Source organism: Sphaeramia orbicularis, chromosome 15 (assembly GCF_902148855.1).
Source record: "Sphaeramia orbicularis chromosome 15, fSphaOr1.1, whole genome shotgun sequence".
NCBI lineage: Eukaryota > Metazoa > Chordata > Actinopteri > Kurtiformes > Apogonidae > Sphaeramia > Sphaeramia orbicularis.
In genome coordinates this window covers 24,916,236-24,988,324 of record NC_043971.1, presented here as the reverse complement: position 1 = coordinate 24,988,324, position 72,089 = coordinate 24,916,236, and the positions used below count along the sequence as shown (strand labels likewise).

At 39.7% G+C, this 72,089-nt stretch overlaps 2 protein-coding genes across 4 annotated transcripts in view; both read left to right on the top strand.

The window, feature by feature from the left end:
- The first annotated feature begins 16,656 nt into the window (after positions 1–16,656).
- Positions 16,657–44,472, top strand: LOC115434220 (uncharacterized). 3 transcript variants are annotated; one of them, XM_030156037.1, is made up of 16 exons: positions 16,657–16,825; positions 33,507–33,557; positions 35,425–35,525; positions 35,789–35,918; positions 36,010–36,059; positions 36,963–37,068; positions 37,357–37,515; positions 37,618–37,735; positions 37,850–37,911; positions 38,131–38,256; positions 38,355–38,449; positions 38,543–38,698; positions 38,849–39,045; positions 39,538–39,667; positions 42,857–43,050; positions 43,742–44,472. In XM_030156037.1, exons 3-16 carry the CDS (start codon positions 35,502–35,504, stop codon positions 43,983–43,985), a joined length of 1,791 nt encoding a protein of 596 aa, XP_030011897.1. In that variant the 5' UTR covers positions 16,657–16,825; positions 33,507–33,557; positions 35,425–35,501; the 3' UTR covers positions 43,986–44,472. The 3 variants fall into 3 exon arrangements, with proteins under 3 accessions (XP_030011897.1, XP_030011896.1, XP_030011895.1); XM_030156035.1 differs by lacking the exon at positions 16,657–16,825 and adding an exon at positions 20,309–20,333; XM_030156036.1 differs by lacking the exon at positions 33,507–33,557 and having other exon boundaries at positions 16,658–16,825.
- A 23,973-nt stretch (positions 44,473–68,445) lies between these two features.
- Positions 68,446–72,089, top strand: part of btbd3b (BTB (POZ) domain containing 3b) — a 7,022-nt gene continuing 3,378 nt past the window's right edge. The window contains exons 1-2 of the mRNA XM_030156073.1: positions 68,446–69,441; positions 70,386–70,476. Of these exons, the coding sequence (XP_030011933.1) occupies positions 69,131–69,441; positions 70,386–70,476 (402 nt within the window). The 5' untranslated portion in view covers positions 68,446–69,130. The remainder of the gene's footprint in view (positions 69,442–70,385; positions 70,477–72,089) is intronic.

Below are 72,089 nucleotides of genomic sequence, written 5' to 3'. Positions count from 1 at the left end.
AACATGGGCAACATGGGCCCCAGGACCACAGCCAGATCATCGAAGTCGACTCTCCAAGAAAACAACTGATGTCACTACAAGTGTCAAGCAGAGCTGCCAGGTATCCTTGCCAGATACATTTTAGACTGGTGAGCGACAATTAGAGGGATCAGTAACTGTTGTATTCTCTGTGTCCATACAGTGAAAGTACTGCTCAGTTGCATTTAGTAGCGACTGCTGTGTCATTTAGCTCATTGGTTGTAGTGAGCAGACTCCCTGCTGGGTGCAGTTGGGAAGGGGCCACTCTGTGGTTAATTAGCGGACAGAGATTTGGCCCCAAGAGGGCCAGGTCGGCCCACCAGTGAGCTCACTTCCCCTCCTCTTCACACTCACATGCACGGCCGCTCCCCAGCTATGAGTCAGTCCATGGAGAGAGAGAGAACAAGAGGTAGAGCGAGAGACAGGAAGTCATTTTACCCGCATCGGGCCCATCTCCAGTCTCATCGCCTGCCAACTCAAAGTAGTGTGATTACAGGCGAAACTGATTAAAACAAAACAACTTAGCTTCGTGCCCCCTCCTCCTCTATGCATATACAGTACACATGGACTGTGACCCCACACACACAGTCAGGCGAAACAGGATGTTTGAGCAGGATCCTGGACGTGATCTTTTTAGACTCTAATGGCATCCTGATGGAACACAGGTGCCTCCTGAGAGTTGCAGCCATTCAACACTTACACTGAATACACATGAGATGAGTCAGTGCCCGCCTTCCTGGTTTAATCATTTAATGATTATTGTGTCTTTAGGTATTTCCTTGTGCTCATGCTTTGGTACCGCTCAGGAGCTTCAGTGTGGTTCCTTACAGACAGAGTTAAAAGAGTTGATAATAAAGTGATGAGAAAGCAAGTCTCTGTGGCAGCCACATAAACATGCCTCTGACTTTTAAAGGATTTTGCCTGAGACATCGGATGCAGGTGCTCTGCTGAGATCAAAGAGGCAAAGTAAAACCTACTTAGTTTGAGAACTCCAAGAGAGCTGATTTATTCAGCTAGTCCCACTGTAAAAATGCCCCGTAGTTTGTTTGAGAACCTCCACCTAATGATGTATTCCTGCAAAGTATTTAAAGTGGATGAGGCATTTTCTTTTAATGTAAAGACAGAAGGTTAAAAAGTGAATCTGGTGGTCATTCATGTTCAATTCTTAAGTTAAAATAACACTTTTTGGTGTTAGTTATGATATCTGGAACTTCTGTTATTAAAAAAAATACAGTGTATTGTGGCACAGATGTCTTTAATTACAGGATACATGACACTTCAAACATGCATCACTACAATACATTGCTGACCACGGTGATCTGTTTAGAGCTGAGGAATTTAACATTATATATGGCAATGGAATGAATTCAGTGAGCTAAATAATAGTACACCTCTTTTTTTATTATGTCTTCAATGACCCTGCCACATCAGCTGTGTTGTTTTTAATATGGCATTTTAGCTTACACTACAGACTGGAGAATTGGGTCAGAAATGGACTGCTTCCAAAGAGCAGTGAACATTTGCTGTTCGCTCATCAAATCCACCAAACATGTGAGTCCAACCCAAGGCAATGAACCACCGAGGCTGAGGAAACCATCCAGCAAACAAATAAGGGTTTCACTGTAGAACCTCTCCATTACCATGGGAACTGTGTGTTTTACTGTGCAAATCAAACATAATGAAGTATAATAAAGTGGGTTAATACAAGTGTACAGTACAGCAGGACACCAGAATGACACACAACTGAGTGGAAAGCGGGCAAATGACACAGGAGTAGGACTCTGTTTGTAGTACATCCATTTGTGCACAAACTACTAAGTGTGTGTAAAGGTTTATAAAGGAAATATCCACCTACAGTATATACCAGAAGTCAGAGCAGGTCACACACATGCAAGCAGGTAAGTCTTGAGTCTTTTAAGTCCTTTAAATCTCAAGCAAGTCCTGAGTTTCTGTGGTGAATATCAAGCAAGTCAAGTCGAGTCCCTGCTAAAAGTCAAGAAAAGTCAAGTCACTGTTCAGGTCAAGCAACAATTAAGTCATACGAGCATCTGTTGATCCATCCTACTGGAAAAGTTGAGTCATCACTTACAAGCATCACAACTGAACAATAATGGAGAGTAGAACACAGACCTATATGTCTGAATGGCTCCTAAATCCTATTACTGACCTAATTGAATGTAGTTGACTGTTTTACTGTAGTGCTTCAGTAATAATTTGAGGGATTTATACTATAGTTGAATATTCCTGGGGTGACACGGTGGTGCGGTTTCACAGCAAGAAGGTCCTGGGTTCAGTTCCAACACCAGTCGATGGGGGTGGGACCTTTCTGTGTGGAGTTTGCATGCACTCTCAGTGTCTGCGTGGGTTCTCTCGAGGTACTCCGGCTTCCTCCCACCATCCAAAGACATGCACTGACAGGTTAATCAGTGAATCTAAATTGCCCATAGGTGTGAATGTGAGATTGATTGTTTGTCTCTATATGTCAGCCCTGTGATGAACTGGTGACATGTCCAGGGTGTACCCCGCCTTCACCCATAAGTAGCTAGGATAGGCTCCAGTGACCCCCGTGACCCTAGCGAGGAGAAAGCGGGTTCAGGTAATGAATGAATGAATGAATATTTCCTAGCACATAAAGAACAGACACCAGCACACACAATGAAGATCTGCAACAAGTTGAGTTTTCATTATTGTAAATTAAATCAGTGTCATGTTTTAAAAATCACAACTTAAGTCTGACTTAAATCATGTGGTTTATTAACAGTTTAACAGTTAAGAGCGTCCTCTACATAGAAACCTTACCTGCCTACTTCCTATGCACTTGTATCTGTTTTGAAATAAAGTGTTGTGAAACCATATGAAACCGTCAACTGATCCTGCATGAGAAGTTTAACATGTCAATGTTGTAATCAAAAGGACCGTGAAAGAAATTAATCACAAAATATGACGATCATCTGGTGTTTAGACACATCCCCGGGGTGAAATTGACATACCAGAAGTGAGACTTTCATTTGATAAAAGTTGTTATGCAAATAGTTTTTGATCTGTCAATACATGCTTGATTTTGCACTGAGTCAATGCATTTACTGGCAGAGGGGCAAGACATCAGACAAAGCATGGTGAATAAGCCATGATGAACTAATGACCAGGGCAATGAAACCCCAAAAGGATCTCAGAGTCCTGATTGAGCCGTCTGTTATTTCTAAAAATGAGAGACAGCGATGTGCAGAGGTAAATGGAAGGAACCCCATGAGGTCATGATAATCATATAACACTGAATTCACATTCCAACACGTCATTGTCCTCGTCTCCCACTTCATCTAAGGGTTGGTAAAATTAAAGGCCTTCAATTTATGTTCACTTACATTCCCATATTCTCCTCCTCTGTCTCCAGAAATGAGAGAGGCTGACAGTGATAAAATGAAATGACAAGAGAACTCCAGGTTCTTTTTAATGAGGGTTGATAATGAGATGTCACTGGGGTTCTCTGTTACTTTGAAGCACATCTTTAGAAGTGACAGTTGTTGGATGAACTTGATGCTCTCAAGAGGAACCAATGGATAACTTGTGACTGGTAGGATGAACAGTGACGTCCCACATTATGCTCTCTTTTCCTCCTCCACCATTACTAATGCTCTCTTTCTACTTCTTTACTTTAAGGTCTCTGCCTCCTCTAGTCAGTAACCATGCAGTTCATATTGATATCGATTCAGACAAGGCAGTGAAGGAATTTCATGACATACTATATGTACTACAATGTATTTACTTGCTTGTTTGTTTGCAAATTTACATTTTTAGTGAATTTGAAGTTTCAGTGAGAGAAGCAAAAATAATACTTAAAAAATAGTAGGCAAGACATGGCTTAGAGGTGACTGCTGGTTAATATGCGGTCTTTACATCCTGCAAGTAAATTAATACGACACACTTTTTCAGCTGCATGACAATAAGAAAACAATGGATTCAGTGGGATTTGAACATCGTAGATCTGAGCACATTGGATAAAACACAGGCTGACACTGAAGAGTGACTGTCTGCAGTATGACAGTGTAAAAATTAAACTAGGCTAAACTTTGTTGCTAGTAACATTTGCAGGTTCATCTTCCACTTAAAATAAACTCTGCTGTCCTTTTGCACCCTACTTTTGCATTAATCTGTAAAGTCAGTGTGCTTTAATTAATTCAGATGTAGTCATCCTGTAAGGCAAATCCTAGATCACATGCAGAAAGGCAATGTGTGCACACTGAATGAAAAATACAAATTGTCAGCTGTGCATGTATCCATTCACACCTGGTGTTTGAAGACTTAAGATGATCTGATCTGATCTCATTTCTCTGTTATACATGCAAATAATCAAGCTATCTATCAATGGCCTAAAACATCATGCACATATTATTTTCAAGTTGAACAGACTGGCTTTTTAATGATTTTGTGCTACTCAAAGGCAGCGGAGTGAAAATCAATCAATTCACATTAGGTGTCGATATCAACTTTGATAATGCTATTTATTTTTATTGGCTTTGTTGTATGACACACAATGCAATGTTGATTGACTTCAAGCACTTAAAATGTTTTTAAATTTCTGCTGGATTGTGGGAATCCTGAATATTCGATTTTCTCAGGGGAAAAAAAAAGTGGAAAAGGTGACGTGTTATTTAGGTATCCCCAGACAGCACCACACACACTCAGTACTTGAGATACATCTTTTTAGGCTTTTTGAAAGGTTCAAATGTCTTTAAATCACTTCAATATGACACCACTGGCACACTACACACATTAGTGTAGTAGGTAATGCTTTGGTGCTTCCCAGGATGCATACCTGTTCAGACTGCTAGAGAATGTGGCTAAATGCATCCCAGACCACCTCTGAATACAGCATGAGTGATTAGATAGGAATGTGTCCTGAAATGCATCCTGTGTGTGCTCAGATGTTGCATTAGTATTTGTCAGGATGGATGTTAATGCAAGGTTGAAGAGGGCCATAAGGGTTTGCCCCAGCTTGTCTGATAGCCCTTGCTAAGAGGTGGTAGTAAAAACAAGAAAAAACTGATATATTGAAAGAATTTTTTTTAATACTTAAATGACTTTTTTAACATCTGATGTTTTTTTTTTAACAAATTAATGCATTGTTGAATAATGTTTTAATACAAATTTATGTGTAAATGTGATAATTACAATATGAATTCTTTAGTTATGCTTTTAAACTTGTTTTATGAGGTTACATTGACATTGACCATTAACCACCAAAATCCAATCAATTCTTCCTTGAGTCCAAGTGAATGTTCGTGCCAAAATTGAAGACATTCACTCACAGTGTTCCTGACATATCACAAGAATGGGCCAGATGTGCATAGAGAGGACAGATGGACAACTCAAAAACCTAATGTCTCCAACCACAGCTATTGCCGGCTCAGAGGCATAAAAATGACTATGACAGGCTCTAAAGCAAAAATCCACTTACATAACTCTAAGTGCTTCTTGTGGATAAACATCTGTATGGCCAACTTGGTATGCACTTGCATCTGATTTGAAATGATGTGAACCATTAGAGAGATTAATTGCAAAATATGATGATCATCTGGTATTCAGTGCCATCCGTGGGGTGAATCTGACACACCAGTACTGAGCTGTTAGCTTTGATAAAAAGTTGCTATGCAAGTAATTTTTGATCTGTGAATACATGCTTGATTTTCCTCTCAGTCAGGAGATTTACTGGCAGCAGGACAAGATGACTGAGTGAGCATGGTGATTAATCCATGGTGATTAAGAACAGACACAGAAGTCAGCACCCCAAAGATACCAGGGGTCCAAACTTATCCATGTTTTTCCTTAAGTTTGGATTTTGGTTAGAATATCCAACATCTGCCCAACAATAAGCAATTTCTGAAAAGCAGCTTTGCATAATGACCTATTGGCAAAAAGCATTAATCTGGTAAGAATCCTTAATTTATCTCTCAAAAGTAATGTTATCTAAATAATAGTGTATTCTCAGTATTTTCTAATGTAAACAACAGCTAATATAAACAACTGCTAAAAGCAGCACTTTTTCTGTATAGCATATATTAATTTCAACAGTACAAAATGACTCATTATTGTTTGAAAGAGATTGATTGCAAGTGATTCCTCTAATGTTTGTGTTGTAATTCAGTGACAGACAATGTCATTACGGTGCAGCAAAGAAAAAGAGAGTACTTTACACTACAAAGGAAAAAAAAATAAAAGATTAGAAATATTAACATAGGAATCATCCCCGCGGCAGAATTGTACGTGCGATGCTGTGTGGGAAATACCATACAGCGGTAATGATCATGTCTGTCGGGTCACAGATTCTCATCCATATCACAACAGATATCTTCCCAGTACGGTGAGGAATTCAGCACTGAGAGCAATTCATCAAATCGGGACATATTAACTTACAAAAAAGTCTAATATAAATATGCTTGACAGATTATGACAACTGCTCCATGTAATAATATATACAATGAACTAATGCCTAGATGTTTTGGCAGAAAAGACTATTCAGCAGAGAAGCAGTATAATACATTTTGATGAACATGACATGTACAACAGATAATGTAGAAAACAGACAGTGACTTGCGTGAAGATGCCAAAGTATTTACAGTTTGTTCAGATTTCGAAAGAGAAACTGCTTTTATGGGATGCACAAGTGAACAGATGATGTAGAGCTTGAAGTGGTTTTGAACAATTTTGATCTTGAGAAATACCCCAAAGTGGACTGAGAAAACTTATTTTCTCCAGTTGCATGCGTGTTCGTACATAAATTCTTGCTAAAAGGCAACATTCAGTAAGCCAAGAGATATTACAAACCTCCCTTCTCATTATCTGGAAAAGGAAACGTCCCTCACAAGTGTTTTGCTGTGTTCTGAACTAGGATTTATCCTCTTGGTATGTTATGCCAAGTACTCAGAGTGAGCTTCCGTGTGCACAGTTCCTGTATGAGCATCTGTCAAAGTAGCCATAAATAACATTTATTTAGTGCTGAAACTGCCTCTTGGAGTATTCCACTATAAGATAAAGTTCTTACAAAACACAGGAGTCAAAAACAGAGTCAACCCTCAAATATTATACACATAATAATACAATTTATGCTCAATCTAGTTACTCCCGTCTTCTCATCTGTATTGTAGCGATAATGAAGCTAGAGAAATTCAGACACTTCTTCAACAATGCCCAATACTGTACTCTACTATGCACTGCTACAGAGAGTGCATGAAGACCACAGACCTAAACACTGTAAACATAAATGAGATCAGTCCCTATGGATGACATGCACCCAGTCATTATGGAGCTTAAACATCAGAGCTTGGCTTGTTCCCTTGTCATGTGTTTTAAGGATCAAATCCTCAAGACTATGAATTGTGTCTTCTGACAAGGCCTCCTCACCTCAAACACCCAGTCCCATATCATGTCAACATACCACATCTAATGGTCACCCCAGGGATGAGTGGATTTTCTGCCTGGTTTGTCCCCAATGCAGCCTCCCGTAACTGCTTGTATCCCTGCTGAGTGAATGTTTCACAGACATCCTCATAGGGAGTTGACACAGGACGACACAGAGCCTGTGCAACAACACAAACTGTTTTACAAGGAAGGGCAAACCAGAGGTGAAGCGCAGCTGAGAGCTAAAGGGGTAAACAGGGGACACAAAGCAGTAGCTAACAGTGCAAATACTGCAACGAGAATGAGACGAGGCTAATAGGATCATTACCTGTAAGGATTGGACTTCTTGTTTTGACACGCACAATGCATACTGCAGTAAAGAATACATGAGGGCAATAGTGAAGTCTACAGTGATTGAGCACCTCCATAATGTGTACAGTCACCTGAGCATACATACAAGACTTATGCATTGAGAAAGGATCTATTTAGTGTCTATTATCAGTCACAACTTAAGTCACAGTGTGTATTCATATGGCATTTCTGGAAACAAAATGCAGCTATACATTACATTAAACCATTTTTAATACTGAATCCAAGCACTGTATTCAGTTCAGCAGAAAAATTAAAATGTTCAAGTATTTAAGGAGGTTAAAACATTTAAAACGATGCTGATGTTGGAGAGGAACAAACTCCTTAGTGGAAGGAGTGGATATGATGGAATAACCCGTCTGTGGACTTACTGTAAATCAAAGGACTAAAATTAATAAGAAGTGAAATAACCGATGCATAAATGGAACAAGCAGTGCTATTTTGGGCTGAAAGAAGGAGTTAAGTAAGCAACACAGTTTGTGTCCTTACTTGAACACAGGAGTTCAGTGTTTGGGTTCTGTTTGAAAACTGAAAGTTCAAGTTGTCATTTCTAAACGGTGCCCATGTGTTTTTGTGTCCTAACCTTAAGTCTGAGCCAAAATGGGGAAGTCACTGCGATAATATCTTAACCCCCCACCACCACCCACACCCCGACCTTAACATCTATTCCTGACCTTAATCAAATAGTTTCAGTCCCTACACTGTAATCATGTCATAGTTAGAGTCTAAATGCAATAGTTATTTTAACGTTAAAGTTATTTTAACATCCATCACTGTTTTCTGTGTCATTCCTCCTGCAGCTCATATTTGCCATTTGTAATTCTCCTGTGCTTGCAGAGGTACTAATCCCTCAACAGAAAATGTTCAAATACTGACAAATGTTGTTTGGGAGTCACTGGCTATCAATGCATTCTGTCATTTAGGTATGAGGAGGTGTTGGACGTATTTTATGTCTAAAGCTAATGTCAGCCATGTGTGTGTTTTAACAGCAATGTCATATTGAGCTTACACGGCTTGTAAACATGTACTTGGCAATAAATGTTTGTAACCAGATTACTGTAATGCAGTTACACTGACTCCAAACTCTAAAAACAGAATGAGGTTTTATGGCTTGGAAAGCTTGTGGCCTTACAAGAGAGATGATGACAAACACTCTTGTTTCTAAGTTGTGAAGGACAGACCCAGAGGTTTCAAAGTCCAGGTCTAATGGCCATAGATACTGGCTTTAGCTGCAGCCCCTGCTTTGTTGTATAGTTGTCATTACTGAGAGACAGCAGGCAGCCATGGTGGGCTGCTGCTTATCTGGAGGTAATGAGAGGTAACGTGGTGTAATGTGGTTCCATGCACATATATTTGTCTCCACATCTAGAATGTCTCTTGACTCCCCTTTTTCTCTCCTTTCTCCCGCTGTCAAATAAATCCACTGTGGCTGTTTTGAAAAATCCCTCCACCTTTTTATGCCAAACATTCTTTTCCCACTTTCTCTCTTTCTTTCTCTTATTCCTCATTAAACTCATGGAGAAGAAAGCATGTTTAGTGTGAGCCCGGGGGCCCCCTGACTCAGTTGTGGGAAGAGAACTGTAACGGTTAAAGGAGGGAGGTCTCACCCAGGGGGGAGACACCCACAGTCATCCAACAACATGCACACAAACAGATCAGAGAGCAACAATGTTTTTGAGTGATGTCAAAGGCGGCAGATGAACGGTCTTGGGGAGGTGGTGGGACTCCTGATGGGACTCAGGTGATGGGGAGGAGAGGGAGAGGAATAGCCCAAGGAGACGTGGTGCTTGTCTGGCCTGTTTCCCGGCCTCCCGTGTTGGAGCATGAAAAGGAGCAGGTCGTTTACACCCCAGTGAAAAAAAGCCACCATAGCCACAGCAGCACCTGGATGTTATTTGGGCTAATGGACTTGGGGTTTACTCAATAGTAATCAACCTGGGGGGGCTTGTCGCTTTGTTTCATGCACAACCTTCCTCTAGCACTCCCACTCTTTGTCTTGCACAACCCCTCTTTCTCTTTTTTCCCTCCTACCTGCTCCCTCCCTGTCCTTATCTCTCCCCACCCTGGCCTTTCTCTCTCTGTGTGTTTATTTTATTTTGCAGAGAGCTGTGTTATGACAAAGACTTCACTCCCCGGATGTATGCAGTCAGTGCTTGTGTCATGCCCTTATGAGGTATGGGGGCCCTCACAGTTCTGCCAGCCCCGCCCGGCCTTGCTCTTCCCAGGCAGAAAGGGCAGAGAGGAGGAGTTGTGGAGGGTGAAGGGGTGTCTCCCACTAATACCCAACCCCATCTTGCCTGGAGACTTCAGAGGAGACTCCCAACCACACAAACAGGTTGAGGGTAGCAAGATTTACTCAGCAAGATTAGTTTTTCTTTATGTTTCGTCCGGTTGAAAATGCTGACATGAGACTTCCTGACATAGTCCATTTTCCTGTCTCATAGCTATTACCTCATTCATACAACCTCAAAATGGTCCAGGATTGTTTACCATCCATCATGTAGTCCCCCAGGGTTCAAACTTTTAACACACGTTGAAGTCACGTAAGACTCGATAACCATACGGCACAGTTTATCAGGCAGCGGTCTCATTTATCCACTGAGTCGTTTCATTGTAATCACCAGAGGGCTATTACTGAGTGAGAATGTATGCTTCTTGTGTCAAGTGTTTTTTTATTAGACAGTTTCACATTCAATGTCTATCTCTTTCATTCTCCTTAACAAAAATGACAAACACATTTAACCCTTTGCCACAGAATTCACTTCATTTTTCATATCATGTAAAGATCTTTTACCCCAAGACACAAAGCAAAATAGAATGGGGACAAAGTTTGACTTAATTATATTTGAAAGCTGAGGTGAAATAATGAAAAAGACATATTGTTTCTCATATATGCTTCTCTTTACTGGTAGGACAACTGGTTGATTTCAAAACCAAAGATGCCACCCAAGACACACCACTTAACATGAACTCTGTAGAGAGCTGCTTAAGAGGAAAAATGGGACTGTACATGAAAAATAAACCCAGCGTGATAAAAGTTGTCAAATGTGTTTCCATTGGTCTCATCTTCTCTCCCTTTTCTAACAGTTTGAATGTGAAAAGGCTTAAAGCAAAATGTTACATTTCATCATTTTTCCATTCTTTAATTTTCACCACAAAGCCTGACATGTTTTAAGAGGTGCAACCTAATATTGCCTGAACTCCAGGACCTACCACAAAGATCTCTGGGTAAATGGGAGGGAAGGAAGTGCACAGACAGGAGGACGGGCGTGGATGGAAAAGTGCGCAGTAACTTGGCTGCAGCACACCCTTAAGTAACAACACATGGCAGTGGAGGAATTCCACATTCACGGACACTCTACATGAGCGAGGATGGAAAGGCTGTCCGGCTGCTTGCAGCGAGTGGCTGACCGGTTCCGAATGGGAAGCTGATAAGGCTCTGCCATACCTAATTCCTTTCCATGTTCTCATCCTGGGTAGGCATCACAATGGGCATGATTCATGGGGGTAATTCCGCCAGCTACTGACTTGGCTCCTGCCTGCATTTGGGAAGAATGTGACCTCACAATACGCCTCTTTCAGGCCCATCTCTGTCTGACTGCGACTAGCCTCTCCTTGAAGCCCTCTTCTGTTAGAGACTGCAGAGTGAGGACAAGGGAATGCAGCATAAAGGCAAGGAAGAGAGGCTAAGCTGAGGGGGAAAAAAAGTCAAGCCCTTGCAAACATACTCTCCTCCTTCCCTCCTTCTTGATCTCCTCTGCCGACATCACTCTCTCCTTCCTCTGTGTGTCTCCCACTCAGTCTAATAACTAAATGATGTGCAGTGAGGAGGGGAATTTAAAACAATGAATGTGAAAGTCAACCACTGTGACAACCACAGAGACAAGCTCTGATTGCACGGGGGAAGTTGAAGGTGTGATGCCTGTTTTATGTTTCCACATATCAGCCACAGGGACAACCACAGGCCCTAGCCTAAAGGATGATCTGAACACGAACATGTGATGCAAGTCTGTTGTGTAATATGAGATGTCTGGGGCACTCTCTATGTGGTGCTTAAACAAACTGCAATCATCGTGGGTAATTATTTTGTTGTATTAGGCCATTTGAAGCTTGGTTAATACCTGGTTACATTCCATCTGTCACAGACACAAAGGCCCTTGTCTTATTCTGCAGTCAGTGCTGAAATATAAATTACATTGTGGAGTGGCTCAGGGAAAAGTAAGCACACAATGGATGGAACATAAAAGTTTCTAATCAAAAACAGGGGGATTAAAAAAAACATGTGGCTTACAAAGGCTTTAAATATGATAAAGATATAATTGTATTGTTTAAAGCCAAATACCCATGCATTTTTCATCTCTAACTGGAATAAATGAGTACTCAAAAGACATGTGCAGGAGAACAAGGTATGCATTTGTCTTCTAATTGTATCAAATCACTAAAGCTGAATGCCAGGTAATCACAGGCAAACTATTTTAAACCAAACACAGCGGCAAGAATATTAGGTTTAAAAGGGGAAATTTTATCCATTAATGTAGAACGTATGTAATTCGCAAGCTCTTCAGGCATAACCCAAGTCATCAACGGCTCTTTCTTGGATGTAGATCTCAGAAATATGAGTTATTCTACCTCTTTAAAAGAGTTCAGAGAAAATAGAAAAATGCCTCAGTGGTCCAATAAATCTCTTTTTTATTCTAGCAATTCACCCCTGCCCCATTTAACTTAGCTACAGAGGAAAATGACTTTACAGACCTGCACCATCATCAAACACTGAACACACATGATCATAAACACCAAACCTTTCTGGCAACATTAACTGTACTGGCGCACACACTGTTACACCACACACATAAAAAGGGCGTTGACATGTACACGTTCGTAAGCAGAGGTGGTTTTGTCATGTCACCCTCCTTAACATCCTGCTGTAGTTTGCCTCATAGGAGGAGAAAATATGGTGTGATGTCACCTCTGGCATGGCCCTGGTGTCTGAAAACGTTTCATTCTCCGCCCCAATGAATGAGAGGCAGACATTACTCAGAATAAGAGTGGAGACTATCTATTCTCCACAGTTCAAGCTGGTATTTGTTAGTGTGGATCACTGCCACAGCCGGGCCACTGTCTGTCTGTTGATTGCAGATCAACACAATGCAGATCATATCATTGAGACTCCACAAAACATCCGGAGTATGTGTCTCTGCCACTCACAAGTTTCCCCTGTCACTCGTACTGGCAGAGTCACACTGCTCCACCAGCACCACTGGCACTGTTAAAGCAGCCCAGCGGCACTGTCTCAAAACCACCGAGAGGAGTTAGTCATAATAGAGCTTCATCTGGCCATCAATCTTCATGCTCTCCTCCTGTAAGCAGCACGGATTGCGTCTTGTGTTGCAGCTAAAAGCCCTGGCACCGCTTTACCAGGCCTGTGATAAATTGATTGCTCTATGAGGCCTGTGGAGAATGTTTGGAGATTCCGATCCATCCTCGCTGTTTGTCACTGTGCATTAACAGTGAATGCGCGGATTCCTGAACCCTGACTCATAAACTCCCTGGGCAAGCACCTTTCAAATAAAATTTAGCAAGAAACAGTCGGCTGGAAATGTAAATTGCACACCCATTTAGGACGTTTGATATTTTTTTCCAAAGTTGGACCAAAAAACAAAAGCCAGAGCCATTTTGGGTAAACAGTGTCTTTAAATCAGTTAATAGAAATAGACTGCTAAAGAACCAATAAAAGAGCAGTTTATCAAGAGTTCTAGCACTTCTCTCTGAAGAACGTGCACTTCAGTCTGGTGTTTTCTCTTGTTCCTATTCTTACTCTGTTGAAATAAGTCTGCCACTGGCCAACTGTTTTACAGTGTCTGCATGTTACAATTTGCAAAGTTCCCCTCCTTACCTGAAACAACAACTGACCAAGAAACTACATCCAAAAATGGAACATTCCAACAAAGATCTGCATCATGCAAAAAGGCAGGCCTTCCTGGTTGTGGTTCACCTCCACATATGTTCCTTCTGGCCCCCAGAGCACTTTCCATATGTCACAGAGATACTTTAATCTTAACAAAAACACAAAAGGCCTTTATTTTCCTCTTGTCTTGTCCATAGGCTTTATTTTTGTACATCCTCAAACACAGATCAGATATTACTCTTATCTCACCTGCTCTTATTGTTTTATAAACAATATTCCTGCTGACAAAGTGAGTACATACACTGTTTCTCAGATTGGTAGGACAGAGCTGACACTCATTCACTCAGCTAACTCTAAAGTCAGTGTTTCTATTTTGGTTAGATGTCTAGACTTAAAAACATTTTACTAGGGACCAAAAGCCACAGCTGGGTTTTACAAATCTGGACTAGAGTTTGACCACTGCTAGAAAAGTCTGAATAATGTAGTACGATAAAGCAAGTGTTTGCTATTGATTTCCAGCCAAGCACCTTGCGCAGTGATATATTTTAAATCTGGAGATAGAATATACTTGATGAGATCATGTGTTTACTTCCTATAATGTCACTGAACTGGGAAAAAGATTGCCTGCAGTCATAAAGTGTTTATATTAGTGTCTTTTATGGGATGTTCCTTGTATGCATAATTGTTCGCAGCTTCATAAAAAACAAGGCAGACAAAGTGCAAATTAAGGGGTTTGTGGGGGTACTGACCACCTATTTTCCACACTAAAAGTCACAACATCTGTAAACAAAGTAAATGTGTTCAACCATCAACACCCACCCAAAAGTGTGACCGCAGATGATGTCATTCCATGGTAATGAGCATTTGGAGCTGGGAATGAGCTGTGCATTCAATTAAAAATAGAGTCCTTATTATTTTACTTTTAAAATATTTGTCCCTTTTACATAATAAAATGAAATATGCCAAAACTGTCAAAATCCCAAACTGTTCACCCAGAAACATACTTGGGATTGTAGTGCATAGGAAATTTTAGGATAAAACTTATTTAATATGCGCCAACAAGAAAAAAATACATAACGTAATATAACATAACAAAAATCAAGTAAATAAATAACTGATTTTTGTACAGCGTTGTGAATCATCAGTGTGGTTCCAACTGCATCACTTCCCTTTGGGATTCCTCTATATCCTGCAGCTGCTGAGAATCTCAAACATAAGCATCCTCTGGTTTAACACAGTATCACAGTATGCTCTTATTGAATAGCATCAGTCATGCCTTAAATGGGCAAAATTTTAACATCATAGACTGTGTATGTCACTTACTACAATGTGAATCAAATCTTGATAAATGACCTCATCTGAAAATATGATATCTGTCCAATCCCATGAGACAAGTTTTCACTGGCAATAGGGCTGAGAACAACAACACCCATGATCCACCCTATCATCCTTCACATTCAACTCCTAAAATCCTCCTCCTAAATTATGGATAAAAGTATGTATATATGTATATATTTGGATGAAATAGGATATTATACATTTACTACACACAGGTTTTGATATGCATTGAATTAACCAAATGGCTCAACACATGATCCGACTCTGCTTTGACAGGATTTTAACAGGATCTCCTGAAACATAACCCTGCAGTTCTGCTGCTTTACTCAAACTTACATCAAACACAATGTGCACTTTGAATGATTTCTTCCCTCCAGTAAGAACAAATTCAATTTTGTCCCAATCTTGAGGAAACATATTGGTGTGAACACCCTGATTTAGCACAAAGATAATCACTGAAAGTCCTGTCTTGATTAAAAAAAAGGCTAAATTAAGCCTAACTCTGATACCGCAAATAGGAACAATAAACACAAAGGGTCAGCAGGAAGAAAGGGCCTCCATTAGCCTTCACTGTAGCAACTGATGATGGATATGATAGCAAGCCCATTCAAACTGCAAATTTTACACATGATTGAGGCTCTATTGGATGTAATGAAATGGCCTTCCTGAATATTGCACTTGAGTGACTGTGTGACCACCAGCACAATAGCTGCCATTATAGTTTTAGGCTCTCAACCCATTTTTCATTGTACCAGGTCCACCATGTTATTATTGCAGAACTCGGAGTGAACCCGCGGCTTTGGTTTCTTGCTGTTACGGATGTGACCATTCTCTCCACCGGGAGCAATTCACAGAGTGTTAATTGACCACCGCAATCACTCAGCAGATTTATGGAAAGTCTGAGGGGTCACAGGAGACTTCCAGGGGAGGCTGTCCAGGGAGCAGAGGCTGCCCCAGAGCTGCAAAGGGGGAATTTCTGGCCTTTGTAGCTACACTACAGGTTCATAAACTCTGCCTTCCTATAATGACCTCAGAGAAAATGTAGGTTGCACAGAAAAAAATTATCTCTAAATGGGCTGTAGAGATAAATGAAATTGTCTGTTCACTCCCCTTGTCTAATTACACATTAATAATTTAGTAGCATTGATCCTGACCCAGAAATCTAAAAAACAGCAGCATATACCCATAAATCATCTATCATCTTCAAAAGCAGGCATAGAGAGGTTGACCCAGTTTGTTGCCGCTTTGTCATGTACTCATACAGATGTGTGTCCTTTGCTAAGTGGGGGGTGGAGCTGTAAAACAGGCATGGGCACTGCAGTCCATCTGGCCCACGATAATCAGCTTTAAACAACAAAGCTACAGACAAGGGGAGGATATGAAGCGCATGTGTATAAACAGAAATCCTAATACAGGCTACAGTAGCATCCATCTGACTCCATTAACCATTCACATGTGTTGCCCGTTGAAGATTCAGTGGGAAACTACCTTTATGATACTGTTGGAGGATGATTTTGGTCTGAGTGATGGTTACTGTTTGTCCTCTAGAGCAATGATGAATGTATGTCGAAGTATTTGTTTGAATGAACGTGCATGTGGCCCTGCATCTGGACACTCTTAATACTATTTAATCCCTTTCTGTCAGCCCGCCAGGCTTGTCCACATGCCAATGCACTATCTACAGTGTGTCACTTATCTTCAGACAGAGAAACAGAGGATCCATAAATGTCTTCAGTTCAAACTGTACTCTCCTGGAATAATGATGTCCTGATGCTCAAAGAAGTGCCTTTGAATATTAAGGTGAGAATAAACCTTCATTCTCTTATTTTTATGATCCATGCATTCTATAATTCAGCCTTGAGATTCAGAATTGTTTTTAAATATGTGTAGAGTGCTGTTAAAATAAAATGCAGCCAGTTTTTAAAGACGGATGGAGGCACTGCACTTCCATTTGTAATAAGTAACAAACACTGGCATAATTTAGCATTTAATGGATCGCCTTTGTGGACAGAATGGTTAGGAAATTGCTCCAATGCTTTAACATGAAGCATTTGATAATAATTGCCTTGAGCATGCCAGTAATTTTACAGTTATTATGTGATAAGCTGTATCATTTCTTCTGATGAAACATATAACTGCCTTTTTGTACGCGTTGCCCAGACCTGATGATTTACGAGAGCTATAAGTCTGTGTTCTGCTGCATGGAGTCTGCATGGTGCATAGAGTCTGAATGCCATGCTTGCTTACACAGAAACGCTGCATTAATGGGTTTGTGTTACATAGCTAAATCAACTCGAGCTGTGAAGCAACTCCCAGCAAACCTTTATGATCCATTAACGACCAGCCATAGTTTTGCCAGGGGAGTCTGTGCCAGCTGGCAGCAACTGACAATCCTGTATCATAAGCAGCCTCAGCCAGCGATAGCTTTACTGAGGTTTGCAGAATTTCCCCCTGTTCTCTCTAGCTGATTACATACATGTTGTTTTCTCATTAGCCAAGGCTCCTCGTGGTCCTGTCTTGTGGAAATGCTAGATGGAATGAAGGTAAATGCAGTGTGTACAATATGTTAGACTAGATGACTGCAGACAGCTTGGGAAGAGAGACAAGTCTGTGGAGTGGTTGAGTTTGGGTGGAGACAGCAGCATTTACTGTAGAACTGCAGACAAATATGCATGGACCCCACCCTGGGCCAGTGATCAACTACTCTGTCATCAGTGTCTTTATCATGCAGACAGAGATTGATATCCAAGGATCAGATTCCTTAGGATTCCTCTTGCAAAAGAAAGTCCCATTTCTCAAACATTTGGAAACTTGAAAGATTTCTGTAGAGCTGACTGTTTTATTGTGTTATTCATGAAAGCTGGCATAGCTTCACAACATCCACGCACAAATAAGCTTCCATTTTCCCAAGTTGCCTTTGCTTTTGACAGTTGTCACTGCAAAGCTTGCTTCTGAAAAAAGGATTATTTTTTGGACCATGCAGTTATGTGGCTGTTATTGTTAAATATTGCAATCATTTTTGCAAAATTTTTCTCCTGAGGATACTTGTATCTTTGAGGTCTGTGGATGACCAATTGTCTCATGTTTCATGGCTCACATTTAATGGGTAAGCAAAGAGGAGTAGAAAAGACAACTGAACTACAAAAGGCATGAAGGTAAAGATGTTTTAGGATTTTGCTGACATTGTAAATTATAATCATTTGGATTACATTTAATCCTGTATCATATTACCTGTTATTATCACATCCTGTTTTTTCCTCTGAAGTGAATTGGATCTACCTACCCTATCACAGTTTGCAAATGGCATTTGTTTTATGACTCTGCAGTCTGATGAGGGGAAATTCCACACAGGGTTGTATCAGATTAAAAACACTAGAGTGAGTTAGCATGAAGCCTATTAAATCTACATGCATTCACCGAGTACAGACCGTTATCTGGGTCACAGGTAGATTAGATAGGCAAATCAGAAATTTTCTCCTTGTCTAGAATAAGGTACTTTCACTCTGTAGAATAGGATCTGTAGGCCTGATATCAGGAGAAAAGGAGGAGTTGAGGGGTCATGGTGGGCATGAGCAATAGAGGGAAAGAGAGTAACAACAATAGTTCAAAGCATTTTGGTTTGCATTTGATCCATTGTCCCTGCTGGTCTTTAGAGACCACCACCAACAAGGCATCGTATTACTCAGGTTGACAGGGTTGTGTATAGCTAAGATGGCTTGTGAGATTAATTTCAGTTGAGGCTCATGGTTAAATGAGAGAGAAAGAAACTGCATTTGGTCATTGTTGTTGAAATTGGCTGTCTCTGAGCTGATTCTGAACTCTTTTGTTTTTTATCTGCAATTGAAGTTGTAATTTTATACATCGTCTTGTAAAAGATAATAAAAAAAGTCAATAAGAAAAAGAAGCCAGATAAGCAAATGCCTGTTTCTTTATCAGATAGGGATTATAAATCCTTTTTAGAGGATTATCACAATGGCCCATTTTATTCCTCACAGATTTCCCTCCTGAGTAATTACCATTTGCCTCTATCTCGCTCAGTGGCAAAATTGATGGGTGGGATCACTTGAGAAATATGCAAGTAGAAACCAACGAGGGAAACATCTCAGAGGCACACCACAATGAATGAGAATTTGACTGTGCTAATTAAACAATGTCATGATTTATTGTCAGTAACAAAACATTTACTGTTTCAATTCCAAAGGCTTGGCTTCCTGGAAAATGTATCATTTGGTCACAGCTCTGTACTTGTTCACTTCAGTTCTGGCTGTAAGTTAAGGTTTAGAAGTCAAGACTTCTGATATTATATGGCTTGTGTCAAAGGACCTACTAATATTTATTTAAACACAGACCATGAGATAGATTAGAGCCTCAAGGCAATTGTTGGCCCCTATATTACTGATTACTTTTTTTCCTCAGTCTGTAATTAGATGTCTAAAAACAATTCCAGGTAATAAATCATCACAAATGGGTCTGTTTAAACCACAACTTCATCAACACTTTTTAAAAGGTTTCTTATTCTTGATACTTTACAATTTTAGGTGAAACTTCGGTTGAGTGTCATGTTAAAATTGAAAGTACTTCCTAGAAAGCTTGTCTACATCAACATGTGTAGCAGCCCAACTTCAGAGAACAGGCTTTGGGCCGGCTCATGAATGGACGGGACAGAGATGTTATCTGGCCTTAGGGAGGATGTTTGGGGAGTGGGAGTGGAAGGGCTGTGGGGCTTCAGTGTGCTAATGCAGCTAACAGCCAGGAAGGCAGAGTGTTGACTCTGCAGATTTAAGCCAGCTACTGATGGCTATGGGGCTAAATACTGACCCCATGGACTAATAAAGAAAATCACCTCAGGCACGAGCCGCAGGGGTCAGAGGTAACAGCATGGCTGGGAAAAACACAGGCCATGGCTTTCGATCACAACTCTGCCTAATTGAAATGACAGTTGAAGACCGGTGGGGGTAACAGTGTTTATTTACGTCTTTGTTACGCGGTGAGCAAGCACAAAGATATGCCTGGCCCGGCCAGGGATGACATCGTTCTCGTATGCTGTCTGGCTCCGGGATCTCTACACCAGTACAATAAGGACTTCCTGTCTGCCATCAGATTCCCCTGCATTCCACCCAGGCCCAGGATGGGGTGAGGGGGCTGGCGGGGACGTGGTTTTGTGAAAGAGTATGAGTCCAAATTAAACTGACAATATGGACCTGTTCCCTTCAGTTAACCCCCAAACAGACCCTTTGCCTGAGCTATGGTCTCAGAGCAGGCTGTGCTGGAGCGGGAACAGGCTGTTATTTGCTGAGCATGTATCAAGGTTAGTTTGCTGTGATTAAACAGATATCGCTTTAGGGAACTGTCAACACCCTGGTTCACAGTGCTGATACCAGCAGTTCTCTACAGCCTGTGCACATCGTCTTGCTGTTTATAACACAATGTACACAATACCTTAACGTGAACATATATTTGTAATATAGATATTCTCAATAATACATTAAATAGTATATGGGAGTTCAAGAAACAGGTGTAAAGTTAGTAGTTACATTATTATCATTAGTCTTTCTGTATGACTGTCAGACAGAAAGATGCTGAACACTGTACTATTATTAAAACAAGTACTGGCCAGATTTTCATGAAATCTGGTGGAAGGGTAGGGCATAGGCCAATGAAGAACCCCTTAAAATTTTAAGTAGACCCATAAAAGATGTCTTTTTTTTCATTATCTTTAACACTGAAGAGCTCCTGGATAGCTCAGAGCAACATTTGTCATTTGAACAGTCAATTAAACTAACCACTGGCACAAATTGACCAAAAAAACAGGGAAAATAAATAGTTTGTTTGTGGTTTCACAGTGTTGTAGAATGTGAAGAAGTGTGAACTAGTGGTCCTGTCTGCACTCTAGATGATATATTCAGACACGGATATTTTCATTGTAAGACCACAATAATATTCTGTAAGTAGATTAGAGATAATCATATTGCAGTTGCTATGAACTCAGTGCACCATTGTAAAAAAAAAAAAAAAAAAAAAAAAAAAAAAAAGAGAAAAAAGAGAGAAAGAAACCCCGATGTTGCTATTTGAAGAAATGGGGGAAGACAGTATTCCAGCTCTCCTGTTTCAGAGGGGTCAAGGTGAGGGAGCAACCTTCAGCAACCTGAGTACTAAAACAGCCTACTGCTGTTGAGCAATGACGAGACATTCGGCATTAATGGCCTCCTGAGAGGACAGCCAACACAGGAGGAAAAGAACACAAATACTCCCCTCTCACACCCCACAGCACAGGCCTAAACTCACTCACACAGGTTTATCGCATGACAGAGTTTAAGGTCTGCAGTATGATTTAAAGGGTTACACCATGTTTAGAGAAAGTGACTCAATGGTCAACTCATTGTTTACAGCCCATGTAAATACCCACAATGATCACTAGTAAGGGTGATTAATGCTCGCTCATTAAAAGACATTAAAATCTAGTTATAGACTATTACTGGAGGTCAAAAGGTGATTGGACATTGGGTGTGGACTGTAAGGATAATTCTTACAACTGTATGAAGATTCAATCAATGCAACAGCCAGGGAAAGGAGGCACTATTGTGCTGCTTTAAGGGTCAGTTTAGTGTCAGTAGTTCATTCTGTGAAATCAGTCACTGCTTGTTTGCTCAAATGTTTGGTTCGAAATGAAGTATTGATGGTTGATTAAATATATTATACATTTGATAAACAATGTTGTTAAGCTTTTATCAAAGTCATCGTCGGTACTGATTACTTGATACTTTGCTTTTGAAGGGTGTGAGCTCATTCATAGGATAGAGTTCAACGACTTCGTACAGACCAAAACTGTTAGATTAGTGTTCAGGAAATATATGCAAGTCTATGAAATATCCCCACAATGATGTAAACACTGATGTTTATGCTTTTCATGACAATGAATGACCTGTTAGACAGCATCAGCCTTGTTTAGTCTTTTCTTAAAGTCTTGAATTTTACAGTTTACACATTTTTAAAATATTTTATAAAGTATGTGAATTTTAAAAGAAAACTGATTCCTCTCAACAGCACACAATCATGTTATAAGCATTCCAATTAGAATACATATTGACATAACATTAAAGATTATTGAACTTTTCCTTAAAATATTAAGTCAGAATTTTGGTCATTTTGGTCTTGTTTGTTTTATCTGAAATGTCTAATAAGTGTTCTGGTCGACCTGTTTGAAATTATTCCTCCATTAATAATATTAAGCCCATTTCCATCTGTCCTGTTAATTCAATAAGTAGGCCTACTCTGTGTCACATACATTTTTTACCCCCATATTATTTTTGTACTTCCAATGTTTCTGCACATGCACACTATGTGGGTAAATTTAGTACAGCACGCAGCATGCTTGTTTTACACGCATATTATTTTTACTCCCATTAACTGTGTAGTTTTGAATATTCAAATAAAGTGAAATTTAGTTTGTAGTAAATGATAAATAAACTGGATAAATTCAGTACGATGAGTTTCACTACCAGATGTTTACATTGAGAAGAATGCGGTTGTGCATGCCTGACGGTTTGGAGCATGCATATTATTCTTAGGTGGTAAAAAAATACAGGGGTAAAAATTGTACAGCGGCACAGAGTGTGCGTGGCCTCTTACTGAAAATAGTAATAGGCCTATTATACATTATACATATGTACAATAAGTCTAATGCGACTGATGATTTTTTGTATCGAATGGATGGTGGGGCAGCAAGGATTTTGCTCCAGCCGTGCACCACGGCAAAACCTTACCAGCAGAAACACTGCAACAGTACAAGTATTATTTCTCTAACGCTAGAACTCAGTGAATATGTCCAAGAGGTGAAAAAATAAAGGTCACATTATGAAGTGATGATGACGATGACTTTTGTCTGAGTTAATCCATTGTTTTGTGTTATATTGAGATGATTCCGGTGAGAAACAAATGGCTCAGGGCTTAACAGGTTTAAGAGGCTACATATGCTGTGTTAATCCTATATTGTACAGTATTTTATGGCTAGTATGAAGCTTTAATGTCTTCCATGTCAGGTTTTAATTGACAGATGTGTGCAACAGATACCAATGATGTCATGGATATTTACTGTTTTAATCTGTGAATAAGTTTGCATTAAGTATTGTTTTATCCATTATACCTATCCCTCCTGCAGATCCTCCCTTTTGTCACTTCTGGCTCCAAAAAGCTAATATGACTATATCCACTTCTTATACAGTCTATGTATTTTCCACAAAAATTTACACTCACTCTCAGATTCTTCAATGTTTCTCTTCACTCTTCTTCTGCTGCAGCCAAACTTCACATAAGCACACACAAATCTTACAGAACCTTTAAGCCAGATAGAGAAAATGCACAATAGCACATCATATAGCATCAAACACATAACATATTTAGCTAGCATTTGTCCATATCTTAGTAAAAACACAGTCAATCTGCAACAACTAATCACACAGGTACAGTGAAGTGGATAAACAAGAGGAACTATCTTCCAAGGTTAACATATTTTTAGATCTGGTCTGATTTGTCATACATATGATCAAAACAGAAGGAGAGAAATGTTGGCCAACACTTCACTGTAGATACACATGGGCATGTAAATTCACAAATACAGAGGCGCACACACACACACACACACACATACACACACACACACACACACACACACACACACATCTTTTATACGTACAAATACATCTACAGGGTTTATGGATGTTTTGTTTACTTACTTATAATCCACAACAAACCTAAAATTTAAGATTATTCAATGACGGCACTGTTTATACTTCAGCCACAGTTTACTTAAAGTTTTGGACCCATTGAAATGACAGCTCTAAAGATACTGTAGTGATAAACAGTGTATTCATAAAGCACTGCGGCTGTTCTTCAGGTCTTTCAGTGACTTGTCTTGTCTAAATTCTTTTTTTGTTTTACTTCTTAGTCATTAAACAGTTCTAGGATTTCTCCCAGGTCCTATTTGTTTTATCCATGGCTGTTTTCAAAGTGTAAACACATTCCCTTCTCAATCACCCATGGCATGAATCTAATTAGAAGTTTAGCCCCTGCTCCCTCTAAAGGGTCACTGCTCTTCCAAAAATCAGATTTATGTACCCTTAAATGGAGGTAATTTTTTTGTGTTAAAAAACTTGGTCGTGAATCAAATATGATTCTCACTCAGTTCCCACAGTGGCAGCCAGCAGACAAATTCAGACTTGCCTCAGTCAATAGTCTCTGTGTTCATAAATTTCTCCCATGAACGGTAGTAATAACAGAATTTTAAACCAATTAGTGATCTCATGGACCAATGCAAAATAAAAAATCACAAATCCCTGTTACTTTTAACTTGCTAATCTGTGTTTACTTTACTTGAAATTTTACCTAAGTATTTACTTAACCCTTAAAGACCTAAAACTGTTTTTGTAGCTACTTTCAAATAATTTTTTCTCTTTATTTAACCTTTCCTACAGGCTTTATCACCATTTATTATAATGTCATCATCTGTATTTGCATTTTTAGTCCAATGGCCCGAAAGGCCTGATGGACTATTGATATCAGTTGTCGTCCATTGTCCGTCCGTCGTCCGTCCATCGTCCATTGCTAAACAATTTTTCAAGAATCCTCTTCAAAACTGACAGTCAGAATGACTTGATATTTGTTAAGGAACATCTTTGGGGTAAGGTCTACCAAGTTTGTTCAAAGAATTTGGAAATATAAATAGATAGTCACATATGGGCTTTCATTTGGTGCCATGACCTCTGACCTTGAGTGACCTTGAAACATCAAACCCAAGGTCATTTATGTCCACATTTGTAGAAATGTCTTCCCCAGCCAGAATCAACTGAAATTCATAGCAGAGGTTATTTGGGGCAAGGTCTACTAAGTTTGTTCAAAGACTTGAGAAACATTGATTTTTACATTTCTTTAATTAATTTTTAAATTTTTTTAAAATCCCCTAATGAGAACAATTTCAAAGAGCTATAAATTAACAGTTGAAGATATTGATATAATTACTATTGGCAACAGATAGAAAGTAACATATGGGCTTTCATTTGGTTCCATAACCTTTGACCTTGAGTGACCTTGAAAGGTCAAATGAATGTCAATTAATGTCTTTAAATATGCCATTGGACTGCAGGACCCTTCGTCCTATTTATCAGATAATAGTAGGTATTTTCTTATATTTATTTTAGCGATCACATATAATGTTCATTAAAGCTCAGAGTAAATTCAAAGGATATTCGATGAAAACTGAAAAAATTGACGAAACAGAGACTTTTTCAGCAAAATATATCATAACCTGAACACAAAAACAAGTGTCTACATCCACTGTCATTTGTCAAACTTTACTGGTGAATCAATATTTCAAAAGATGATGGTGTTTCCATGTTCACTACAGAGCCTCCGAACGTCCAAATGAGTTGTATCTGATGACCATGAAAAGCTAAGAAACTTCATTTTTCCTTAATTATTTATATGTATTGCAGTTGATCTAGTGGATCAACAGTTATTAAACATTTTAGATCAGTAGCTCTAAGACTGTCACTGGTGCCTTTTTAGGTCTTTGAAGTTTAATGATAGAATTTAAATTTGGGTAAAGCTGTTTTAAAACAATGGCATTTGTTCTCAGGACTCTTTAAGTCTGTTCTGATGTTGTCTTTATCATGTCTATACCACTGACCTGGTAAACCCCCCTCCAAATACTAACACTTCAATGAAAACTACATCAGACCACAGTAAATTTGTCCCAAAGAAAAGACGTCCATGCTGATCATGGTGAGGCCTGTGACTATTGTTGCCATCTGCTCACTTTTTCCTCTTGAAAGGAAGATAATTGAATCTGAAATCACTTTACTCTCTTGTTTTAAGAGTGAGGGTGTTGCCTGTTGCTTAGGTCTCCACCACAATAGTTCAGGTCCTCGTTTGTGTTCTTTGTAGAGTTATTTCCCCCATTTGTCTCTTCTAACGTCTGTCCCTGGCCCTCAGGATCAATAAGGACCAACTAATCACCTGCCACACTTAATTAAAGCCCCATCACTGCCTTTCTGCGAGCCATCAAAGGGCACTGTGCCCAAAGGGGGTCATGCAGATAAGTCTTCAGTGGTGTGCTTTGCACAATAGACGATGCTAAAAATCTTTAAGCTGGTTTGGTGAAAATAGGTCAGTGTTGGCAGCTGCGGGTAATGTGTCCAAGGCCAGGCCTGTGGTCCAGCATGCTGCTCGCCATATTTAACACCCTTTGTGCCATCCTCTCGGCACTAATCTGTCTTTTCACTGAGTGTTAAAATTAATTTGCAGTGATTTCTATGAGGGCACAGGCATTGTTAGGAAACCTCAAAGGGGCTACAAAATAGACAAGTTGCCAATAGTATGCCTTTGTCCTTGGTCTGCCCCTTTCTAAATACCCATGACAGCAGCTTTGAAATGCCTGCCTGATGAGGCTCAGATGCTCTGGCTGTGGACATCACAGTGACCATACTTGTCTGGCCATGAAAAACATCTCATGACAAAGATAAACCAGGCACAGCAAACAATACCATGGACTAAATTCCAAAACTGCTCGAGTCACAGTCCAACCAGCATTGTTTAGTGAAGTATCAGGATAATCACTGTTGGCTTTAAAATGAGAGATAAAACCTAATTTAATTGTATTTTATTTCCTCAAAGCTATCTGAGCATATCTCCCAAAGGACATCATTTGAAAAGAGATAACTGTATCACTTCAGAGTACTTGGCATCTACACAAAATGGCGTTCCCATGGGAAAGTTGCAGACAAAACTGTTTAGCTGAAGCTTTCCAGTGGTGCTCATAATGCCATTAATTGTGTGAAGGGAGAGCTGGTGAAAAGGCTGGCCATGGAGAGCCCCGGAGGAAGCCACATCTTGTAAAGCAGGTTTTTCTGTGCACACTGCAGTCTGCTGTGTTATATAGAGTCAGAGCTGTTGTAGCATTGCTGCTCTGGCTCATATCTCCTGTCTTTAATCCCTTCTTCTCCTTTTATGTTTCTTTATTTAATCTTTCTTTTTGTGTATATCTCTCTCACATAAACTGACTCTAGCTGTCTTGAAGTCCGACCATAAAATAAGAAGGGAGAATTAATGACACAAACATTTCTGACATCTGCAGCGATGTGAGCCTCTTTTCTCAGTCCGCATCACTCTCAGTCTATAAAAAAGATAAACCTATAAACCTAAAAGAGGAAGATGGAAGAATTCAAGTGAAAATGAGAGAAAAAAAGAATAAAAGTCTGAGAAAAGCAGATGTGGGTGGGTGCAGTGGGTGGCATGGTTCTCCTCAGATTAAACTTCCATCACTGTCAAAGACAAACTCAGATTCCAGAAAGCCAATCAGCCAATCCAAGACAAATGATTTTGTTGAGCTTTCTTGCCACACTGGGCGTGGGAACAGCACAGATTCTCATAAAAAAATACCCTGTAAATGATTTCCCTCCTGCTTCAAAGACCTGAACAACAAAAAGGTTTGTGTTTATGTGTGGTGATTCTGTGTTGATGTCTTTGAGCCCTTCGGTCTCGGCTGATTTCTACTGTGCATGTACAAGCACAAACAATATTCGGAATCTACAGCTGTCCACTCACGTGTGACAACTAGCACGACAAAATACAAAAGGATGCCGTCTTTCATTTTCCTACATAAATAAAACTGTTCAGGGGTCATTTGAGCCGGAGGGGGGGTGGGGGGGTCCTGATGCCTTCTGCTTTTCCTGAAGCAGCGTTTTGATCAAAGCCGTTTCTAAGACCTCTTTCCTCTCCTTTCTCCCATGCATCCACTCCCACATCCCACACTCCATCCCCCATAACTACGTCTGCCTCACTGCTGCTAATCATTGGTGGTCTCCTGACTGCCAACAGTAATTGATTAGGGAGCGCAGGACTGGCGGGCTGGAGGGGGTGAAGGGGAAAGTTCAGCCCAGAAGTTCTCAAGGTCACTGCCCTCGCCTCCCCCCCCATCAAACTCCTTTTCTCATGCTATTAGGTATCAGCCACAAGGGAAACTGCAAATATTTGGCACACTTGGTCCGACTTCCAAGAGCTCTGGTGGCAGTGAGCACAAACAGGAAGATCTGTGTAAGCAATATGGATGCATCTGTTTACGTGGTGAAAAGGCTTAAATCGTGATGAGTTGATTTATCTGTTGAATGAGAAATTCAACATCCTTAGTTAAATACGCTTTTTTTTTTTTTTTTTTTTTAACTCTCCCTCACTTAGACACCAGGGTTTTTTTTTTCCTCATCCGGTTGCTCAACATCCTTGAAAATATAAAGAGTTTGTGGATGTTACTCAAGTAATGACTCTCCGTTCCTCCTGGTCTCACAGGAAGAGGTGACATTCCTTGCCTCTGAAAAGTGACTCATGCTGCTGTCGTGTTTAGTAAATGCAATTAAAGGCTGGTTGAGGCAGAGAGAAGTCCTTTATTTTCTGCTTTTTTTGAGTGCATTTGCCTGTCAGTGGAGGAAGAAGTACTCAGATTCTCTACTTGTGGACGAGTAGTGATATAGCAATGTAAAAAGCCATCATTACGAGCACAAGTTCTGTAAAAACACCCTACCAAAATGAAAGCATTTAAGTATTAACATTACGATGTAGATAAAGCATTTACGTAAAAGCACATGTGTGAATACTGACTGATTATATATGTAGGATAGGATTATCATGGTACTGTTGTAGCTGCTGGAGGTGGAACTCAATTTTAAACAGACGAAACAAGATAAAACTGAGTGCTCATCAGATCAGAAAGTTCTAATACACTAATCTGTTTAAGTTTTGGAATTTTTGGTGAAAGATTGGATTATTGCTTTAACTGCTTTTTGGTGGAGCTATTCTTACTAAACCACTCACGGACATCTGAAATGTGAACCCACCTACATGTCAAAGCCATAATCCTTGCAAACCATCAATATTGTGCTATTAAATCTTGTTGTATTACTGATTGTGTAAAACCCCCCTCCTAAATGACAAATATGTGTAGTGGAGGAAGTACATCCCTTTAAAATAAAATGGATTAAAAGTATAAAGCTGCACAAAGTAGACTATAAGCACACTATAAGTAGCAGAGCACCTTAAGATTGCTCTTTAGTTGATAAATATGTGAATTATGTACTTAGTCATCTTCTATCACTGCCTACCTTGGTGTTCCCCTTCACCACAGAACCCTCCACTGGCTATACAAAGGAAATTGTGGGTCCTGTGTCAATGGCTATAGAGACATGACTGTCAAAGGAAATGTTCAACATGTTTTGCGGCGCTGTAACAGAGCATGAGGTGAGGGCTCTCCCTGAGTGGAGGGCTGGTTTTAATGTTGACTGCATGGCCATGTGTGGGCTGTCCAAAATCTACCACTCTCTACTTATTGGACCAGTAAAAATATACACAGAGCATGCCCAGACTCTCTCAGGTCTATGTCTGGACATGTAGCCTAACTCAGAAAATGCAGTGAAGACCAGTGATGCACTTCTTAAATGCATGAAGAAAGTCAAACAAATTCAAGAAGCTAAGTTCAAGACAAATAATTAGACAAGTTCCAAATTTATATCGTCACTCAGAGGCTGCAGAGGAATGGGTTTCCATGTCTCTCTCACTCATCTCTCCCAGAAATGGCCCCTGGCTATGGCAGCTGTGAAAGATTCATCTTTGTCTGCTCTGTCGCTTACCACTGTCCTTGTAACATTTATCATAAGGAACCCATTTTTCAGAACTCTGCCAGTATGGTGCAGATTTTCAGCTAATTTCAAACATAACCCTTATGGAACATTAATCCTACATATATCTTTTCGTTCCCCTACCGCTTATGTATATTCAAACAACATGTAAAGGGATTATGACAAAACCTGATATTCTTGCAATACCAGATCAAGATATCATAAAAGCCTTCCTCACTACACTGCGAATGAAAAGCACTTGTGTGGTTTAACTTTCTCCAGACTTGTGAATACCAGAGGAGGTTGTTCAAAGAAGTGGTGGGGTTCTGTTTTATGTCCTGTCAGTGTTGTGCATCTGCTCTCTACTGCCCTCCTTTGTTGAGCACCCAGTATAGACCGGATTATGACCCCCTACATTCAAACACCCCCATGTACTGTGCAGTATTTTAACAATGCACACATGTTCTCAGCATAGCATGATGATAAAAGAATGCTCTCACCTAACATTTACATACATTATATTTTTTCCTCTTGATGCCTAATTCCTGAAATGGGGTTGCAGCTGTTTTTTACAGGAGGGCAGCTTTCTTATCTTTCAGGTACTTTTTTTTTTTTTTAACCTCACCATTGTACTACACTCAGTGTCCTTCTATGCCTTTTAATCATATCATAATCTAACCTAAACAAACTGTTTCTTATCTACCACTAATTCTAAACCTATGTGATGGATGTGAAAACCACATATCTCCTCCTGTCACAAAGAAAACTGCCATGTGAATCCCTGAGTGACAGTCATAGCTGCAGTTTTCTTCCTCTGCTGCAAACAGTCTCCAATCTTGCAGTGAGCCTGTAAATAGTCAGCTGGCCTCCCACTTGTGCTTTATTGTTTTACCAGATTCCCTTGTGAACCTAAAAAGGCTCAGGATATCTAAAAAGTCTAATTACTTACACATATATATCTGATGTAAGTTGCATTTTATATCTGCTGCCAGTATACCACTGCACGCCACAGATTGTTTAGCCTAATTTGAGAATATTTACTGAGTCTGAGGTTAGCTTTTATTTGGGAAAAATGGTCAATGTTGTTAAATACCCAATTAAGGCAACCTTTGTGGTAAAACACAGGGCTCACATTTCCATATGAATGTGGCTAATATAGAAAAGTACTCACTTTATAACAGTAGAATGATGTGCATATTAATTTAAACAGTGCAAGAAGTTAATCTGGATTTCATGCACTATAGGGAGGTAAATTACACTTTAAAAAACTGGCCTGTAAACAGAGGGACTCAATTTGTCAATAAGGAAATTCACATGTTGGAATGGAAGAGAATGAGTAACAAGTAACTAAGCAACAGAATTTAATAAACAAACAGTAGCAGCTGTCTTTTACTCCAAAGAGAGGCTGCAAGGTGAGAAGTAGATACTGGTGAGCAATAATTATTCACATCACTTTACTGTCACTTCATGGGCGTGAGAAAAAAACACTGATATCATCTTTTGTATGAAAAGCCTTCAATGTGGGTGGTGTGGCATAATGGTTTTAAGCTGATGCTGGAGGACTTATCATGTAGCAGAGAACAGGACTGGGCCTGCGGATTGAAGGAAATGTCATCTGATGCCATAGGGGTTGTATGAGCCAAGCATCCGTCTGCCCATATTCTCACCTGTTTTCAAACATGCTGTAAGTCCCCGACAGATGACCCACAGAGAAACTGAACACTGACTTGTAATCATATAAAAGCATACCCTGTCACATGCACACACACGTGCACACCCAACACGTACACACACATATAATATTACAAATGCATGACTTTATTCATTCTTACATTTAGTCTATTCATTTTTATCTGTATTTTGTATATTTTGTGCCAAGGTTTCATTTTGGCAGCATAACACTGTTACATTAGAGCCCTTTGAAAACAGAGCTGTATCTACAATGATGCTGCTTAACATATCAAAGCCCACTGATTGAACCCAGCTTTCATTTCAAGTGCTCACCTGACCCAGGGAGCATGGATTAGACTATTTTTTCACTGCTTTCCTAAGCAACATATGTTGAGTGTTCTTTATTATGTGCACAACCTTCTCTCACAGGACACTGTTGTATCTCTGAGGTTTTTTATCTCCTCAGCAGATGCAGTGATTTATCAGATGTTAAGAATGGTCTGTTTAGCTATATAAGCAGTATTTAGTTGGAAAGCGGTGCAATGGCAAGTACAAATGGCAGACTCAGAAAATCTGGGGGTCTCGCAGGCGCACATGGAGGAAAAAAACTCGGTGTCTTTCATTCAGACTGTTCTGGCTGTTCATGTTTGCAAGGCGAGGAGAAGAATCCACTGCAGGAAAAAGAAGAGAAGATAAATGGGGGTCCACAGTATCCATGCTTGGATCAGCAGGGATCAGGTGAGCAGGAGGCTATCCAGATTACAGTGGAGGATCTGGGGATAGTTAACGCCAGCTTTAGTATGTTTGAGGAGGAACCCCTGACCCAGAGGAACAGCATGGCTCGTTCAGCCAGTTCAGTGTCCGCCTGCTCAAGTGCTGTTTTAAAGAAGAAACGACTGAAGCCTCTGTCTTCACTCCCTGGTCAGCTCCAGGTGGAACAGGCCATTACTCATACCAATGGAACAGATGATGAAAAAGAAGAAGACCTGCTGCTGTTTGAGAGTGGAACTGATGGCACGGCAGTTTCTGGGAGACTCCTGACACCCCCTGCCATTAATTTGATCCCACCGACTCCCTCTGATATTGTTGATGATGACCAGTTCTTTGAAATTAATTCAGAGGAAAGTGTGGAAAACACTTCTGGCAGCGATGGGAGCTGTGGTGCTGAGGACCAAGAGAACTCTGAGGAGATGATAGAGAGACTAGAACCAAAGGAATCAAAAGGAGCATTTACAGTGACTGAGGATAAAGCAGAACCTGACAGTGCAGCTGAGCACCAGGAAAGCATAAATGATCAATTTGGAGAAGAAAGACAGGCTGTGCCAGCAATAGGGAGGAGAAAGAGAAATCAAAGCCCAGGTTCTTACGTAGTGCCTACCAAGTGGTTCCACTCCCTGAATACACACAGAAAAGTGAGTCATAACATCTCTGTTCACACTCAAAATATTACTCTGATGTGGAAAAAGAACTTGTTTTCCTTTTAGCAAGAACTACATGACTGCATAAACGTAGTCATGTAGTTTGTGTTTTCTTTTGTGTTCAGAAGTGAAGTAAAATGTTAAGCCTAAATTGACATGATCAGGACAAAGATGGGATCCAACAAACCTATACACCCATCAAATGAGTCTTCCATCAGCTCTGAATCATGTCATACTGATGACAACAAAACATTGTAAATGACAGTTTTGTGGTTTAACAACTAACTATCAGCAGACTGCAGTGGCTAAATCATCTTCAGGCTGTCGTATCTGAAGTACATTTTTCTTAATTCTCATTAAACCCTGGGTTTACCTGCTGGGTAACAAAATTCAACTAAAATAATCAATCTATTTTTAAGTTGTTTGACTGTGGACAGTGTTTTCTTCTATTTCATGAGGTTAATCACTACACTGTGCTAAACCTGCCATGGAATAAAAGACAAGCAGATATTTTACAACAGTAACAAAATAATAGGCATAAAGAAAAAATTAAGTGAATGATGAATGAACCATATTCGGAACATCTGTGCTTTGCCAATTATGGCAAGTAAAAATTATATTTACCAAAAAAGTATTTTTTAAGACTCCTTACTGAACATGCAGAGATAAATTTTAAATGGATATGATCACATAATTCATGTAAGATTGCTGTCAAAATGTTCTCTTCTGTCATAGGGCACGTCAACACTGGAATAAATCTTTTGTCATTCACTGAGCACAACTCAGGTGAGTTTTCCTGTGGTAAATGTGATAAGTTTTACAAGTGTTTGTCTTTTTGTCTCCATGTAAGTTAACTTTAGGTGAGAGGTTAAAGGCAATAGATGATGGTTTCTTCCTCCAGCTGTATTGCCTCTTCGTTTTGATCTCAGTTCCCCATTCAGATGAAATTGCAGTCATTATGTGACATGGCTACAGTATTCGAACGCCTCCTTTGGGAGTTTCAGAAGTTCCCCTTTGTTGGACTCCCTTTTTAGCCTTTGTGTGTGTATTCCCAGTGCATGGCTGGGCAGGCGGTTCCCAGGTTTTGGGTTCCTGTGACTCAGCATGCTCTCCTCCCTCAGTCATCTCTCAAAGAGCTTACTCGTCTTTCAAACCAGAGAAGGACAATAATACTGGAAACGATAAGCATCACTTTTGCCTATCCATTACATAAATGTGCTGAAAAGTTTTGACTCTAAAGCTTTACTTTGTCAGTAATCCTGTGTGTCTGTCTGTTTGTGAGTGGCTGTCAAACTTCGTCACGCACACAAACCTGGGTTTCTCAATCTGCGTGCACTTGGATGCAATGTTTGTCTATGCTAAACCAGTCAAGGCTGTGAGTGCTCACTCATGCTTTGACTTGTTCTCACTGAGCCAACTCAGACTGAGAATGATGTCCATCTCTCCATTACTTGTGATTTCACCCTTTAAGGCAACATCGGGCTATGTCACTAAGCCTGCCCAAAATTGCCTGTCCTTCTGTGTTTTGATTAGGCTTTTCCTGGAAGACACAGCTTTGTGAAGTCTGAACATGGCTGTGGTAGGGTGGGTGTACTGCTACCCTCCATTAGCATTCTCAGACAGTTCTCCATCTTGTGTCCCTTTCTCCCATGCATGGTGAAAAGAAGTCATAGAGCGAGACTGGAAGTGATTTTCTCAGGATTTCAAAGACACTCTGTTATGTCTGAGGTCAGCTGGAGGAGAGTCCTCCTACATGTCTTCACGTTCAGCCAAAGCTCCTCACTTTCTGTGTTTTTCATGGGCAGAATTTGTTTAGCTGTAGTTCAGACATTATGATCCTCTGCAGATTGACTCACAGGCCAGCCAGGTGATGGAGAGAGTGCCAGCTCACTGCCCCCTCCCTGTACTCCACTGTCTCTCCAGAACCCAGACAAGATTCCACTGCTGACACACATAAACCAATTACACTGTCTTATCTGATTCTGACTCCATCTAACTCCCATCCATGTCAAACCAGTCTTTCATAAACAGGCCCCTGAAATGAAAAACATGTGTTTAAATTAGGCTGAATTTTTCTGTTGGGTAAACTGTTTTGAAAAGACTACTGTTTTTTGAACAGTAAAAGAACCTTGACACCTCAATCACTGAAAGTATAAAAGTCAAAGAAGTTACAAGTTAGAAGTGTAAACATTCTACCATCTGTCAAAGTCACATCACAGTGCTGCACTGCTCTAGTAAGCTGGGACTCATTGGATGCCATATTCTCAGCCTCATTTGTCTTGCTTGTTATGATAGCAGGAAAAAAACATATCTGCTTGCTGACCAAGTGACATTTGGAAAATGTACGAATATGTGCTTTCTGTGGGAAAGAACTTCAGTTGTCTGAAAAGTATGTCATCATCCAGACAGACGATAGTGTGTCTGACAGGTTGCTAAGCAACCCCATCGAGCTGCGTCCAGTATCAGCACCAGCTCATGTACTGCAAATAGACTTGGTGACCTCGGGACAAATAAGCAGTGAAGGCCTAAATGTATGACAACAGAACATCTTAACTTAATCCAATTAAACAACAGGATTTCTTTCAACCACCACAGGTTTAGTAGGGATGTATCGTAATGTATTTACAAATGTACCATATCTATTTCCATGCAGATGACCTGAGCAGTATAGATGTCACCTGCTCTGACATACTGAAGGCTGACTTTTGCAGACTTCCTTACATCACCACGATGGACACAGTTACTCACCAAAGGGTAGGAAGACCATACAATGAGCCCGTTTTCCTTAAAGGTTTTCTCATGATATCTAATACTGTATCCCTGGCAAACAAAGGACACACATGTCTTTGACGTATGTAAAGTTATGAACAGAACATCACTGCACATTCCTGGAAGAAATGTACTTTATCTGATTTAGACAGCAATCATATAGTTAAAAGTACTTTCTGAATGTAAACTGATGTCATGGTATATATTTTGAGTTAAAGGGTGACTATAATCTGATTATTACATGACAGAGACCAATAACTCGATCCTGCAGTTTTGGGGACACACTGACCAGAAGCCCCACCTTCCACACATTAACCCAGACCACAGACAAACACCGGGGTGAGGAGGCGTCACCACGACAACGACGTAAAACCGTTGGTGAGTCAGGTTCAACATAACCTTACAGTTTGGACATCCACACTTCAAAAACCATCTCACAACTTTGTTTTTCTTTATGCCTTTCATTCAGCATCATATATACCTCAGAGTAAGGATCAGAATGGAAACTTCGCTGAGAAGGTACTGTAAACCATCAAAGCAGGGCCTTCAGGGTGGCATCAGCACACAGCCCAGAGCTGCTGCAATTACAGAATACGCTCTGTTTATATTTCCCAGCTCCCTTGATCTGTCAAAGCAATGACTCTGCAAATAGTCTCAGGATTTTAGTCTTTGTGTCCAGGATTTGCCAAGCAAGATTGCTCGTATCCTTAGCAATCCTCGTGTCAGCTGCAAAACACAACGAAAAGAAAAAAGCTTCTTTAAAAGCAAATTGTTCACGTCCGGCACTTATTATCCCCATACATTTTCAGCTGTTTTATTTTCCTCTGGTACCTCAGCAATTACATATGAGTCAACCACACCTCACTTTGGAGCCCCAAACAGTTCAGCAAATGAGACAAAATGGTTAAAACTATGGATTATTTAGGTAGTTTTGGGTTGATTGTGTTGTAATTGGGAGTCTTATGCAGTAAAACAAAACTCCTGAGACAAGGTGAACCCCTCAGTTCTGTTCAGTTAATCACCCCATACTCATCTGATACTGGAAGCAGGGAACCCTGCATTTCTTCCCAGAAGACACATAAACAGACAATCTGTGACTAAGGCAACAATTACATAGAAATCTATGTTTAGATTTCCAGCTGAGTAAACATTTTATTGTCCTTTTTAAACATTTATTTATGGTTAAACAGACACATTTTTGGTGTAAAATGTTTAAACATGAAATTCAATCAAATTCCTGACACTGACACAGACAATGACAAACTGTCCTGGTGTTTGACCATGTTTGTTTTGCAGTCTTACAGTCTGAATCATTTTCTATCTGCTTTCATGTTTGTGTGTCATGTCCTGCTTTTCTGTGCACTCTATGTGCTTCGTGCTCATGTTAAAATATTTCCACACATCTTCCTTTTTCCCCCACAGAACATAAACGGACAGATATCCAAATCTCTCAAGGAGCTGAACATAGATGAAGTCTGCCAGTGGTTCACTAGTATTGGGCTACAGAAATGTCTTCCTTTCATCAGAGGTAAAACACATACTTCTGCCTCCTCTCCCAGCCCTGTGGCTGCATAACACATGCAGACAGTGACAGATTGTTTTATCTTTACCACAGATCAAATAAAAACTTAAGGGGAGGAGATAAGGTTCAGGAACCTGACACCTTTATTGCTCTAAATTCTGTTGTAACTACACTAGTTTCTTACATATAATTTGTATCATTAGAGCTGGAACTCAAATACATGTAACCTCTTCACATACTAATTCCAGAAAGGTTTGCTGTTAAGACTTAATTTGATGTAATATTTTTCTTTAGAGGCAAAACTCCGTGGGGAGGACATTGCTGCTGTAGATGTGAACACCCTGGACACGCTCCATATCACCACATTGGAAGATAGAGAGCAGCTACTGTCAGCCATCTATAATGAACTGCACCCTGCCAGCACCATCACCCAGAGACTCGACACTCTGCTCGGTACACTCTTATCATGATGACACGATCATCAAACATCTAACTTGACAGTTTATAGATAAAGTATGACAAAATTACATTTACTGATGTTTCTTATCGCCACAGAATCCTTAGGGCCTAATAACGTCGAGACATTCACAACTACATTACTGTCAATGAGCAAGTCGAAGTCCTCTCCTCATGTGGGCTGCCTAAGCATGAATCAGCGTTCTCTCAAGCTGAGGTACAAAGTCACATCAAGCACTGAACACATAAGAATTAGTATGAATCAAAGCAATAACAGCTAAGAAACTCAGAAAAAGGCTGCATTTTAATCTCTTGGCATTTCCTTTTATAGAAACAACAGCCAAAACTCCATGGCACAGAGGAATTCTCATCTCATAGAGATTACAATTAATGGTGAGTCATTGGATGCTGTGCAAAAGGAAATATATGCATGAATAGTACTGAACAAGATGTAAGAAAACCCTGCCCTGGAGCATTGCTATATTAAAACTGAGGTTTGCGCTCTATGTCAAACCTTCCCTCAAACCTGTCAGCTTTTTAGTAATAAACACCTAAATGTGCAAAGATAATTCATGCCAATACTTTTGCTTGTTGTGTCATGTTGTGGTGAAGCGTCACAGCGGATAGTTCATCTAAGAACCCCGAAGGAAACCACAGTGGGAAAGATAATGGATTCATGTATGAAGATGCTGGGGATGACAGAGGATACAAGTCTGTTTACACTGAAAGACAAGGAAGGTTTGCAAAACATTCTGCAACAAAAATTCTATTCTTACAAAAAAAAAAAAAAAAAAAAAAAAAGATTATGTTAACTGTATATTTGCTACACTTTCAAGATTCATCAGATGCGCTTTCACTAGATCAGCAGATTGGGAGTCTGCTGACATCCTCATCAGATAACAGGCAACTGGAGCTGCACTTTTGTAAAACGGTAAAGATTTCAACATCATTTACTGGCATTTATATGGATGTTTATATGTCACACACAGTCCTTAAGTACTAAAATAATTGTTTATACTTTTAGGATAAACCATCAGCCTCCCAAAACAATGCAGCGGTCAACAGCTTGAATGATAATAATGATGTCAACAAAAACGTCCAGGTACATCAGCCAGCTAAAGACGGGAGGATCAGGGAGCTAAACCAACAGGTGGATTCACTACAAAATGTCATTCTGCAGGTCAGTGTCTCTGTTTAGCTTCATCTATTCATTTTTTTAACACCTGGACACTTGTTGAAAATCCTGAAAGGACTACGGAAAACATGATGAATTTCTGCACTTAGTAGTGATTATAATCAAAACTGAAAGTGTGAAAAATCTTGACCCTAGGTACAGGAGCTCCACCACGGCCTAGTAGCATTCTGCTCTGAGTTAAAGAACATGAATGGAGAGCTGGATGTAGAAAGACTTGGATCTGTCGCGCTGAAACAGAGGCTGGAAATGGTCGAAAGGCGAATGAATGACAAGAAGCAGAGTCTGCAGACTCTCAGGGACAACATTAACAATCCTGCTGCTTTCAAGAGGAAGTAAGTAAACTGTCTCTGAGCTTTTCTTTCATTTTCAGTGACACAAAGGATAAGTGGATGAGCTAAAATGCATATGGATGCAATATGAACACCTTGTCTTTAACAGGCTAGAAATGTTTGATCAACCATATAGCTTTTGTAAATATATATCATAACTTCAAAACCAAAAACGGAGAAAAAAGGTGAATATTTGTAGGCAGTGACTACAGTAAATCAAATAGTAATCAAATATTCGGAGTCTGGCTCACTACTTAAAATTTGACCATATTTTATATAAAGAAACAGAGGTAGGTTAAACTGCAGACCTGTAGCATCCCCACTAGGACACACTGCTAGACTTTAAAAAAGTACATATACTTAGATAAAGATGTGATGAGACTTGCAATTTCAACCCCTGTACTGTAGCGAAGTAGCAAAGTGTCTGGTATTTTTCAAACAATGTAAGTCATGCATTGTTAAAATTGTATATCTATCCAATATCTTGACATCCAGACAGTTGGAGGTTCGTCTTTTGGAAAAAATTAAGCTGAACTGCGAGGTGTTTAAAGAAGAAATTTCCCTGGTACATCTCAGCCGACAGCTGGCTCAACTCCAAAATGCTCTAGAGGAAAGTTATATTAAGGTATGATTTCATTTGTTATAAGCAGTGCTGCAAAAAAAAGTCAAAAATAAGATGAAGTTTCACTGTGTGAAACAGAGTCATGCAAATGTGTGGGAAAGTTGTATTATCTCAGTTGTGCTTTCTGAGTGGGAGAATGTTTTGATTGCTAAAATTAAACTTGGATAACTAACTTAGATTTACACCAAAACAATACATGTTGATGAGAGAGGTATCTCTAACGTCGACTATTTCAGTCGTCAGATTTGGTTTTTTTTGCACAGTGACAATGGGGCTCATATAGTTTTTGTTAACAACAATAGATATACTGTGTATTTCACACCAGGAAAGCTGTTAACGACTTCCTGACTTGACACTATTATGTCCATCATCTTTGATCTTCTCTTCATTGTCGTCCTGAGTGACAGCACAATGCTCTATTCAGTCCACTCTGTTTCGTTAAGCTGTGCAGTTAGTGAGAGTGGGTAAAGGCTGAGTGAAGTCCTCTAGATGAACACGCACTTTTTCTGAGAAAATGAAGTTTAGCACTGACACCCGAGAGCCTGTGACCATACCAGCAGTGGAATGTGTGTGACAAAAGCCACTGCGAGAGTCCAATGAAGAAATGGGCCAGCATGTGTAAAACTATCTGCATCTATCCCCGGAGGAGCCCACTTCTTTTTTAATGTGGGTCTTTTATCCCGTTGGAGAAGCCCTAACGAGGTGCCATGAAAGGACACACGCGGCTTTGGCTTTGAAAGGTGCCCCGTGTCACGTTGCCGCCCCGGGGCCACGCTTTTTTAGGTGCTGAGTTTGTGGGAAAAGCAGCAGCGCTAATGTTTATCATATGACCTAATCAGAGTTAACACACAGGTCAGAGCTGAGGAGCAGCCTGGGAACTGATGGAGCCGCTGCTCTAATAAGGAGCAGACCGCCCCGTGTTTGGTCTTGTAGGCTGCCTTGCATTGCAGACAATAAGGAAATATTTCATCATCGGCAGTCTAATCTCCAAGATCTATAGCAACTGGAGAGCATCAATAATGCAGTGGACAGGGAAGGAGAAAGAGAAACAGAGGGAGAGTGTGTAAGGAGGAGGGAAGGGAAACAAATGGCGGAAATGATTTTAAATAAGCAGTTTAGCTTGGACAACTTAAAAGCTTCAGACAGACTATTAAAGAGGGGAAATTTGAAGAATTAAGGTTTTCCCTCTTTCTAATCTCACATGGTCTTAAAGTTTTGAGAAAAATCTTTCGCTTCTCTGTCATGACAAGTTCTTGATTTTAGGAAAGCTATACTCATACGGTCAAGTTTTTATTTAGAAACAGGCATGCCACAAGTTGTTATAGATCAGTGCAGTGAGATTGTCTTACATTACTCCATCCTGAGTTTTCTACTGCCAAGATAGACTGTGTCAAAGATCTTAGCTGCAGCCAAGGCATCCACATTCACAATCACTGCTGTGAGTTTTATACTAATACCCATCATTATAAATGAAACAAAATCCTTCCATTTAGCATCTATGTTGACTAACCTGTCAGGAAGTCTTTTCTCACAGCGTGTGAAGTTTTTTTTACAGATGTAGCATCCTGTGAGGGAGACAATACAGCATCTATGTCAAAGGTAGATAAAAGGTAGACCATTAAATGACATTAGGTAGGTAGGTAACTAAACAAATTACAGTTACAATGTTCAGTGTGTGACATCGGTCAAGCTGCAGCCAAGTGAATACACCCTTGTCAGTAGCCAAAAACAACTTGTTAGAGCCAGTGTTTATTTCGTCCTTAGTGGGCTTTTTACCGCTGCCAGGAGGTATTGTGATCACTTTGCTTTGTGTGTTTGCGTGTGTGCGTGTTTGCCTGTTTGTTTGTTTGTTAGCAAGATAACTCAAAAAGTTATGGGCGGATTTTCATGAAATTTTCAGGAAATGTTGATACTGGCACAAGGAAGAAATGATTAAATTTTGGTGGTGATGGGGGGGGGCAGATCTATCTTAGCGGAGGTCTGCACTCTCTGAGTGCTTTTCTTGTTAGTTTTGTGGTTCTTAATCATGCTCCATGCTCAAACATACCGGGTGAGGGTAATGCTTTTAAAACTGGATACCACCAACGACAAAACGTAAAAAGACGAAAGACGAAGTCACTTCTAAGCTACTGCATAAACATGGCTTCAGTCTAGATATAAACACTCATTGTAAGGTAATAAAAACGGAATGATTATTTTGTATAATTATACTACAATGAAAATATGATCATGAATAATATATTCCATTTCTGCCATTAGATCCTCCTAAAGCATCCTAAATCTTAAATTCTCCCCAGTAGACAGTTCTCTAATGAGACTCCTTTATAATCTTGAATATATGTGTCCATTGGTTGTTGTTTTTTTTTTTTAAGATACGTGGAATGCTCTGTGTCTGGGCCAGGTAGTTTAGGATTTGATTAGATCTTGTGGATAAACAAGAAGAATATGAAGAGAAAATTCCTTGGGCTCTTGGCGTGTGTCCAACATTAGGCAAAACTAAAAGGGAAAATGATGCACATTAGACTGTGCGTCTCAAAGGGCTTCAGTTGTGTTTCCGTGGTTATATCCTGTCTGGACCACTCGTCTGAGGACAGAGAGGCCTTAGCTTTGACCTCTGACCCTGGCAAGGCGGCATCTACTGCTGCAAGGCATTCACACGGCATTCTGGGGGGGGGGGGGGGGGGGGGGGGGGGATATGCCAAGAGGCTGGATAAGGGAGCTCTGGAATTCAGTGGTTAGGCTCACAAGTTATTTCTGATCCCTGCAAGCTACTTGTGGTGTGATTCTTCCTAAGCTAATCATTATATCTTGGTTGTGTCCTTGTGATGATACATCCTTAGCCTTATCACTTAAGGGGTTCCACGTAGTCTAAAACCTTCATCTACTTAAAAGGCTGTGCTAGTTTCAGAAACAGTTACATATTTGTCTCAAGGAAAAGACAATGAAATTAGAATAATGCATCAGTGGCACATAAAGCTTTAAACATTCCTTGATCTCTGTTGCAATCAAACATGATCTTGTTATAGACTAAAGGATGAGCATAAACTAAGCTCATTAAAATACAGCTTTCCCATGTATAAGCTATGCCTTAACATCTAAACCATTTTCAGGAAGGCATATGTCTCTGTTCCTTTTTGCATGTGTGTATATTTATATGTATGTTTCTCTGTTTATATGTGTTTCTTCATTCAGGAAAAAAAAACAAAAAATGGTTCAGCCATAAGCAGCCTGAGCCAGCTGGTGTCACCACAATCACCCACTATGCTGCTGGTGGTCCAGGAGAACCAGGGGCCTGAGGGCTGCTATGGCTTTACATGTCACTACAGAGAAGGCAGTGGCCTCGTGGTGGTCCAGGCAGACCACTGTCACCTCTGTGTGGATGACAGGTAATATAAAACACTACAACGGTTTCCATCTAAGTAATTTATCCAGGTGTTCAAAGAGGCCACTTGTTAGTGAGAGTGGTTTTCAGTATATCAGTCATCCCTCCCATTTCTGTCATCACCACATGGTTGCTATAGAAACCCTGGCCCGAGACATGAAAACACAGTAATGCGACACTGGCAGAAGAGAAAAGGTGGACAAAAGAATTCAGACAATTAAGTAATTATTGCATTAACAAGCACATACTTACTGTAGATACACTTTTGAGACTTGTTGGCACACACACAGACGTTGACATAAGACAGTCCTGGCAAAGACTGTGGATATACAAGAAGGTAAGCTGTAAATAAAACTGGTGAGCGGAGCGTAGACTCTGCGTAACAATTAACAGTTTTAATATTTCATGCTCTGTGATTTGTGAATTCTTCCTAATAGGTGTTTCTTCTTATATAAACATTACAAAGTCCCTGCAATTATCTGTAGTGAGAAAACTGTCAGATAAATATTTGATCTTTTGGAGGACTTGAGGCTGAATTTTCCATTTAGCTGCTCAGGTGTGAACCTTAAGTTCAGTACATACTGTTACCAAAAAACTTTGGGAAATTCCTTTGTCTAAGAATACAACTAACAATCGGATAATGATGAGACTCTCTGACGTTATGGGATATTTTTGTTTGTGTTTTTCATCTCCAGGCTGGTGGAGGTCAATGGCGTACCAGTGGTCAACTCTACAATAGAGGAGCTGACTGATCTCCTCCTGCAGGGACCCAGCGCTCAGATAGTCGTCCTCCGTCAGCCCCCACCCACTCTCACCTCCCAGCCACCCCTCCTGTTCCAGCAGCAGGCAGTTAACCCTGATCCCATGCAAACAGTCTGCTCTGAGAGGGATGTGGTCACCATGGATACCGCTCCTCGGCGGAAGGTGATGGCCATCTGAAAAATGAGAGGAACGGATAAAAACAGAGGATGTGGTGTGAAAGTAGTGCTAAGTGCTTTTGATTTTATAAATTGCTGCTGACCTGTAGAGTGACCCATATGCCGTGTCATTTTTTTCATCTCCATATTTGAGCACCAAAATGTTCATAGATATCATAGACAACTATAGTTTGTAATTTTACGTGGCAAAATGTGTTATTGTGAGTTCCTTGAGTCCTGTTTATTCTACCTGTTGCTTCATACTGTCAGTTTTGATAATTATAACAATATACCCAATGAAGACTTTTCATAGTAAAACCTACAGACTGAAAATGACACAATCATGCCCTGTTTACTGTGTATTTAAGCTTTCTTTATGTAGATTAGACACTATCACAAACTTGTTCAATGTTCAAAGCAAAGTTCTTCAAAATGAGTCATGTCTCCCATTTGTATGTTGTAATGTAATCTACAGTGCTGTAGGAATAAACCCATGGGCCCGGAAATGCCCCATTTCTCATCCTTTTTTCTTTCTTGTTAAGTGGCAGTGTATCATGCAAGTCTGACAGAGAGTCAGTGCAAACACTACTCAAACCCTGACCCAGACCTCTGGGGTCCAAAGAGCCTGAGAGGAGAAGTGATGAGACCAGCTTTACTTGTCAGTTGATGAGAAAGGTCATAGGTCAGCCACCAATACGTTTGTGTATTAATGGTTCTGCAATCAAAGGGAAATGCGCTCTATGTAATCTACCGATGAGAGAGATGTATTTTGTGGATGCCAAACAGATCCACTGGGAGGGAGGAGTATGATGCCATAAGGGAAAAGAGAGTGAGAGAGTTGAAACTGAAGTCGACCGTGCCACAATGTGTTCTTTTACCCAGCGACATAAATGAACAATAATGACATACCTCTGGAAATGTCGCAATATAATACAAAGTTATTCAAAACCACAAAACAGCGCAATAGCAGGGTGTCGACTACCCTGAGCGAGATAAAAAACACAAGAGACAAAAAGAGGAGGAGAGTGGGAGAAGTTGACAATGACGATGGTACTTATCATTAAAATAACCATGCAGCAGAGGACTGAGGTCAATTTAGCCTATTCGTTCATTCAGCACTGAGCGACAGGGAAAGAAATTCATAGCTCAGTAAAATAAAGCCACACAGAGACAGAAGCAGAGGAGAGAATGTGTCATGGCTGCCTTTATGGAAATAAATTAACACTGGAGAAAATGAGAGAAAATCCTATAAACACTGCTGCTGGCAAGAGTAGAAAGGCACCATGGGATTCCCAGTGACCAACACGCCCCAGAACACACACTCACAGACTTTGATACTCCAAATATAAACCACTGTGAGCTGTCAATCTGAAAAGTAGAAGAAATCCACTGGGGTATGTAATTGCAGTGACACCATGAAACCTTCAAAATTTTTCAGGATACTGCTGTCAAGTAAGAACGATGAACCGCAGGACTTGATGCTGCACTGTACACTAGTCAGGAACATCTGCAGCAAGTTTGAGTTGTACATTGGCCTACACCGCCAAAACGCCTGAGGTTGACCCTGGCTCTACCTGACACGAAGTGGCACAGATCAGCCTTTACTGCATCTGTTTTGTCTTAGCAGTCTCCTAAAGCTGCATCCAGCACACACTGATAAGCTCTGAGGTGAGCCCGGTGTGGCTGGAAATCTCCCTTTCACCCAGCAAGCCCCGGCTCCTCACTCCTCAATCCTCCCTCCCTCCCTCCCTCCCTCCCTCCCACCTTCTTCAACTCTCTAACCACCCCATGACATTTAAGGGTGCCTGGCATCCGTTTGAAGTGGGAGAGGGGGCATTAGCTCTGGTTTCCTGCCTAAATCCCACACAAGCCAATAAAATGCATGCAGGTCTGAAGCGAACCAAAGGAATTCCTGTCCACTAAACGTAAAACAAATAAAATTGGCATTAAGTCGTGAATTAGATGCCGTGCACAGCTTGGTTTGTTGCATGATGAGGAATCTCTTGTATCTTTTGTGCTATGCATATATGACTGCTATGTCTGTTAACAAATTAAAGAAAAAGCCAGTGTAAAGTTACTAAAAAATTACTTTTACCAATACACACTTTCCATTGCACCATATTAAAGTTTTAATAAAGCTTTGCACCAGAGTTATGTGTAGTTAATAGAGCCCCACACCTTCTAGCCTCTTATATTTCAGTAATCACTCAGCAGCAGTGAGGGCTAGGAGGGTCAGAGCCAAATCCCAGGGGCTTCTGATTTCATTTTGCTGAGGTGGAAATAGGACTTCTGCCTTTTCCTCTGGCAAATCTCACACTAAGTAGCAGCACTAGCCACTTGAGAAAGTCCCTGGAGATATTTATGTGTTGACCCTATCCTGGTCAACAGTGCTGTGTTATTTGACCTTTGTCCCTGGTATATTCACACTGCATACAAAGCTAAATTAGACAAGTTGAGGATGTAGTGCCACCTACTGGCTGCCTTACAAACTTCACACCACTGTCAGATGAGATGAGTATTCCTATTGGAGTTGATTATGAAATGAGCTCTGATTAAATCCTATTATTCATACAGAGCAGGCTATGTGTAACACTAATGTTCCATGTCTGGATGAACGCTTGAAGTAATAAAAAAACACATGCTTCTGACTGTAATCACAGGTGTAATTCTTTGGTAGATTTAACCTAATTATCTTTGCTTATGTTGATTTTTCTGCATCTAGGATCAGTGCGAAACACAACAAAAATAATATTTTGCTTGCTGCAGTTCCTCATTTAATAATTATAACTGCTTTCACTCAGATCTTACAGTAAATTATCTTTCAGAAACACATCCAATAGATCCTGCGTATAGTCGTCTGTTTAATAGCATAGGTCTCCAATTATTAGATGTAATATGGCTGTTATAATGCTAGTTGTAATAAATCACAGCCGCTGCTCTGGTGATTAGTATGCTATTTACTTTGCATCACAGCTATATCAGGAATTAAACAGACAGAACATGCATGATTGATGAATATACTGAGAGGTTAACGTGGGTTTAACTACCACAAATTAAAGTGCCAAGACTGGATCTGACATGGGGCTACTTTTCAAAAGCTGCTGAGACACATTTTAACACTCTCCACACTGCTCAATTAAAAGTCTAATGAAAAGGCCATTAGGATTAAGTCTAAGGTGTGCTCTGGATGAGATAAATATGTTGGTGAAATTGCTTTGCATAGCCTTGCCAGCAGGCAGCGATTGAGAAAGGTCAGCATAAGGTATTAGTCATTTTCCAATCCATTCTCTCTGAAATATAGAGAGCATAATGGCCCATGCCTCTGTCCAATAAAAGGTTTAATTAAAGCAAGATGAAAACGGTGATTAGAAAAATCAGTGTGGAACACAATCTGCAAAGAGTAAGTTGGATGTTTTAAATCGTGTGCAAGACGAGAAAGAAAGAAAAGGAAGAAAAATTTATAACGTTGGGGAAAACAATAAAATGAGGTGGATAATATATCAAAAGGGTTTAAGCCTCTGATGATCCTTGGCTTTCTCACTCTCACTCACTCACTCACTCACTCACTCTTGCTTTTTTTGGTTACTGGTCCCACACTCTGAACAACAAGCAGTTCATTTATAAACCTCTGGGCAGTTTCTGGTACCTGGAATTCTGGCTTTTAGAGATTCAGTTATTAAACAGGCAACAAGTAAGATATCCATTAAAGAAAATTAGTCAATATTATCAAGTGCATTGAATGAATACAGACTCATCAAGCTATTTGACACATTTTATATAAACATTTCATATATAGTAATAATGTGTGTCTAAAATGTGAACTGCAGTGTGCTCAGATTTAATATACCTGCAGAAAATCACTTGGTTCTGTAAAGCATCTTTATTACTCTAGCCAGGCATCTAGCATGAACCACTCTAAAACATACTCTAGATGGCAGTAGAAGTCTCAGTATCCTTGTGTTCAGCCGGAAAAAATGAGAGTCTCCCAGTCAAAGCCCGACACTTGAAGAGGATGTTTCACAGCCATCTATATTTGACAAACTGCCAGGCAAATCCTCAGCTCGGGCTGATTATTTGCTCCTCGATGGTTTGGAAAGTAGGCCAAGGCACCACTGACTCTGATTTTCAATAAAGGTTTGACACAAGCAAAAGACATCACATGAATCATGGGAAAGAAAAAGACAAGAACAACATGTGAACAGAGAAGTTCGTTTGAACTGAAGAGTCAAGGAGGGATTCAAGGAGGAGGACTTTTTCACATGCACTATGAGACTTGTCATCCTCCTCTTCAACCAATTTGCATAAATACTATGGCAGCCACCTAATAGAGCCACTAGTGATGGTTTCTAGTTCCCTGATTAGAGAGCATGTTCACACAAATCAGGCAATGATCAGACAGTGAGATCAGAGAGATTTAATCAAAAAATGATATCAAGTAAGATACTTGCGGCCTTCAACGAGATACCTATATCAACCAAATAGGTAATAATACGCATATTTGTATATTTGTATGGTGCAGCACCTCTGTGTACTCCACACCAACTCACACACACACATACTCAAATAAAAGGGTTTATGGGGAGTGGTTGATGGTGAGTGAATAGGCCAGAGGAGATGGAAGAAGCACACCGGGGGGAATGATGAGAGGAAATGATGCGCATGATGAGTGCTGAATGGTTGGCCAGTGGGACAGACCCTGTCAGACTATCTGCTAAAGGGGTGGAAGATAGAGAGAGAGAGGCAAAGGCGGAGGATGAGAAAGAGAGATAGAGCATGAAAGCGAAGGAGAAAAATGATGATCATTGTCAAAATACTATTACCCTTTGACAACCAAGGTTTTACCTGTCTTGTGCATCATGAACAAATCAAGTCTATGTGATTTTTCTGCATCTCTGCCATGCATCGTCAGTGGACCAATGGATGATTCCTTACTTGAGGTTCACAGATAAAAAAGCGGGCTAGCACCATGTTTTATTCAGCTCTTATTACATAAATTCTGTGTTGCAGTTCCGATCCCTCCTTTGCATGAGTATTTCTGTAGCCCAGAAATGTCTAAGGGCTCCCGGTGCTGTATCGAGCGTCGTTTGCTCCTCTTGTCTTCAAGCTTTTCATCTGCAGAGCGGGCCCTCACACAGAAACAATGATGACCCAGTTCTGAGTTTGTCTCTGTCTTACAGCCAGTTCTCTTCTGTCCTAATCACAGTCCCTCAGCTCCAAGAGCTGCCGCACTATGAAGACAAGGGGTGGGGGGGGTGGGGGAGAAGACAAGAAGAGATAAAAAAGAGAGAGAGAGGCGGAAAGAAAGAGGGAGAGGTGGAAAGAAAGTCAGCGTGAGGGAAAGGAGAGAGAAAAAGTGGTAATCTCTGAGGAGAAAGACGAGAAAGGATGACAAAAGGGAAGGATGGATGTACTGCTACGTTCACTGATAGAAATACTAAGACAGAGAGAGACAGAAAAGGTTAAACCAAAGCACCTTCTCTGATTTGTTCCCTAAAGAGACCACATCTAAAGGCAAGATTGATTCCATGACAGGTTGTAGAAGAAGGAAATGGAGGCCTGATGCACCGTGCTCCTTCATCTGCACAGATGTCTCAGGAGATACAGGAAATCAGGTCATTCTGTTCATCATCAGGTGTGACTATACATTCGCAGGCAGAGTTGAGGAACCCTGTTGTGCTTATGTAATATATTATAAACCCCCACACATTTCAAGAAGCAACCTGAATATGCAAAAGCACATCCTGAATTCAGACCGTTCTTTTTCTTGATGTGATCTTGTGAAAATTTAAATTAAGCTGTTGGAGCGACATAAAAGGTAGGAACATTATAACCCCGGTGAAACCAACTGATAATCACTGGGCTTTTCTTGGAAGCTTTTATGTGAATAGCTGGATCTTCAGAGGGCTAATTTCACAGTGCTGTATCTTGATAATCTCCTCAAACAGGTTACGCTACAGTCTCAGCTAATTTCACTGACATTTAACGGGTTTATTCCTAATATGCATGAGAGGAGAAGAAAAGTGAGAATGACCATCTTTTCTTTGTGGACTCTATTTTACAGTTATGATTTACTCAAAGTACTAAGATGGAGTCACACATGTACACATGTAGCTCATATCCAAGGAAGGTTTTTAAGGCTAACTAAATAAAATTAAAAAAACAAAAACATTCAGTGACTTCAAGTTAATATCACTCAGGTCTACTCCCGATGATGCAAATGGACAGGAGAGTAAACACAGGACAAATTGTGCATCTAGCATGAAAACACATCCCTCTCCCAGACACTCTTGTCATCAGGGTTAGTGCCAGCTGGGGACTGTAGGGAGGGATATGACCTTGCCTGTCTCTCCCCTTATCTGGCGCAGGACTCACAAAAAAAATACTGGATCGTTGATAAAAAAAAAAGAGAGATTTATTAGAAAAAATGATTAAAATGTCAGTAACTCAATTTGAGAAAACAGCATGCCCTTTGAACAGCTGCTCTACGGACATTATATGTAATGATAACAGACAGTAGATGTGAACCATACACTGCTTGGCTCTATCCTCTGTGTCTGGGGGAGGGGAGGTGTGAATGAGATAGAGTCAGTGGTCAAGGGTGCCAAAGCTGAAAAGTTGGCACTGTGCTGGCAGCAACCTGGTGGAGGGGGAGGGGGATTCTTTGCCTTGTAGTGTCTGTCTATTGGAGTTGAGGGACCACATCTCAGTGACTCCTAAGCTGTCAGTATTATGCTAAGACATGTATCCTTGAGGGAGCATGGCTCGAAGTTGAAAGTCACACAAGGACAGAGATTTATAAGCCTGACGTCTGGGATGACACGCAGCACTGTATCCGCATACATTTGTTTTATTAGTTATCTGTTCGATAAAATTAAAAAATCCATTTTAAATGGCACTTCAAGTAGAGATGTAGTGCAACTTTAAGATAAACTGACTACTTTACTTGATTTACTCCAATAAGCACAAAATTGACAGACTGTGAATGCTCGGTTTAATGGGGTCATAAATATAGACATTTGTGTACATGTGTGTTTGTGTTATCTGCTTGTATTGTCATTTCCAGTATACCGCTGACGAGGAGAGATGAATTACACTCCCACCTTATTTCTGCCTCCTTCCCAACCTTTACACAAGGTGACCTTGTGTGTAACGCAATTTACAACTGAATGACATGTTTGCTGTTTGTAGGCTGCCGAGCTGCATCAACAGGGCTACTGTTTTGACACATTGCTTACTCGGTCTGTAGCACTAAATGGTACAATTCAATGAGGAGGGATTGTCTTTGCTTCCATATGCCTTCCATCTGCTTTGCTTACACTGATCATTTCTTTGTACAATGAGACTGCAAACAGTGATGGCATGTATGGGTGGATAAACAAAGCGCAGATGTCATTTCAGTGTGATCAACAGCCTGCAACTCATCTTTCTGCAAACTGAGAGCTGAACTGCTGCAGAAAACGGAGATTTTATGTGGATCCTGTGCAAAAAAACATAGACATTTTCAGGGATGTCATGGATGCAATGAAAACTGTTCATCTATATGACCTGTATAAGCCCTTACTCAACTTTCTTGGCTTCTCTAAAGGCTATATCACTGACAGTATTGGCCGCACCTCACCATCTTGTCCCCATGCTCCGCCAACCAGTGGCTGATGATGTGAAATATTGATTTGCATGTCCACCCATATCACCACGCCTTGGCTTTGCTGTCAAGTTCATTTAGAGGAAGCCTTTTTAATGGCCCTTTGATGCCAAGCTAGTGGCACTAGCCAGAGCAGAGGTGCAGAATGAGGGGGAGAAGTCCCTCAGGGTTGACAACACAATGCACATAAGGATGCAAAAACTGTGTAGATGTTCTCATTATCTAGTATCACCTTAAAAGTCAACAATCTACTAGCTGCAATGGCATAAGAAGCGTCATGTAAGTACTGTATTTGGTGCATAAACCTGCAGCTATTCATGCAAAAGGAATAAGTTGCATGGTGCATCAAATGAGCTTGTACACTATATTTCCCAATTAGTCATTTCAGCATGGATTAACTCTTCTGCTTCATATAAACAGCCAACAGCCATGCCTCAACCTAGACGCATACACAGACACAATCCCAAATGGATATACACAGGCTGAAAGACACGTACGCATACAAAGTAAGAAACATTAGTTTATGAGTTACTTCAGAGACAGCATGGCCTTTGCAGAAAGCATAAGGTAAAAGGTTACTCCCTTGTCACAGAGTAAGGGCCGGTGTTACAGTCCTGGTTCCCTGCTCTACCGACAGATTTTAGGCTGAAACTAGAACCACATAAGACTATGTGAGATAACGAGGTGACCTTTTCATACGAGTATCTAAATGACAAATTGATGCTAATGTCAATGCCCCCTTTAGTTTCCCCCCAAACAGCAAGGCGTCATTTTCATTTCCCTAAAGAATGACTGTGAGCCAGACTGAACGAATCATACACTGTTAAAGTTTCACACAAATCAGCCCCTGTTGATAGTTGATGGGTTTGTTTTCCACTTTTTTCTCCCTCAGTGGATTTTAGAGGCTGCTTCAGTCAGACAACGACAGTTCATCATGAAGTGAGTGAAACCACTGGCCTTTATTCTCACTGCCATGGTCCCTGACATCGTCTGAATGGCAGAGTGAAGAAGAAATCTACTGAGACAACAGAGGAAAGCAGACAGCTAGAGCCCAAAGAGAGGCAGAAAAAAGAAGATAGACAGACATAGTCAAGTGACAGAATGAAGGAGAAAGGCCACATCACCATCAATAATCCACAGGATCCAAAAACCACCTTGTGCCAGTGTCTCAGGTCTTGAAAAATACACCACTACATGAAAGCCAAGGCATTCTCTGTGCTATCCTGAAGTGTGCTGAGAGAGGTGACTGGAGATACACAAGTGAACTGGAAGAAGCCAATTCAAACAAAACCATGCTGGGACAGATAATGCAGGCGGCATTGTGAGATAGACTGATTATGGAAAATGAAGAGGGGAGTGTTGGAATCAGAAAGACTGGCTTGGTCTCCATTACGCCTTCAGTATGAAAGCCAGTCTCAGTCTTTATTGTTATAATGTCATTAGCACATCCTGTGTCCCACTTCTGAAGATTTGCATCATCCTCCCTAAAACCCTGTTTATTTATTTATTTGCATGGAAAATATAGGTCATGCATTCATACAGACCATACATTTTTAATAGTTTTGCAGCTTTAATTCAAATGTCTGCATGCCACCCCTGTGAGCCAATCTGCTGCAGACGCTGAGTATGAATTAAGCACAAACAACACACACGAGGCACAGCAGCAGAGGGTGTCTTTTCAAAAGCCTGAGGTACTTAGAAATACCCCTGCTAATACATCTGTGGCATGCTTAAAAGCATCCTCTTTTCAAAGTGCAGCCAGTGATATTCAAGGTGCAGAGGACAGAAACCGGTATCTATTATTAGTGATTATTTACAAAACCCAGGGTTCTTTCTTATTATAGGACATGTCGCTCTCAGTGTGAGTTACTTTGCATAACAGCGTCAGGGAAAAACTACAAATGCAAATGTCTACAGAAACCGAAATAAACCCTGCAGACCTGAATTTAATCTGTTGATCACTCGCATAAAACATACAGATACAGGACAGGCATCACTTTAGGCTACTACTCTTTGTTTGACTCATGCATGTGTTGATCAGTGCAGTTCCATTTGTACAGGGCATAAGGGAGGCTATAACCCGGAGGCTATAACTGGACTTTTTCCATCTTACAGCAACAGCATGTTGTACATTTCCACTCCTCTATCACTTAAGAAAACTGAACGAAAGTGCAGTTTGCCCTCACTTCCCCATTAGTGTCATACACCACTATAATTATATGACACTAACATAAATGTCTGGCTGCAAAATTTCCTATGAATCTGCAACAAAAAGAAGCTGGGCTGCATAATGTGGCACAAAAAGTCATTACAACTGCTTGACTATCAAGGAAAATGCACATATATCTGACCATTATGTGTTTTAAACTTATGCTACTATAAATACTAAAATAAAAAACAACTACAAGACATTTTATTGAAGACTGACTCTCAAAATTTCAAGCAGTTCTCGAATTTGTCAAATTAGGACAGGGAAAAATGAAAATAAACAGATTAGCTGTATCTGATCAGAAATCATCTAAAAAGGGGCAAGTAAGTAAACATTGGATGTTTTACCACTGGTGTGCTTCTTGTATTCTGTGGCCTGTGGTGGGAAGAAAGGAATAAATTGAAGTTGTGGTTCTGCTGATTTATTTCCAATCCATTTAAATCTGATTAGACTGTGATCTGAACTCTGCTGCTTGAGAACGGCAAATACTGCCCTCGCTTCTAAATAGTTTTGCTACTGGGAGGCCACTTGAGAAAAACTATTTCTCAGATGATAAAAGAAACGATAAAACAACTATGAGGGGAAGATATTACTGTGAGATTGTTTGATTTCTAATTTATTACTCATCTTACATCAGTAGTTTACCAAATGACACCACAGTTCAGTGCTCACCTTTTCCGTCTGATAGTTAAACTCAACATTCTAAATGTCTGTAATATCAAACACATGTAAGGGACTTTTAATCTAAAAAGACTTTACATCTGATCAAATCTTGTGCTTTTTGCTGAAGTGGAATGCAATATGAGTTATATATTACTTTCAGTATCTTCATGCAGAGATCTAATTGTGGTTGCATAAAATATACTAAATTAAATGTAGCTGTTATTTTTTCTTGAAAAGAGACCGACAGGTTGTTCAGCTGAGTGGAGCCGTAGTATTATATCTTGAACGTATTAAGTGGGCAAAATCAATAAACGTCTCCCCTGTCAGTCTGTCAGACCGGAAAAACACATTTTTTTATTTCACGCTCTGTCTAAAAATGAAATTGCAAAGAGAACAGAATTTAACCGTGGTTAAGTTAAGACATAAGGAATGGTTACTCCCGCTCTCTGCAGCCACGCTCTATGCCCACAAATCCTTAGAGTCTCCACCTCCACTGTAAAGACATAAGAGCAAAAATAAAGGTTGATCATAACAAGTGCAACTGATAGCTTGGTTCCTATATGTGAACAGTAATGATGAGGCAATTATTTATAAAACAATCCAAAACACAACCGTGATAAAACTGAACTAAATGGAACAGTGAACATGATCAACATTTTCACTCTGCATTAACTCGATCTGTCATGGTAATTACATATTTGTCTTTATAGTCAATCTTATTTGAAAACCAAATTATTTTTCATAGTCATAATAAATGTCTCCTTTCATCTTAATGAAAACAGTTGGATTAAACCAGTGGAAATAATCTATTTCCATCACCATTTCCACGTCATCTTCCACCATTTGAGATTATATGGCAACTCTTTTTCATGCTGTAATATTTGTTGAACCCTATTCTTCAGTGATTAGATGACACCTAAGTGGAAAATTACTGCTTCAACTCGATTCTCATGGAATTTATCTTCTATTGGTACCTGTCATTATCTGCAGTTTCTTTATATGCTTCAGTGAGAGCCCTATTGGCACAATTTTTGCTCTCAAATTGTTAATAGAATGCAAGTTTCATTAATGCATTTGTCCTCTTTTTCATTAGGTGCACTGTGTGTGTATAATTGTACAATTGTTAGATGAAGAGAAGAAGACAATGTCCATTACAATTAATCCTCTCTTTAATTTTCATTATTGTGAAAGCCCCTGCACACACTGTAGATCACATTTTACTTGTTTTCACAAAAAGGCATGGAAGTCACCCGTACCCAAGTAGTGAAAGAGACACAGAAATTCTTATTTACCACTAAGTATGCATATCTTAGCATGACAATGTGTATAGTTGACAGGCCACAGCAGATGCAACGACAGACTGATGTTGCAGCTGAGAATGACAAAAGCACAGTTTAACCCATAAAGACCCAAACAACCGACATCGACCAAAAGTATCTACTGATCTAAAACATTTAATACCTGCTGATCCATAAATCCTATCAATATATGTAAATAATTGGTGTAAAATGCAGTTTGTCATCTTTTCATGGTCATCAGATATGATCCATTTGGACGTTCAGAGGCTCCATAGTGAACATGGAAACACCGTCATCTTCTACAAGATTGATTCGCCAGTAAAACCCATGGAGTTTGATAAATAACAGTGGATGGAGACACTTGGTTTATGTTCAGTTATTGATATTTTGCTGAACAAGTGACTTTTTTCTTCAGTTTTCATCGTTTTGATATAATAACCATTGAATTTACTCTGACCTTTTATGAATAACTACATGATAAGTGAATTAAATATAGGAAAATATCTGATTTTAACTGAAAAAACAAACAAACCATAAAATACAAACGATAATATTATAATAAATGGTGATAAATCATTTAAGAATGGTTAAAATAGAGAGAAAAATTTATTTGGGAACTGCCACAAAAGTAGCACTGGCTCTTTATGGGTTAACAATGCATTGGTAGTAGCTAATACAGAACAGAACCAAAGAATGGTCACAACAAAGACATGAATAGCCTCAACACAACTATTCCTCTTTTTTTTTAATCAGAGTAACAAAGAAAAGTAGTAATACTAATAAGCTTTAATTTCACTCTAAATTCACTGTACCTCTTTTTTTTTTTTTGCCTTTTCTAAATGTTTGATGCTATAACTACAGCTCCTTCAAGTACCATGAATGCATTATGTAGGCTAAGTTTGTGGTTTAGTATCTCTGGAAACCAAACACTTCTGGAGTCAGTATTTTAAAACATAGTTTAGTATGAATGTTTCTTATAACTCCAGCAGCAGAAGAAACCCCTAGTGCTAAACAGAGCTGAGATAACAGTAGCTATTTGGGTGTATTTGTACTTCCTCTGCTCTGACAGAGCACATCATGTATCATAGAGAAGCAGCAGTCAGGGAGAGTACTCACTGTTCTGATAGGGCTTCTGTGCTATTCAGACAAGACATATTTTGGTGTCCTTTTGGAGTTTGGTGTTCTTCAATAATTGTATCATTTTAAGAGGGATGATATAGTTAGGTAGCTTTTTTTTTGAAGCATTTCTTAGACTGGGCAGTATGGTGCTCAGTGCTTGTACCATCCCAGCTGTTCGAAAAGCACAATCAGGTTTAAGCCAGCTGGGTTCACAATTTATCAAGTTATTGTATAATGTCATTATATCAAAAGTTAGTGGGAGCAGCTGGTGAGGAGACACCAGGAATAGGATAGACAGAGATCACAGTGATGAAGTACAACATTGATGCTTTGGTGAGTCAGTGCTCTGATTAGGCTACTGTTATATGTGCTCTCAGTCAGAAAGTAAAGTAGAACAGAGCATCATCTTCCCAAACTCCTTCAGTGGAGAGAATTCTTGTAAGTCTCTGGGCACAGACTGCTTGTAGCATTTATGTGAAACTCAAAGTATTAAAAGTGAATTGAACTAAAGTTATTGTTTTGAGGGGCTAATAAAATGAGAGTAAAATACCACACATTTAAAGGGGAAAAAAAAGAACTTGGGATTTCTAATATGGATCAGCGATGTTCATGCGGGCATAATAATATATTATGATGAAGATGATAAAAATGTGAACTGAGAAATGCTATTTCCATTAGAAAACTTGTATAATTGTTAAAAATCATCTTATTACACTATAATTTGAAGACTTTTCAAATAATCATGTAACGGATGTATTTACGTTGAATAAGGACGGCCATTTGTGGAGGAGTCCATTGCTGAAACATACATTGTTGCTCCATCTTGCCATGTATTGTTACACCTAATCATGACATAATGCAAGGTGATGGGTAATCACTGTTTCCCAGATTGATCATTTAACATTTATACATAATGATAACAGATCTTATTTTTATGTACTTCCCTTTTGTGTGTGGGAGCATGTGCGAATCAAGTAAGACAGTGTGGGCAAGTATGCATGTGTGTATATGTTTCATCTCAGTGAGTGCTGCAGTGAAGCAGCAGAGCTGACAAGCGTACCATCGGCCCTCGGTGGCACATCAGGGACAGCTGGATGTTGTCAGGCAGCCATAATGCTGATGGAAATGGTCTGATTGCAGCCCACAAGCCCCTCCCTGTTATAAATCAGCTTCACAGCACTCGGGTAGAATACAGCAGTGACAGGCTGCACCACACCTACTGTACCTTACAAGAAACCCTGCAGAAAACAGTATGTACACATGTTTATACACTGTCCTTGGCAGAGCATTTTAGATCTGGTCATAAAGTAATGTTTTCCTAATATTTTAGACACTTATTTAAGTTTCCCTAAAGAAGTACAACAACTGTCTTATATTTATAACAACTACAGATTAATCTATAAACTAGGTCTTTGTTAGATATGCACTATTTCTGACTGGTATGCAACAAAAACTATAAAGTTTATCCCAAATGTAATCTTTGGCATAGCAATACTGTATAATATTGTTATTATTCTTGTACTATAGCATGCAGTCTTTTCAACTGGCATGTTGGATTGAGCTGCCAGGCATTTACACCACCCACATGGGCTGCTCCACTGTCAGACATATCGGAAATTAGAAAGCAAAACTCTAACATGAAGCTCCCAGCAGTGTCAGTCTAATTAGTCAACAGTGGCTCCTCTTCTAAAAGAAATTAAGATGTAAATGTTTGAATAGATTGTTTTAGGCCCATAGTGGTTTTAGGCTTGATTGACATGAGCATTTCTGAGAATAGGAAGTTTTTGGACCAATAAATATGACATTGCCTAAGGATAAAGAGTCAGATGTTATCTGTTTCTACTGACATCTAAGAATGTTATGCATTAGTATGCATTAGTGTGGCTGGACACACATACAGAAATGTCAGTGGGATGATACAGCATTATCAAATAAACTCCAAGTCTTTTAAGATTCTTTGCTGCATAAAAATACAGTGAGACACACTTTATATTTATGTAGACCCACTACCTCACTTGAAATAACTTAACAGAAAAATGTGTTTAATTAAAACTAACCATAATCCATCATTCACTGCTGACCTTTTAGCAAAGTTTACTTAAATTAATTGGGCTGAGAAATTACTGGATGCCCTAGGGCTTAGCACTCACAAAAAAAAACAAAAAAAAAAACAGACTTTTGGTTTGCCAGTCTAATTGGCACAGCGCGGACGGTATCTTTGATTTGCATGCATGTAAAGGTTAGTGTCAGATTGTCCACAACAGCATCCACCTGTAGATCCAGGTGGTTTGGCTACAATAGACACTCATCATAAAGAATAGATTATTCATTTTTCAAAATGCCTATAATAACTATTTATGATCCCATGTGTTTGTTTAAGCCACAATTTATTCCTAACATAGTACTTTGTCTCTCTAATCTAGCCATTTTTTATATTCAGAGTGAGGAATTTTGGAGGAAATGTTCTCCATGTGGGATGTTGACCTCTTAAGTAGCTTTACTGACCTCTATTCTTGCCCTTCCTTCCAGGTGTACAGTCACTATTTTACTAAAATTTTCCCTTAATTCACTCATGTCACACTCATGACTATTGGATAACATAATCTTCTCTGTTATCTTAAATTAATAACAAAATGTACTTGTTTCATTTTCTTGTTATAGACCCAGTTTATGAAATTATGAAGTCACATAATATGGGTCTCAAAGTGTCTGTAGCTTAAAACAGCTATTTATTTCATGTTTACTAGGAGTGCCAAACGACATTCCGTCACAATAATCTCTTGCAACAGGCTCAGTAAATACTGCACACATCAGCTGATGGAAGAAAATAGGTTTTGGGCCAAACACAAGCATATAGAATATTAAAAACATTTAAAACATGTATTATAGTACGTAATGTATACATAAAACCAAAAAAGATAAGCCCCGTGTAAATCCATTTTAATTTTTGTCATTTACTGCCATCATTTAAAAAGGAATAGAAGGCTTTCTAAAGGTGATTATCCTGATTAGTGTCATTTTGTTTATGTTCCTGATAATAAAATTGGAAAAGGTCATTTTTTGCCCCTGTGGGGTTGTGATGCAGCTTTGGATAAATCAAGAGAAATTAGCTGTGAGAAGGTTAAAGCGTCCACTCTCGTCCCAGCAGTAGGTAATTAGTGTAAATGAATAAATCTAGGTGGTCGTGCCGTACAGTAGATCCAAATTGCTGTGAAATATTTAAATGTTAATGCAGTGTCAGAGATTAAACTGAGGGAAAGAGAAGGGAGGAGGTCTGGGGTAGAAAGGGATTAAGACTCAGCTTTGAAGGGCTTTTCCCATGTGCTCCACAGAACCATATCGCACTTTTTGCTTTTCCACGGGTTTCTATGGGGACTGCTTTCACTTAGTTCAGAAAACCCAATCTCCTCTCTGACCTTCTCCTGCCCAGCAGTCTCTATTGATTAACACACACACATGCACACACCCACATATGCAATTTCATGTAACAAAATGGAGCACTGCAGCATCCATGTTGCCTATCGTACAACTACAGCAGCATCTGAAAACAATAACACTGGCAACATCATAGAGACAAATACACCCACCAAATAAATCCTGAAGGATACGAAGCAAACCATAAAACAACCATTGTAATCACAACGGAAAATAATAATAGTCTGCAGTCCCTTAACATGTTTATGGAAGTTTTATTGTTCTCTGTCACTCTATCTTCCTCAGTGTCTTTGTATAAATGTCATGGATCTGATGTAGACAGCTGAGCACATCATTACTGTTATCCCACTGCCATTCTCCTCCTGTTTTATTAAGACAGTAAGGAGGCGTCCCCACCTCCCTTGACAAAAGGACCCTCATTACAAACTATCTCTATATCTCTTTTCCATCTGTCTGCTCTCTCCCTCTCTCTCCCACTCCTTCTCTCTCTCTCTTTGTTTTCTGTAGCCCATATGTGCCTGGTCAGCACTCTACTCCTTTGGGGCTTCTTTGGTACAGCTTGAACACATAAGGAGTCTATTTAAATACTCATATACATATTTATCACAGTCTAAGACAGTGTAAGCCTTAGTGTAATGTGTACTTGAAAATGTATAAGCTGATGATATGTTACACATTATGTCTGGGCTCCTTCGGAAAATGTACCAGTTCTTGCATCTGGACAGGATGCAGACATGTTAAATCACATCACAGGATGAACCATATGGTCAGCCTTTCCAGCATCAGCGGGACTCCTGCCAACACTGAAAGAGCTTCGTCAACAACTTGCTTTCCATATTTTAGTTGTACCACCAGAGCATGATATGATACTGCAGGACTGTACAACTATGTACTTTGTAGGGTTGAGCACATCCAGGTTTTATTTTCTGAATATCATCTGGCTGGCATTACTGTGATCAGGGAATTAATCTGCTGTGATATTTGGTTGGAGTGAAGGCCAGCATATCTATATAACAAAATGCTAAATTAGTTGATTAATTATGTGAGTGTAAGAACAAAAACAAAGAAATTGCACTGAATAAATTACCAGTTTGGGCGAAAAGAAAGAAAGGTGCAAGGGAGGTGCAATTGCTAATTAACAGATAAATGAGAGAAGAATATGGACTGATCCTGATGATCTATGATTTGCTATCAGATATAGGCACTAACTTCTGGCTCGAGCTAATTATTTTTAAACAATTTATAATTATGCATTGCCAATCCTCTACCTCTGTTTGGTGATTTCTAGGAACACAGTCCCTGCTTGACATCAAAACTCAAGTTAACAGAACATTAAGTATTTCTCCTGAACAGCTTTGAACAGCTTCAGTAATCTGTGGTACATGTAAGGGGCCAATCTGTGTCCTGATTGGTTTAGTATTGCAGGATAATCAGCGTTGCTTATGTAATTTAGTACATCTCACATCTGCAGTTTTAATGAACAAGTAATAATATATCATTCTCATTAATTACTACACAAGAATATCATTTCAGTTAAGCTCCAGATAAGTATACTGCCAAATATATATAAAATGTATGAATCAAACATTGATCTGAAGTGTAGGAGAATTAAACAGTAAAGACAAAGTTCCAAGTGACAATATGTCCACAATAAAGCAGACAATGTGTACAGCACACATGACCTGTACATCACAGAACACTGGAATCTGAGTGAATCTTACTAGTAGAAATCAATAATGCCTGAGCTTCTTTGATTAAATGCCATACAAAGAGAAACTTTTTAGACTCACCAAGATGTGTTCAACATGTTCATTTTGCCTTTCAAAAATACCCACTGACAAATTTCAACAATTCACAATTCATCATAGATAAAATCACGTTTTTAGAATAGTTTACCTGAATCCTGTTGCAGTAAAGAAATAGGAAAGTAAAGCTCACTTCCATTTTCTTTCTGAACTCCTACAAGAGTTTACACTTCCATAACAGTTGTAGGCGCCCCAGTCTTTTTGGCAATCCTGTACCTTTGTGTTGACTCAGTATGCACTTAAAGCCTCAATGGTCTGCTCGACATTGGGTTTTTGCAATAATGGCTGAGTCTTGCCAAGATAAAACCATTCCAACAATTTTAACCTGATGCCTGTAACTTTCCACAAGACAGTCTCCTAAAAGGTGCTCTCAGATCTGACAAAACTGAATTCATGAAGTTTGCCTAATCTTCTCCACAGTGTGATGCAAATCATCATCAGGTTTTGGTAAGTCTGTTTAATTGTGGCAATAGAGAATGAAAAGAAAGAGGACTAAGACAGAGCCTTGTGGGACACCACATGTCAGGTCATTTTATTGGAGTAATGGTCATTCATGGTCACAAAGACCAATCAAGTGTGACTGAATCATTAATGAATATTCAAAACTTGGCTCTGGTTGCAGCGACAGGCTTACATCTGGTCTCCAAAACTAGAGTTCTAAGTCCAACTTGATAATTATGCTTGTTGTTTTAGGTGGTCTTAAGCTTTCTCCTCACTAAGACTGGACATAAATCTTTTGCCCAGTTAAAAGTAGACATAAAGTCAAAGGCCCTGGAATCATGGACTATTTTTATAATAAAAACAATGGGGTCCTTCATTTAAAGAATGACTTTTGGTCAAGAGAGACTAATTAGCTACTACTATGAGGCTACTGCAGCTATATCTGTGGGATTAGAGGGACAGAAAATAATCTGAAACCTAAAAATAATACATCATTAATTAAATGCAAGGTTGGGCAATCTTGGGATCTTAGACAATGGTCATTCCTCATTATATAACTAATACTTTCATATGGATTGTTACATTAAAAAAATGAATGTCAGTTTGTTCAAACCTTTCTTACTCAGCTAATATCATTTTAAATGTCCATTTATCTGTGTAATTACGCTGTTTTACAGCAAGCATTTCCCTAACCAATGGCCAAGACCCTTCAGGGTTTGTAGCGTTACTGTTGCTAGCACAGGTTGCTAGACTAGTGAGTTTTTTTCACTCCATTAATGCAATAATTTAGTGTCTGTCCACACTACACACACTGCAAGTCTGGCTTCTGAACTCCAATTTGCAGTGAGTCTGATTTACACATATGTTTAAGAGTTATGCTAGTGTGAAAAATGTTCTTGATTCATTATAAAACTCAGGCTGGACAAAACCAGCTTGCCACAATCTAGATAAGTGATGAAAACACTGCAGCTGTATCCACATGAAAAAGGGATGTGTTTGTTTACATCATTTAGATATTATCAAAATGTTATACAAAAAGCCATCACATAGCCTAAGCCTCTGGAAACCATGAAAAAAGGAGAAGGAAATCTTTGTCTGGTTGAAGTTTACCTGTATTTTATAAGTGGATGTGCTAACAGTCAACTGATTAGAGGAGAGAAGCTGAAAACACCTGCTCTATGTTCTGTCTGTGTCACACTGGAGTTACACCTGTCAAAACACAGGTGTTCTAAGGAAACCATGCCTTTGATAAACAGAAACAGTCTACTGGATATGAAATACGATAAGGTTAGGATTCTGTTGTAGAGATTTGTTTGGACTTAATGGAAGAGCTATCATGGATTTCCAGGTTATGTCAGACCTCAACACCCTACTGTCACCCACATTACATGTTGTGTTTTTATGCAAATGGTGCGCAAACACTGTAGAGATGTGAGAAGTGTGCACAAGTTCACCGCCTGTCGAGTCATCAGCAGGGAGTCACTGGTACTGAACCTCCACCTCCCTAATATGTAATGAACAGTTACTTTCAGCTTCTTTTATTTCTTTTCAGGTTGACTGCTCTCTTTTATGTGTAGTCCAGTTGGAATGTTTGTCACTTAATGTCCTCTTGCACTGACTGTACAACTCAGTCTATTTCCTAACTTGAGTAATAGTAGTCGCAGTAAGTAAAACCGCCTTTAATTTTAGCAAGATAGAAAAATGCATTTACAATATATCCCAATGAACATGCATTGTAAAGACTGCCCATAGTGAAAACTAGGCATAACTGGTTGGTGTAAGTATCATACAATTCATGTAAAGGCTGGTCTTAAAAGAATTGCTTAACGGTTACATGTTTAGTTAAGACCAGCTGGTGCAACCAGCCCCACTTGTTCCCAAACTGTGCTTGACCCTGAAATCAGAAATTCCATATTTCCTCAAACAGATCATTTTGCATTAGAGGCCTGTAATTCTAATTCCCGCTGTTTGACATGTATAATTAGTCATAGTTTAGTCTAAGCCTTGTTTTGGTGTGCTTTTATTGTGAAACATTTGCAGGAATGTGTTATGGAAAACTGATTTAATTGCAAGGTTTCCGTTAGGCATTACAAAATACAGTAACATGCACACAGATGCAGTGGCTGAAATAAGGCAATGACACTTTATGTAACAAGTTAGAGTTTTACGCAGCAAATGGGGCTGGTTTTTATTTGTTTGTGCCCAATGCCCTAAACCATTACCAGGCTTTTAATTTACTACCGGTTTTTATTTGCAGAAATACTGTAGGAAAATTGCCACAATCACTAATAAAGAGTCACACAAACCAGGACAAATCACTACAGACAGTCAACAGTGCACAATAAACCCTATCTGTCACAAAATAACTGGAATCCACAAAGGGAGGGAGAAGCAAAATTACACTCAAATGGCAAAATCAAATTAAATTCAGGGCAGAATGTATAATACATCAGCCGAGATCCCTGCGTACCACAAATAAAACATATAATCACATTGTGAATTATCACTATCAAGTTTTACATGACAGAAGAAAGAGAGGCAATGAGTGAGCAATGGTAGAAAAGTGTGTGGGAGTCAGAGTGTGAGCATGTGGTGGGCTGGGGTTAAAAGGTCTTCTCTACACAGTCATTACTGCGTCCACACACTCAGCTGCCACACACACACACACACACACACACACACACGGATGGATGGATGGATGGATGGATGGATGGATGGACAGAGACAGACAGACAGACAGACAGACAGACAGACAGACAGACAGACAGATAGATAGATAGATAGATAGATAGATAGATAGATAGATAGATAGATAGATAGATAGATAGATAGATAGATAGATAGATAGATAGATAGATAGATAGATAGATAGATAGATAGATAGATAGATAGATATGTGTCTGAAGGGAGTTTGGGTAAACCTCAAGTCTGACTTTCAAAGCACAGTAAGTTGCAGATGGACATTTTCTCTCACACACAAACACACTATTGTCCCGTTTAGTTTAGTTCTAAGCTTCGTCTCTGGGCAGATGCCATCTTTTCCGCCCCTTCCACCTGTCAGGTGCCCTTGCTTGCTTTAATAGTGGCGATGGAGAGGATGGGAGAGGGAGGGAGGGTGTTGGACACTGGACTATGTGCTAGTTCCTGTCTCTTCTTCCATGTGCCAGGCTTGCATCACAGTTCATTTCCCTGCCTCCTCTCTCCTCCACTGTGCTCAGCAAAGCCTCCCGGCAGGTGTCTCACCGCAGAAGGGTTCTGCCACCGCACAGGGCCACATCTCTGTGCTCAAACTCAACATCGTAAGCAGTCACCTCCGCAACACAACTCATGACCTTGGCATCCAGTGAGCTTTGAGCAAACACTAAAAGATCTTTTGATCAAACTCCTCTGATTGAGTCTTTTTATACTGAGGAAATAAATCCAAGTTTGAATAATAAACTAATGTCTTGCAGTTTCTGCTTTTCTGCATGAAAAAAATTGTCTTTAGTGAAAACAGCATTATTTTTGTTTGTTTTTTAAATAAAGATTTGAAACTCTTGTCCACAAATGTGTACAAAAAACTTAGGCTATAGCTGGGTCTTAGGAGGTTAAATCTATGTGTCTAATGATCAGTCATTTCATAAATACCTTTAAATAGTATAATCATTCTGCACATACAGAAGACCATTATCAACAAAGGCAAATGATAAGTGACTTGTGAAAAACAGCATAGATTGATTACAGCGTTATCCTAATATTGGAGGCACCTGACCGTTTCTGGATTTAGCACTTTTTCTGGATTACATATATTTCACACTGGCTGCTGCTACTTCGGGGAAGATGAAAGTGTCCCCATGTAACTACTTTGAAGATAAAGATGTTGCACTGAGTACTGTCATCAGGGAGCAATCAACAAAGACACAGCTGGACCTCTGATGCCTTTTGAAGTAATTCCATGAACTGAAATAAAGAGGGAAGGTTTTAAACAGATACTTGCTTCGGAAAATGAAATCTCATAGTGTAACAATATTAAAAGTTTGCCTTTTACAGTCCAAAAATTATTTCTAAAGCACATACTTTGTGAACTTCATAATATAGAGTAATTTGATTTATGCACACTTTTTTCTGAGTTTTATATTATTTTAAACTTAAACATTAACCAAGGAACACCTGTCTTTGTCAAGCATAATGCTGATTGCTCTGGTACAACAGACTAATGTTTTCCTTTCTGAAAAATGTGTGACTACGTGATGACAAAGTGTGAGACAAAGGTGATGTTGACACCGTGACAACACCATCATTACTTCCTCCTCTCACTCTGGATGTGTGAATAACACGATTACATTTTCTGCTGATGAATGAAGAGAAAATGCAATTATAGAGAGCAGGAAACCATTCAAGGTAATATATAGTGACACTCTATTTATCATAAAGGCTACTCAACTGTGATCTGTGTCTGGTTTTATTCTTAAACATCTAAGTAATTTGTTGGTTAATAATAGCACTGGGTTTGAATACAAATCAGTGCATAAATAAAACCCTAATATTTATTATTCTTAACTCTTCTGTTCGGACTCTTCCTGCATTGTAGTCATTGTTTTTTGCCCGCATGCTACATTTCTGTTGTGCTGTTCCTTGTGGATGTGGTTACCTTGGTAACATCTCTAGTGGCCAGCAATTTGAGAATATGGAGCCCTATAATGTTGGTTCCATGTTACCATAGCAAATTTGTCTGTTCTGCTCAGCACACTGTATAAAGGGGCTTTGTGGGCTAATGCTGCTCAGTCCAGCAAGCACTAAGAAAGTTAATTAGGCTTTATGCAAAAATCAATACTGTGACTGTGGTTCAAGGAAGGCTTTTTCAATTATGTGAATTCACTTTATCCTGCTTTTTGTGATTTCCTTTTAAAATATAAATGAGCAAGATGACCATTAATGCAAGGTTTTTAAAAAAAGAGTGACATTACCAAATAGCAAACAAACAAAACACCAAATTATTCTTAGATTGAATATACAGTATTTAATAATATTTATACCACAGTCAAAGAGCTAACTCATCTCAGCACTTAAAATAGAAATCCCACTGTGTGAAAGCCTAAGAACACAAGGAGAGCAAAGGAACTGTATGCATTATACATAGTGCAAAGAGTGCATTCATAGCCCCGTGTATGCTCCTGAAACATGACTTAACAAGAAAGCTTAAGCACAAAAACATATCCTTGGTTGAGAGCGGAAGCACCTGGGTTTTCCACAGAAAGGCTCCACATGAATGGTTGTCATTACATGCTGATTTCACTTTATTTGACTTGTTTATTTAAAATGCAAAACTCAACAGTGTTTCAGATATTTCAAGGTAAATTATGATAATTACAGCTGAATAAAAAAGATGATAACATTTGAGTTTTATGCAAATCTGATATGAAGGTTTTTCCTCTGACAAAACTGTTCATGGATTGAGATCATAGGTCCAATCAAAGCAGCAAGATGAACAATGAAATGCTAATTCAAATGTTTGTACAAATTCATGAAAAGGGTATTAAACAAAATGTATGACTGTCAGACATGAATGCATGAATTAAGCAAATTCTGCCCTTAAAAATCTCTCTATATTTGCATTGCCCTTTTCAATTATAGCACAGAGTCTATCTTTACTGTTGTGCAAACGGAATGCTATGGCTCGAGGTAGAACAGAAGAATTAAAACTGTGGATGGATATATCATTCTTATGGAGCATGGCTGTCACTTTAATTGAGACGTTGACTATTGCATATTCAAGTATGTGCTGCACTAGACTGCCTTAGCCAATCATAAAGGCTGTGTGTCGCCATTGGCTGAGCTATGGAGAGAGCTGTGTACTGCGCTGTGAGGGGTGGGGGGCTCTCTATCTCCTCTGTGCTCTCCCATTCAACCTCTGTAGTCAGCAGAACGAGAGGCTGAGCAGCGCTACACAGCATCCACATCGACAGCATCCTGCAGATGACTCTGCTCCGTGGACGAGAGGAAGGAAGAGAAAAAAAAACAAGCGTGGGAGAGATAAGATTGAAACCAAAGAAGACGACGGACTAAAAGGAAAAAGAGAAGCACCAAAGGAGTGAGAGTGGGAAATGAAAGGAATTGAGTAAACACGTCTGCCTGCCTGAGGACCACTGCAGCTGTACTAAATCTGGGGCTGTCAGGCCAACCCTCAGCAGAGCAGTAAGTGAGAGAGGCAAAGGAGCAAAGGAGAAAAAGAAGTGATTTGAAGAGCTGATCCCATCACTCTGGACATGTAGGAATGGGAACCCTAAGAGCATCTCTGACAGCAAATCAAACTTTGCACAGAGAAAAAGTGCCTTCGTATCTCCAGTCTAAGCCAACTTCTTCCGAGAAGTGAGGAAAACAGCTACAGCAAGACAGTTATCGTGTTAGTTCCTAAAATGTGGAACCTCCAAGAGGATCTTGAGCTTGTGCATTGCTGAGTACAGCTCTGTGTTTGCTGTCCAGTTTAAGGCCCCCTCAGTCCTCCCTTCCACCTGCCTGCTCCTGGTGAATGTCTTCTCTGCATGCACTCCTACTGCTCGGCAGTTGAACACACTCATGGTCGATGCCAAGGGAAGGAACATGAAATGTCTGACTTTCTTCTTAATGCTTCCTGAGTCAGTGAAAAGCAAGTCGAGTAAAAGCTCTAAGAAGGGGAATGCCAGCGGCAGCTCTAAGCTGCCCCCAGTTTGTTATGAGATCATCACTCTGAGGAGCAAGAAGAAGAAGAAGATGGCAGCGGATATTTTTCCAACCAAAAAGCCGGCATCCACTACCACAGTGCAACAGTATCAGCAGCAGAACCTCAACAACAACAACACAATACAGAACTGTAACTGGCAAGGACTATACTCCACCATAAGAGAAAGGTTAGTACAAAAAGCAAACTTCGTGCTCATACACTTCACATTAAAAACAGAATGGACATATTTGAAATACACAAATGGATTAAAATTCTCATAAGTTCAATAGCTTATAATATATGTGTGTATTTTTATTGCATTGCATTCTGAAAGCAGCAATAAGTCCTTGCTTTAATACAAACACTAAAGTAAAGTACACAGAGTTTAGTGTATTTGTGCGTGTTTTTGTAAGTGTGTGTTTGTATATGGGTGGGGGTCCCCTCTGCCCTGCCCTCAGCCTGCTGGGGCTATCTCTGTTTACACCCTCTCCACTCCTGCAGACTTCGTGGCTCTGACATAACAGAGGGTGGACAAGCACCGGTTACGTTTGATATGCACAACAGGCAGAGGCTGCTCTACACTAAAAGCAAAATATTTACCTTGGCCTATCAATAAAAGTCCCCAGCTGTCCAGAGCAAAATGTGTGCTTTCCGACCTGGCTTTGTTGTCTCTCCAGAACATCATGGGGCTGTTTACCCACCCCTGTGACATGTTCCACTACTCAATAATATATGAACACAGCTTTATTGTTGGTCCCATTCTTTCACAGCAGGGATTTTCCATGCTGTTCATTGTTTCATTTGCTTGTCCTTATAAAGATTTATCAAGTAGAGTTAAAAATTGACTTTTTAAATAGGCATATGAATAAGACTTCTACATTGTTAAAATTCCTCCAATCCTCCTTGAATCCACTGGGACACTTTATGCTGTGAAAAACCTATTTTCAGAGTAGCTGTAAATAATATTTTTGCTTGAAGATCTTATGCTGCTAATTAAGTTTTGTAGAAGTTTATGCATTGGTCCTCTTATTCTCTAACCTCTACCAGCTGTGTATATTTTCATTTTCTCTTCTAAAATAAATGAAAAAGAAAACATGTTGAAAAAAATCTCCTGTTGTTTTCTCCTTTTAGAAATTCAGTGATGTTCAACAATGAGCTGATGGCAGATGTTCACTTTGTAGTGGGTCAGCCTGGAAGGACGCAGCGGCTGCCAGGACACAGAGTAAGAATTTCATCAAATCACAGTAGCAGGGAGGAAATTAACAAGCAGGCAATCAGGTGGCCGAGTGTTGTTCATATCATATCAGCATAAAAATAATCATTGCCAGCAGTAATGGAACCCAAATCCTTTGTGCTCTACTCTCACTTCTGCACCATGCGTCTTTTCGAGACAGTCCTCAATTATTTATGTAAATGAGGCTGAAGGATGGAAGCGAATGAATGAGAGGAGGAGGAAGGGATATCCTCTTCAGCAGTCGTCTGTCACAGAATGGATCGCCTTTGTCTCTGCTTTAGCTCAGCTTTTCAGAAACAGCTTTGCAATTACTCAACTTTTAATCAAACCCACCCAACAGCACCCAGCCACAGTGATAAGGCACAGAATAAGATGCATTCAAGTCTGCATCTCACGTCCCCGAACTACTTTTGTACTCATTGTCTTGATTAGCTTTTGAGTGTTGGATTGACTGACAACTGACAGTCTGTTAAATAGCTACGATTATTACAATTATGAAGATATTCTATGCCAGTTATAAGCAGCGGGTCAACATCCTTCGACTTCTTTGTTTAGTTCACCCTCTGACCTGAATATTTTTCAAGATGTTCATATAAATGATTAATCAGGGTTTATAGTCAGCTAAACCATGTGTCTCATCTAAAAGTACATAATCATTCCTACCCCATTTGAATATGATTAGAACGTTCACATTAAATTTACTAAGTCATTATGCAGCCATGAATATAGCTTGGCTGCCACATCCTCACTGTCAGATAAGTCTGGCACGGGTCATCTTTTTTGCTCATTATATGCAACCCAAATGTATTATCTATGATTGGTTGCTGCAGAGCACTTTGTGCATTTATAGAAAGCAGTTATGGAAGGACATTGAGGATGACTTGACTGCACTTTATGCTGAGACATTATGCCATTGGAACATAATGACATCCAGTGCAGCAATCTTTATTGTGTCCATTTGGCAGCAATTCAGATACGCATTATAATTTAATTCACAAAGTTATATCTTCCGAGATGGAGGATGCAGCTTGTACCTAAGAGTAGTAATTTATGTGAACATCTGTAAAATACAGAGGGCCAAGAGGTGGATATAATCATATTCTAATATGCAGTATTTATATACTGGTCTCTAAATCCACACAAAAGAGAAATTGTGTTTTAGCAGACCTTTTTATGAAAATGAAGCGTAATAACAACAATGGTATTGTTTTTGACAACACTTGCTTGCAGGGTATATTTTAGGTTGTTCCACTACAATTAAGTCACTTTAGACAAAGTCAGGTTTTCATGAGAAAATTTATACCACCCACAATCTCACCTACATATATTCATGCTGCAAAGTCACTAATACACATAACAGTGATATGCACAAGAACCAAAAACGAGGAAATACTTGAGTATAATTACACGATTCACAGCCTTACACCGAGTGCTTATTCCTGAGGTTATTAGCATTGTGTTGCAGTTGGTTTCATCATAATACCAGATAAGTCATTAATTTCAGTAAATTGAACTTTTGCTGCACTCTATTCAGTTGTGTTATTAGGATTTCCTCATTTTTTTCTTTTTATCAGAACAATCTTGTTCATTAGAAATCAGCC

What these genes read in the sequence shown, in the direction of transcription:
- LOC115434220 (XM_030156035.1), top strand. An exon ending in ACACAGTTACTCACCAAAGG is followed by an intron (nt 35,526 to 35,788) that starts GTAGGAAGACCA and finishes ATTACATGACAG; the next exon opens with AGACCAATAACTCGATCCTG. An exon ending in TACAAAATGTCATTCTGCAG is followed by an intron (nt 38,699 to 38,848) that starts GTCAGTGTCTCT and finishes TCTTGACCCTAG; the next exon opens with GTACAGGAGCTCCACCACGG.